This window comes from Pyrus communis, chromosome 5, assembly GCF_041283825.1.
Source record: "Pyrus communis isolate YQ-2024b chromosome 5, ASM4128382v1, whole genome shotgun sequence".
Lineage (NCBI taxonomy): Eukaryota > Viridiplantae > Streptophyta > Magnoliopsida > Rosales > Rosaceae > Pyrus > Pyrus communis.
Window position 1 is genome coordinate 10,892,435 of NC_142569.1, and position 72,089 is coordinate 10,964,523.

Sequence of the window (72,089 nt, forward strand, 5' to 3'; positions counted from 1 at the left end):
GATAAAATGATTTGATGCTATGGAGAATCATTTGTGGGACGACTGGAGTGGAGTGGCTTTAAAGTGAGGATTCTGTTACCATCTATGTATTTGCAGCATGGATTTAGATATCTATGTTTTTGGACCATCAGGGGTGAAAATTTTCATCTTTTATTTGTGTTGTATGATGATGATCAATGATAATACAATGAGTGAGTAATGATTAATTCCAAAATGTTTGGTCTTGGATATTAGTAATGTGAACCCAATCTTGCCACTGTGGATTGAGAACCCCATCCGAGCTTCAAATATTTTCTATTTTCTTGGCTCTTGTGCTTTTTTCCTTGTGGCTTGAAGTTTGTTAGGTCTCTTGAAAATCATAATTTGATGATCCAAAATCTTGATTCATTAAGCTAACAAGGTCCCAAACCTGAGTTACTCTATGAGATTGTCAACTCCAGCAAATGTGGAAGCCATTAAAGAGGTCTTTGCGGTGAAGTTGCTAGCCTCGAGGTGTTAAATTGGTAATGCTAACACAACTCCTTCTAAACCTCCTTGAAGTTATTCTTTGTATATCTTTTCTTATAATCCTGAACATCGTAGCTTATACTTTTATAATTTGATGGATGTTATGTTTTGTTAGTTACGTACAAAACCCAGAACTTTAACCTCATATCCCAACTCGTACTAGCTTAGTAGACTCATGCCATTGTTTAATCTTTTGAATCTTTCAATTCCAAAATTAAGTTTACTTTCTCATTAAGTGCAGTGTGGGGTGGATTCTATTGTTTTTGGTTGATAATTAGATTGTAACTGTGTGATTGTGACGTAGAGTTCGTTTTTTGGGGAGAAAGTTGTGACCTGGGTTGTACTTTTGACACGGTGGCTTCACTGAAAAGAGAAGAACCCACGAAATGCATGATCCCCAAACTGACCGGTGTTGCCAAAACTTGAGCTGTTTGAATTTTATCAGAACCCCAATATAAGCAAGTTCAGTGCTTATGCAATTGCACGCAGAGGAATTCGGGTGCCTTATTAAAGATTGCATATAGTTTTTAGTTCTATTTTTACTTGGACGCATTTTGCTTCAAGTATCATGTCACATATGATTCACATTTAGATGTTACAGATTTACTGGTCTGGGTAATTGCTGAAAGAAAGTGTTTGCCTTTTCTTCTCTGCTTTCAGGTTATGCCTTTCCCGGTGCCTCACCCAAACTTCTGCAGAAGCTGCTTCTTCAGAATATGCAAAATTTTTAATGACATTCATTGCTTGCATGTAGTATGCAGTGGACATACCAACTTCTTAATACTTCCCGGATCCCTGAAACAATTAACGGAATGGTCGGAGCTCTGCTGAGAATAGCAGTTACTATAATTGGCGGGGGAATAGTTTGTAGAAACAGATCTTCGGAAGCTACAAATGGTGGTTAAATGAACCAGGGTAAGGGGCACTACAGAAGATGGATCCTGTGATTCAGGGCCAGTAGACAACCTGCTGGACATGCCCAAGTAACGAGATCCCAATTGTCCTCGCAAACAGTAGCAATATCGCATCTGTTTCACCAGTTCCTTCTGCTGCACCTATTTGTGAGGAGATTTTGATCAAAGGGCCAATCACTGGTTTCAGTCTGGTAGACGGAGGTGATTCTTCCTCCTCCAGCATATGTCGCAAACTCAAACAGTAAGTGACACGGTTTTTAGATGTCTAAAGTAGGAAAGGCAGCGACTGTTTTTCGAGGAAATTGCAACATTGCATCGTAGCAATTTGTAGGATTTTTAACAATCATTTTGCAAGTTTGTCCAACAGAAAGAAGTTTGGTTTACAGTTCCTCGTAGTCACAAACTGGAATCGTCAATTTGAAAATGGCGATAGATATCAAATATATGAGAAAAACTTCGGTAGGGCTACTTGATTAGAACCGTTTTCACATTGCATGAATTATAGTGGGTCACATGAAATCAAAATACGAGCAGACTTATGCTTTTATAAAAGGTGTCGTACATATGATGTGGTTGAGCACCCTGACCCTAGTCTTAGGGCAATGAAGTTATGGATTGGTCAAATGTTTGTTCATTGTTTGTGTTTCAAAAAACAAAAGGTCAAATGTTGTTTACTGGTGTACCCTAACATCACGAGAAGTAGCACTTCCAACATCATAGGACCCTACCTTCCATTTATGTGAAAGCAGATGCACATGGCTACTCAAATACGGATATCCTTCAACTTCTTTCAACTGCCCTAGAACTCTCACTTGAACATGTGTCCATAATAAGAGGGCTAGGATAGTCTCGTCGCTTGTTTCTGAGCGTTTCTAAGTCTCATAAGTATGAATGATTAAATTAACTTATGTCCGTACACACTAATTGATTATGATTATTGGCATTTTGTAAACTCTGCAACCATGAATTACCGGATCAACTCATCTTCACGTACACGGCTGATTTTAACATTTTTCGGATCAATAATTACGTGGTCGTTTGATTAGACTTATTTTGATTACAAACATATCTCTAAAAGATTCACACACAAGATAATATTTTATATGTAGGGAGAAGAGAGGAGTCACAAGAAAAAGCCACAACCTAACACTCAAGTCCTGCTAAAGTCACATTAACTTTACCCTAAAGTTTTCATCCTACACATTTTCTATGACCATATGGCCATATGATATATGGGGAACCAAGTCTTTAATTATTGTGTCCTTTGAAAGTAGAACCATGCCAACATAGCGTGTACGGCAAATGCAGTTATGTAATTTAAATATCAATTCGATTATAGATAGGGTACTCTTTACTTAATAGGATACCGCCTCACATGTTGAACAACGACTTACTTGCACTTCAAATTTCACCGAAACAGTATAACAAACTAATAATACGTTGTCATGATTTTCGAACATATATAAGATTTTCTACAAAGTTAACCGTTTTCGATTTGTTAAATATTAAGCCATGTCTTAATTCTTGCTAACAATTGCACTTTAAGTCTTAGTAGAAGAACCATCACAGGGTGATCCAGTGGTTGGAGACGAATTTTGGTCTCGTGTTTCACAAGGCATTTCATGGGTTCGATTCTTGGCGCTAATGAACCACACGATAGTGGACAAGCGGAGGCTAAAATGCTTTTGTGAGTTTTTCTAATCCTCAGAAAGATCAACTATCGTCGAAAAGCCACTAGCTGGTCATTTTTTTGTTATAAAAAAATAGTCTTAGTAGAAGGGCTATTCTACACTAATAAATCATTCGTCCGGTTGTAATTGCTAGCACGCATCTTGTTCTAGTTAAGGAGGATTCTTGCATGTCAAGGTGCGTTTATTTCTACGCAATCACTTAATGAGCGTTATATTCATAGTACAAGAATATACATTTAGTGACAGGCAAGTCTTTCTCCTTAGAGCATCTTCAATGGGAGTCTCTATTTAGAGACTCCTACCACCACCTTTGAGTACTCATTTAAAGACTTAAAGGGAATCTTTGTATCCCTAAAGGAATATTGCCTCCGATGGAAGAGTGGTTATAGTAGAATCCCTAAATTGAAGGTTTTTACAATTTTATGTGATTATTTGGTGAGATGTACATTTGTTGTTTATGTTAACATTACGTTCTCGTACAATATTTTTGTGAACATTTTAACAAAAAAAAAAAAAAAATTCAAATTCTGACACTAATTTTTTTTTCACAAAAACGTAACTAGAATGAGTGAATTGAGTACGAGTGAAGATGAAATTGTGGTAAGTTTTGGTTAGATAATTTAGTATTTATAAGAATGATGACATAACAAAATGAAAGAGTAACCCAAATTGAAAATATTAATATTTCAACAGGGGCATTATGAAATGAGAAAACAAAATAATTTGAAAACCAACATGAGAGAGTAATCTAAATTGAAACAGTTATTTAATTGGAACCGTTGATCTTTCAATGGTAAAAAAATTTGAAAAACAAGAATCAATCTAGACCCTCCATTTTAAACGGTTGAAAAGAAAAGAAAAAAAGACAAGGTCAGGTGACTGGGATTCACGCCTGCTTTTCCACTTAAATTGTTTTATTGAGTTCACCATTTCAGTCTCTATAGAGTCCTTATATGTCGGTACATACACCAAATATCCAGTGAGTCTCTATACTTTAGGGACTCATTTTTTGATCCATTGGAGATTCATTTTGTCCTTGTATTTGTTTTATACTCATTTTATACGATGAATGTCCTTAATTATTTAGAGACTCCATTAGAAATGCTCTTACAAAGTGATTTGCTTTAGCAGTAAAATAATAAAGCTAGCAGTACAAAATAATGGTGGGGGAACTTAAAGATTGAGCTGCATTATTTATCTTTCTGGTTTGTGCTTGAATGAGAATGGAAGTGAAGGTAGACCAACTGTAAAGATGTATAGTCTGATATGGAATGGTAGGCTTATTGGATTTAAGCTCACAAATGGTTACTGCTGCATAAATTAACGGCAAAAAAGAATGGTTTTGTTTGCTTTTCCAATTTGTAAAAGCCTACTCTTTATGTGCGTCGTAAGATTTCAGAGTTAGATCCGTGGTCCACAACTAATTACATTAATATTGTTATAACTTAATCACCTGCAGAGTTTGATAAGTATTGAACTTTTATCACATAAGGTCTGGTTATAATTAAAAATGAAATCATTCAATATAAATTATAATTTTTTTAGACAAAAATATAAATTATACTTTATTCTATGAAATTTTCGACCTGAGACTCTACTATCCAATATACACACATATATGTATGTCTTTATCTAATTATACTTTATTCTATGAAATTTTCGACGTAAGATTCTACTATCCAATATACACACATATATGTATGTCTTTATCTGTATACATTACCATCAATCTGTATCAAATGTACAAGTATATATGGGATGGTATAGGAGAGTAGGGAGGGGTCCAAACTAGGGTGTGAAGATGCCAACTATTTAGAAATGTGGATGCAAATGATTTGTTTTTATTAAGAAGAGGTTGCGTTTCCTATATATGATTGTGCAAAAAATGATCACACACCCTTGGAAATCGAAAACGACAGGAAAATAAAAGAAAATCACACCAAATGATCATAGTTGGATTCTCAGATGAAATTTGTAAGAGGGTGAAGATATTATTTAAAAGGCCAATAATAATTGGGATCCAAATAATTTTGGAGTTTTAGATTTATTTAGCTAGCTCGCGTTATTCGTAAGGCACTTTTTACAAAATTTTGAAATATTTTGTATCTTAGTTTCATACAAATCAATGCTAATCGTCTCATTTGAAATAAGTGCAGTTATTGTTGAGAGTTGTCCCATATCGGTGAGAAATAAGGTTTGCTATGTGCTTATATAATATTGGACTACATTTTATATTGCCAATTGATTTTATGGTGAAACCTCAATTTCATCAGTTACAATAAGACAGTTTCATTGAAAATTTTCTCGATGAACCCAAATTTGGTTGCTAAAACTTTTAAAGAGTTGGGAGATTCACAAGCTAACTTGGTAGCTAAAACATTTAAAAGTGCTACAATCTGACATTCACCTAATTTATCCTTTATTTTAGAGAGTTTTAACGAAAAACTCATGGTACTATTCACTTTAACGAAAAACCACATTTTTACACTAAAAAGTCAATCCTGGTACTATTCACTTTACTATTTATTTTGTACTTATCATTAAAACTCAAAGTTTTCAAGCCTTTTTTATTAGTTTCCTTTTATTTTAAAGGTAGTGTAATTTGTGTTCATTGATATTCTTTAATTTATTTTATCTACAGTCGAAAATTGAAAAGAATATGTGAGAAGTAAAAATGAGTGTTAACGTACTTACAGTTAGCAATGGTGCAAAGGAAATTATACTGTTGTGTATGCTTTTTCTTGATTGAAAGTTTGAAACCCTTTTTTTTTTTGGGGTCAAATGATGGATTTGTTGCATTAGATATTAGATTAGGGAACCAACGAGGTTCGAACTCATGCCGTGGTGCAAGGACAACATTCTTCTCCACTACTATGCTAGAGGGCCATTTGCAAAGTTTGAAAGCTTCGTAAGAGAAAAAACTTACCTGCAACGGATTACATCCGTCAATGTGATTCTCTCTCTACACTCAAGAAATAGACATATACACCCCGTTAGAAGTAGGGGTGTAATATCTACACTCTTTTTTACTTCTCCTACATCTTTTTAGCTTTCGATCGTCATATCAGATGAATTGAAGAAGATTAACATACATAAATTAGCACACCCCTAGAAGTAAGTTTTAGCCCTACGAACAATAAATTTTCATTAGTTTAGCAAGTGATTTTCCAAGGTGATATTGACCATGTCTGAAACAAGAAGGAGATGCCCCATCGCAGATTCTTGTTTGGTATCGTTTGACATGCATCTTACAGAAAATCCCATGCTTTAGTTAGCAAAAGCTGAAACCAATGAAAGGTTGTGACAAATGCTCCAACTTTTCTCAGGGATGTTATCCAATATTTTTTTTCTTCCAAATAGCATATAGGTTGTGATTATTTAAGTCCATTAAAAAAGTTACTAATTTTGTCTTAAATCTAATTATCTTATGGTTAAACTTGGGGTTAAAACAAAATAATTAGATTTATTTTGGTTGGACAGGTATGAGGCTGACATATTCTCTGCTTTGTAGCTAGGAGGCAAGCGAAGTAGGCATAACATAAAAGGAATATTAATGAAAATGACTTGAAAATTTTGAGTTTTAACGATAATGACAAAATAAAGGGTAAAGTGAATAGTATCAGGATTAACTTTTTAGTGAAAAATAAGCTGAAATTCTAAATTATAGTCTATAATTATAATCCTTGATCTAATTAATTAATCATTTCATCAGATTAATTGGAGTAGGTGGCATATATAAATTAAGTTATCATTTCTTAATCTCAACCAGAATCTGCACCTAGACATGATGGAATTTTGTCAAGAGTGATGATAATTGTTTGATGAGAAATGTTAGGGGGACTCTTCATGTACTCTTTACCACTTCACAATTCAATGTCAATTTTTACATAATATTATAAAATATTATGCAAAAAACATAAATTAAATTGATTAGTATTTTTTGATATTATTCTTATTTCTCTCTTATTCACGTACTTTTCTGATTCTACATAGGTAACATGTTATAATAAGAATATCTAAAAAAATGATATTGACCGACTCGTAGAACTTCATGTTTATAGCCGGAATTGTTCATATTATAATTCATTCTATAAAAATCGCATTTGCAAAAGAATCAGTTAAAACTAAGGTCATTTAATTATCGAATTGTATAAAAACAGATGAACATAATTGGGAGAAGCATTATGAAACCGTCTATGTATTTGCAACATTAGATTGACTAAACGATCTTAGTTTTAATCATTTTTTGTAGAGATTGTCTTTACAAAATGATTCATAATATGAATGATTCTAATCATAAGTATAAAACTCTATGATTCGAATACAAAGAGTTTTAACTAGAAGTTTGTATTCTTCATTAAGTAACCAAACATTGGTCAATAGAAAAGCTATGCATGCATGGTAAATTTGTGTAGATGTGAAGGGTAGATTAGTAACTTAAAAGAAAGGAAATTAAACAAACAATCATGCTTCTTCCTCTGTGGAATCTTTTGCTGGATATCATTGTTCCAAAGCTCATCCAATCCTTTACAATTAGAAAAAGGTTTTCACATAATCTTTTTTGTAAAATAAATAAAAAATAAAAAAATAAAAAAATGAAAAAAAGGCTTGACTTGTCTTACAAATTTCTCTCTAATCATGGTTAGATCCCCAAAGTGACAAAGTCTCCTCCTTTTACATTTTACCATCTTCATTAACCTCCTCACCCAACAAATCTGCAACCACATAGGCCCCACCAATTTAGTTCCTTTTTTCTTTTAATTTCCTCTAAATTTTATTCATTCCAAGCGCACACACTCTCTCTCTCCTTGTTCTCTCTCATGCAGCTTTGTAATGAAAGCAGTGCATGAGGGTTAGATTGATTCTTGAAGATTGATGTTTGTTATAAAAAAAACCCAATCGAAGTTTCATGTTAAAGTTTCCACCTTTGGCTTTGAGTTCATCAAGATCTGTTTTTTATGCCTCAACTCACCACTTCTAACCGTTTGATTCAGAGGTAACAATTTTCGTTTTATCCAATGTCGTTGTTTTTGTTTTTTATTTCCCAATAAAATGTTTGGTGATGTTTGTCTTATGTTAGTGGGTGGGGGAGGAAATGGTTGGTGTTGATTATTTAGTTTGGATTTAGCTGTGTTTGTACGTTCTTCTCGGTTCTGTGTGATTTTTTCCGGGTTTGTGCAAATTGGGAGTTTGATAATCTGTAACATGTTTGATCAGATTGTTTTTAGGAGAAAATAAGGTTTGCTTTAAGGTATTGTTATGTTGAGGTTCAAGGGAATGAGGTTTTGGTTGAGTGAATTCACCTGCCTCTAGTTGTTGTTGCTAAAATGTCTGAGGAGGTTGAGCTGAGGGGAGGAAAACTAGCTTTTGAATCACAATTCGTGTTGTTTTTTCGAAACAAAAATCGATCGAAAATTACCGTTGGACAAAGTTGAGCCGAGTTTCTTCTGTGCTCTGGTCTCAAAATTGGGAAAAAAATGATAAGAGTTAAGATTTCAATAGTGTTTTCCTCCTTTGCATGTTCTCTTGTTTGCTGAGTGTTTAATAAAATTGATTTGGTATCTTGAATCGAAACACTTTTAGCAGGAAAGTTCGGTTTTTGGAAACACCAACAGGCTGACAATGGAGGTGTAAAGATTCTGATCTTTGCTAGCTATTACAATGTTTTAGAATCTTGATGCATTGTAAACAGAAGCAGTGCAAAACACGTAATTGATGGTTGCTTCATAATTCGAGGACGTTTGTTACGTAGACAAATAGGACCAATTGGTATAGACCTTTTAATTCATTACGTTCTGTTGGAGTTTCAGAACCAGAAAACTAAACTAGTTTCACAGAGCATTTTAGTAAAGTTTTCAATTCATAATATTTCTCTGCCGTCTGTAGTATTTATTTGTCGTTTCCCTTCTCGAACAGGTGAGATGGACAAAGCATCTATAAAATGTCTGATCAACAGTATATCTCGATTTGTTCACCTAGTTTCAAGCCAAACATCGAAACATATTCCTATTCAGAAGGATTACAGAACCATAGTTGATGTACTAAAGCTTTTGAAGCCATTGCTTGATGAAGTAGTTGACTTTAAAATACCGTCAGATGACATTCTATATAAAGAGTGTGATGAATTGGATATGGCTGTCAATGGAGCTAGAGAATTCATGGAAAAATGGTCTCCAAAGTCGAGCAAAGTTTTAAGTGTAAGTGCAAACCTGTTCTTCTGCTAAATTCATGTCTTTATGTGTGTTTCTAGTCCATGCTTGAGGATTTTCATCACGGAATCTCTGTCGGTTTTTTTTCATTTGGAAAGGCACACAAAATCAAGAAAAACCGTGGTGTAAGAAATAGGAACCCTACAACAATAATTGCAATCACAACTCTGAGGCTTCTGTATTTCCCTTTTGAATACATGGAAATTGAACAAAGCAGTGTGCATAAAATACCTCAACTTTGACAAACTATCTGGTGTATGTCTGTGTCTGTGCCTGTGTTGAGGGGTGGGGGTTTCGTCATATGTTTTAATTTGAATTACAATGTATCCTCAGGCTTGGTGGAGTGAGCCATTGTTGATAACAATCCAAGGCTCGTCGCTCAAGATTTGCGGCATATTACCTAGACTGTTGCAGTCATCTTCATCTGGCTCAAGCTTAACAGGTCTTCAGGTAATTGCTAAGTTCAAACTGCCTTCTGCATGTATCATTTTCTTATAAGGGAAAAAGGAAAAAGGAAAAAGAAAACGAGGTTGATATAACAAAATTTCTACTACTCATTCTTATTATTTTTAATATTAACCTATTTCTTCAAAACTTTCTATTCTTCATCCCACTAGTTATTTATAACTATGTTGTTCAATTCGTCAGAAGTCAGGACAAATGCAACTCTAATCTGTGGTAAATTGTTTCAGCACTGTATGCAGGAAATTCAATCTTTGAAGCTGGAAAGAGTATCAGAATACTTAGAAGAGGCTCTGAAAAGTCCAAGGAAAGATGTCATGCCTTCCACCGAACTTCTTATGAAAATTATCGAATTGCTTAATCTGACTTCAAACCAAGAACTGCTGAAAGAAAGCATTGCTGTAGAAAAGGAAAGGATGAATGTCGAAGTCAGCGATGTTAGAGGGGAATTAGATCAAGTTAACCAAATTGTGGTTCTCGTCTCCCATATTCGTGAATTCATGGTCAAAATTGAGCACCTTGAAACTGCATCTGGCGTCCCAATCCCTTCGTACTTCCGCTGCCCTTTGTCTTCAGAACTAATGCTGGACCCTGTGATCGTAGCTTCAGGTCAAACCTATGAGAGATCTTCCATCCAAAAATGGATTGATCATGGGCTAACTATTTGCCCAAAGACCCGACAGAGGCTTTCCCATACAAATCTCCTTCCCAATTATACTGTCAAAGCTATGATAGAAAGCTGGTGTCAGGAAAATGATATAAAACTTACGGCGAACTCTGACGGCTCTAATGCTATCTTGGTCCCATCTCCATCAGATCAAGTATCTCCTGCAGATTCAATTCACACAGATAGTTTGTATTGCTCTACACACAGTAGCAATTCGACATCGAGGTCCTCTCTTGAAGTTGGAAACGTATTTGAGAAACAAAAGAAACATGTCTCTCCTAGGTTAGGTGGACAAAAGTCCAATGAATGCGATAGCAACAAGAAAGGCCACTCATCACCAAAACAGTCATATAGTCATTGCAGGAGCGAATCAGCTACTAGTGCTGCTTCCAGTATTGATTATGCACTGCCAGCATCCATTAAGGTGTCGGGGATATCTAATAAGCATGAAAATGTTCGTAGGTTGTCTGGAGAAATCTCATCTGAGCATGCAGTTGCTTCTACTCCAGATAAAGAATCAACAATGCCCCCCGGGTTATCAGGAAAATTATCTCACATTTCCAAGGCAAAAGCAGAAGGGGCATGGACTGACAGCCCCAGTTATCCCAACAGACAGCTGCTTCCATTTTCTAGTTCAGGATCTGATGAGTTGACGACAGCATCCCACGTCCGGAAATTAATTGAAGACCTCCAGAGCCAGTCAAATGAAGTGCAAACTATGGCGGCGGAAGAGTTGCGGCTTCTTGGGAAGCGCAATACGGAGAATCGAACTATGATAGGCCAGTGTGGTGCTATCACGCCATTACTTTCTCTTCTATATTCAGGAGTGATGATAACACAAGAGCATGCTGTGACAGCTCTTTTGAATTTATCGATTAATGAAGACAACAAAGCGATGATTGCGGAAGCAGGGGCAATTGATCCCCTAATCCATGTTCTAAAAACGGGAAGTGACGGAGCCAAAGAAAATTCTGCTGCAGCTTTGTTCAGCCTCTCTGTATTGGACGAATACAAGGCAAAAATTGGTCGGTCTGGTGCAGTTAAGGCCTTGGTTGATCTTCTAGCCTCAGGGACTCTTAGAGGGAAGAAAGATGCTGCTACTGCATTGTTCAATCTGTCAATTTTTCACGAAAATAAAGCTCGCCTAGTTCAAGCTGGGGCTGTGAAGCATCTTATTGATTTGATGGACCCTGATACTGGGATGGTTGACAAGGCCGTTGCTCTCCTAGCAAATTTGTCCACCATTGCGGAGGGGCGCGTAGCAATTGCACGGGAAGGGGGCATTCCATTACTAGTCGAGATTGTTGAATCAGGTTCCCAGAGAGGAAAGGAAAATGCCGCCTCCATACTGTTGCAATTGTGCCTTCATAGTCCAAAGTTTTGTACTCTTGTTCTTCAGGAAGGAGCTGTCCCTCCCCTGGTTGCCTTATCTCAGTCGGGCACCCCAAGAGCAAAGGAAAAGGTACGCAGCTTAAACATTTTTCTTGTCTATTATTTAGCTCTCTGTTGATCTGCTTACTGGTTAGTGTGCCAAATAATGGAGAAGGCAAGGGAACAGAAAATTTTAGAACTTGAAAAGAAGGGGAAAAATTGATTGTTCAATAATGATGATTTCCTTCTGTTTTAGTGAAAACAGTTCTCTTCCTCCCGTCATTTGGCAGCTGTTATTACTTATTGCCCTGGTGTAGCTATAACCCAATAATTTACCATTACCGGCCAAGATCAATCTATATTGTCGAAAGTTTGTGACAAAACATCTGATCAGCACATAAAAATGCCATGCGTGGTTTCTTTAGGCGAACCTAGAACTATGCCAGGGTGTTCACTCTCAATGTTTATCCCTGTTTAGTCAACATAAAACCGAAGTTATGCCGAACATTGCATGATTTTGTTAGAATATAGATCTGTGGAACAAAGAAGATAAAATTTTGCTTTACATATATTATGCAGGCACAGCAGCTTCTCAGTCACTTCAGGAATCAGCGAGAAGGGGCAATGGGAAAAGGAAAATAAAGACATTTACCTGTTGCTGATTTTTTCTAAATTTAGCCTCCATAACATTTTCTCCCTCAAGATATTTCTTTAGGGATATTTTATATATATATATATATTCTTTAATTTATTTTAGCTTCAGAGAAGTCCAAGCATTTTTCTTCCCTTTTTCTGATTAGTGGTCATGGAAATATTGCGTAGTACACGCAGGAACCGGATCAGTAGCGTAGAATGTCTAAACTTTTCCCTTTTTTTCTCCTCCCTCCTGTAGAGCTTGGGAGGGCGGAATTTATGTGATAGGTAGGTAGGTTTCTTTGCTCTTAGTTTTCCTGGGAACTTAGCTTTTGCTTGAGTGTTTGAAGCATGTAGTGTGACTCAAAGTTTTTTGTCTTCTGATTGATTCTGTTGGTTCTCAATCACTGTTGTATATAAACTTGTACATAACGCTATAGACTTCTGCAATTTGCAATAATATGATCCCAGTGTGTGCTATTTGTGCATTTTTGATGCACATTAGGTCTTGCTTCTTAATATTTTTCTCATGTTATGCACCGAAGCAAGGACGCAGCTGATTTGTTAGCATAAATTGACAGCTCCACTTTAAGCTTTTTACTATTTGGCAAAAATTATTGTGCGGTGCTGAAATACGGTCACACAATGGATAATGGTCTTTTCTCAAACTTAGGTCGTTTCCAGTCCATGGCTAATGTGCGAGGATGTGGATGGTTGTCTCGTGACCGAAAATTGAGGAACATGGCGAGGAGTTAGCTTCTGTCCCATTGGGGATGGTTTTGGGATGAAACTTGAACGTACTTCGTAGTATCAAAAGCCCGGTTTGCCGTTGCATGAATACCAATGGCCAAAAGTGATGTAGTTCATGGTTGGTTCTGAGATTTTTGAGGCCTAGAACAACGTTAAAATATGCCTAACTTTATATAAGGAAAATAAATTTTTTCATAAGTAAGATTTCGATAAATTGCACTTAAAAAAATACTTTAAACTCAATAATTTAGAAAGACAGAAAAACCAATTTATTTTGTACTGAGCGAAGGGAATCAAAAAGTCCTGGCTTACAAATATAGATGATGAGGTTTGTTTCCCCTCTATCTGAACTTTTAAATAATTTTTATATAAATCGTGAGGTGTTTTTTTTTTCTTATTTACTAACTTTGTCAATATGAGACTAAAAAAAAAAAAAAAAAATCATATTTTTAAGTTTTTAATTGATATGTCTAAGCAATAAATGAGCAGAAAATTAAACTTGTTATTGGAAAAGACATGTGTACAGTAATTCATTGAAGATTAGACTTGAATTAGAATGAATGTCTAAAAACTACAACTCACATAGCTAATAATCATAATTAAACACGAAGTTAAAAGAAATTAACCAAACAAAAATTCATAAAAAAAATTGAAAAGGTAAAAAAAAAACACACACACATGCCATCTCGAACCCAAAACCTCCTTATTAATAGAAAACAACAGAAAGCAATACTTCCCATTAACCAAATTGTATAAATTATGCTTATGGAAACATATATAAATATATCATCCTAATAATTTTTGTGCCCAGGCGATCATCCAGCTTGCCCTGAATTAGGGCCGACCATGTGTACGTCACATTGATGTGATGTCCACGTGTTTCGCTTGAGTGCCGCCACCCCTGAGAGGATAAAATTGCTGAATTTAGAAAGCAAAAATCTAAATACACGCTTAGCTTCATCACCACTTATTAACAGCAAATGACTTGAAGTTAAAGTGATTAACAACTGTTAATCTTATATCCGAAGTTTTGTGTTCGATTCCCTAAACATCAAATCTCGTTTGCGTTATGAAAAAGTATATTATTATTGGCTTAATCAAAGAACAAACTATGATTAATGTTTGCGGTTTGTGTCTGATTAAGAGAATGAATATGTACGAAGTGTTTGGTTTAGGAAATCTGTGAGTCGAAAAGTTTGAGACAAACATATCTAAATTATGCATTATGCTTTGCTTTTTCTCACGGAAAAAGATAAAAGAAAAATGCGGGCAGGTTTGCGACTTCTGCCCGCACTGCCCGGACTATGATTATGCACGTCATTGATTCATGAACAAGGATTAACTCCCTGATGGGCAGCTTAAAATGACGATTTGGCCCACTTATGCTGCAACTAATCAAAATTAACTTGGTTTGTGTATACAACATATATTATATATATGAAAACATGTAAATAGTATTACATAAATATATTAGTTTTATTATAGTTAACGATCTCTCAAATAATTTTATAATAATGTTATTTGAACGACATCTAATGGTGCTTATTCTATATTTTTTTACCGTTGATTAATGTCAGTTTCACGATAAATTTCATACAAAGTATCTAAACAATTTAACAAACTATTGTAAATCAAAATCACTATCGCGTGCCCTTGTTGCTATTGGTGGAATGGTGTTACCTCTCTTCTAGAAATGAGAAATTTATGAGTGTACGGGAAACATGTCATATCAATGTTTAGATACTTAAAAAAAATTTCAATTACTTGTATTATAATATTTGATGTACCCGACCGTTTCTGGACACCAAATGTTCTCTCTCTAGAAAGGAGGTATGATCAGATTCCTGTATAATTATATAAAATTGATCAGAACCTCGATTAAGAAAGTCATTATCAACAATAATGGACCAGTTTATTTAAAAAATAAAACCTAGTCTTCTTTCTTCACGTGTCTTCTTTATAAATCATATATCCAAATGCAGGGGGGAGACAAAGCCTACGGTTATACAGTGAATGAAGTTGATTTTCTATATATCGAAAAGCAGAACGCAATGCATAGCGTAACTTTTTAGAGGGTACAAGTGAGCTCTACAAATTAATAAGTATTTAATATTGAGTAATGTTAGAGAGATTAAATTTACAAATTAAATAATATGTCATTAATAGGAAATGAAAACGTTTATCAATATTTAAGTAATAATGTAATCATTAACTTCCATATCATTTAGTTTACAAAATTTAGTTTCCCTAGCATTCCAGGTCCTTGATGTGTTTATGTGGAAGAATATATTCAAAGCCCTACGGGCTGAAGTTAAGCTATTAAGAAATGAATCACAAAATGTTAACCGGAAGCATTAAAAACTTTTCCATATAAGCATTACCAAGTCATATAAAATGAATGGTTGTATTATATATCATATATAGAAAACCATGCATGCAAAAGTATCCTTGAAATTAGATTTAGATCTCAAAAAAGGATGCCTACATAACCCTAAGGGTAACAAATTTATGCTAGCTTCTGACTTAGGATCGTTTGAGAACGATTTTATTTTTATTTTTTGTGCTTGAGACGTGAGAAAAGGAAATTAGAGAAATTGGAGGTAAAGAAGTGACACACCTCGACCTGGAATGTCCACTAGAACCCCGAATCGAGCTGCGTTGGCTTTGTCAATTTTGCACACGAAGCCGGCGGGTGCCTAAAACTTCCTAGTGTCGATTCGTTGTCTACGGTGGTCCAACGGGGTCAAGGTTGGTTGGGTTTTGCTCCTGGGATGATGGGCTACAAAGTTCAAGTGGTGGCATCGGCCATTGCTTTGCCGTTTGCTGGAAAAATAAAAAAGGTTAGCCGGAGCATCATGAGAACCGTCAACTTCCGTGGCCTCAAACTGCCACATACAGAGGTTAATCAAGGTGGTTCTCCTAGATAGATTTTGTAGAGGGGAATGAGAGCTTCAAGATGGCGGTGGTGGCGTGCACGGTAAAGTTGGGAGTTGTAGTGGCTGACCTAAGGTGAGTGGGTCTTTTCCTTTCTATTGTGTGTGTGTGTATGTGTGTGTGTGTGTGTGTGTGTGTGTGTGTGTGTGTGTGTGTGTGTGTGTGTATATAAGATTGACATCTCCACAAACGTTTATAAATTGAATATTTCATATAATTTCTGTGAATGCTTTGGAGGACTAGTGTGAACTACGAATGGTTTGATCCTTATTTAGGGTATGTAGGCAGTCTAACGAGACGTTAAATGTAGCCATATAATAAATGAGACTAAATAATTGAGACAATAGCCTTGTTTGGGGAATTGAGCAATGTGAGGGACATTGGTGGAAAATGTGAGATTTAACCTTATGATTTGGTGGTTAAATGTTGGTCATAAATCAATGTGTGAAGAATCAAGAAATTAAAGTAAGGAAACGTAAGTAATGATAATTAAACTAGTGTCTAGTTAGGCTTATCACTGATAATTATTCTCGAAAATAAATAGTTTAGACAAATTGTCACATCTTGATCTGGGTCCCCACCACAAACCAGGCTCGACTCCACCGTAGCACGATATTGTCCACTTTGGGGCCCGGCCACGCCCTCACAGTTTTGTTTCTGGGAACTCACACAAGAACTTCCCAGTGGGTTACCCATCCTGGGAATGCTCTCGCCCGAACTCGCTTAACTTTGGAGTTCCTACAGAACTCAAAGCCAATGAGCTCCCAAAAGGCCTCGTGCTAGGTAGAGATGTAAATATACATATAAAGCTTACAGGATCCACTCCTTTGGGTGATGTGGGATGTTACAATCCACCCCCCTTAGGGGCCCGACGTCCTCGTCGGCACACACGCAGCCAGGGTTAGGCTCTGATACCAAATTGTCACATCCCGGCCAGGCCCCCACGACAACCTGGGATCGACTCCACCATAGCACGATATTGTCTGCTTTGGGCCCCAACCATGCCCTCACGGTTTTGTTTCTAGGAACTCACACGAGAACTTCCCAGTGGATCACCCATCCTGGGAATGCTCTCGCCTGAACTCGCTTAACTTCAAAGTTCATACGAAACCCGAAGCTAGTGAGCTCCCAAAAGGCCTCGTGCTAGGTAGAGATCGGAATGTACATATAAAGCTTATAGGATCCACTCCCCTGAGCGATGTGGGATGTTACAATAAACTTCCCAGTGGGTCATCCATCCTGGGAATGCTATTGCCCGAACTCGCTTAACTTCAGAGTTCCTACGAAACTCGAAGCTAGTGAGCTCCCAAAAGGCCTTGTGCTAGGTAGAGATGGGAATATACATATAAAGCTTATAGGATCCACTCCCCTGAGCGATGTGGGATGTTACAAGAAGGGCAATAGGAAAAGGGGGAGAAATAAAGAAAAACGAATGCATGAAAACAAAATTTAAAAAAATGAAAATTACTTTAAATAGTTTTTTTTTTTTTTTTTTTTTTTTTTTTTTTTCCATTTTTCAGTTTTCATTTTGTATGTTACCCCTTACACTTTGTTTGGAGGAAAGTTAAGATTATAAAGGAATTTTAGAATGAAGGAAATTGAAATGATAGAATTTTATTTTCTAAAATTTGTGAAATTTCTTGTTTAGTTAACCTAAAAGAACAATGAAATTTGAATATGAAATTTGTTATTTTTAAACTCTTGCTAATAGAAAATTGAAAATGACACCTATCTACATGAAATTTAAACTTGAGAATTGGAGGTCCCAAATTCCAAGTTTTTTTTTTCTACAAGAAAATTCTAAATTTTTATATTTATAAATCCAAACAAGGGAATTGATGCATGTCAATTTATAAATTCTAACTTTTTTCAAAATTCTAAATTTATTTTCCTCATCCAAATATAGTGTTACATTATTTCACATCTCTCATGCTATGTTTCATTCACTCTTCTTCATCCCTCATTTGGCCTCAGCTTACAAAACAAGCTATTATTTTGGTAATGTGTTCCCAAACCTATAAATTTGATCCACATCTTTTGTGACATCCCACATCGCTCAGGGGAGTGATCCTTAAATGTATATTCTCATCCTTACCTAGCACGAGGCCTTTTGGGAACTCACGAGCAACTTCCCAGTGGGTCACCCATCATGAGATTGCTCTAGCCCTCTTCTCGCTTAACTTCGCAGTTCCTACGGAACCCGAAGCCAGTGAGCTCCCAAATGGCCTCGTGCTAGGTAAGGATGAGAATATACATTTAAGGATCACTCCCCTGGGCGATGTGGGATGTCACAATCCACCCCCCTTAGAGGTCCGACGTCCTCGTCGGCACACTCGTGACCAGGGTTAGGCTTTGATACCAATTTTTCACATCCCGGCCCGGGGCGGATCACTTCCCGGGCCCGCTCCACCACGTAACACGATATTGTCCGCTTTGGGCTTACCATTCCCTCACAGTTTTGTTTTTGGGAACTCACGAGCAACTTACCAGTGGGTCACCCATCATGGGATTGCTCTAGCCCTCTTCTCGCTTAACTTCGGAGTTCCTACGGAACCTGAAGCCAGTGAGCTCCCAAAAGGCCTCGTGCTAGGTAAGGATGAGAATATACATTTAAGGATCACTCCCCTGGGCGATGTGGGATTGTTCCGAAGTTAAGTGAGAAGATGGCTAGAGCAATCCCATGATGGGTGACCCACTGGGAAGTTGCTCGTGAGTTCCCAAAAAGCCTCGTGCTAGGTAAGGATGAGAATATACATTTAAGGATCACTCCCCTGGACGATGTGGGATGTCACATCTTTACTAAGCAAGCTATTATTTTGCAATGCTATTTTCTTATATACTTCCAGCGAACAGAAAACAATGCTGAAAGCCTGAAATAAAGCGATACTAGTCTCCACAAGATTATGGAGGAATTTCTGCACAAAAACATCATGGGTGATTCACGAGACTTTCCGCTTGTGATCAAAATCGTTCATGTTATAAAACAATTCGTAAAAATTATCTTTACAAAAAAATCAATTAAAACTAAGGTTGTTTAATTAATCGACTGCAACAAATAGATAGACGGTTTCTAATACTTCTACCAATTTCGACTGTGTGTTTTTATACAGATTGATGACTAAATAGAAAGTTTCGTGAATCAATAAGAACAAACTGCTTTTCTGTAGAAACTAGAAACTCCTCCAAAATTTTATGGAGCTAAGCATCTCTCCGACAGTTCAGAACATGCATTGCAACTGCTACTCTACTGCTAACAAAATTAAGAAACAAAATCCAACAATATTCGATGGTACTAGAATAGCAGTTGCAATGCATGTTTTGAACTGTAGGCCGTGGCATTTTCAATTTATTATTCGACCCTAGTTTATGATCACATGGACGTGAAAGATATAGGACATTTCAATAAATTTCTGAATTTAGTATTAATATATATATATATATATATATATATATAAATGTTTTACGTATATTACATACATACGTAGTCCCACATTTTCTTCACTTACATATTTTAGGCCAAGTTATAGGAAAACCCTACTGGTTGTTTGTAATGCACTATTTTTGGATATAGAAAGATATATACTTGAAAATACGTCCACATATATTCTGTTTTGAACAAATATACGAGAGTCAATCAAACATATATATTCTTATTATGATCTACAATGAACTGATGCTAAGAACTATTTTTTTCTTACGTACTATATTTATTGATGTAGAAAATCATACAAGAAAATAGCGAAGATGCATATGTGGTGTCATTAAGATATTGTAAGAACTTTCATTCCGAACAACTTCTTGATGAAGGAAGTGTTGTATACTGGATACAATAGGCATCTTAAAGAAGTAAGAGCAATTTAATACCTTCAAATGCACATTTTACATTTGATTCAAGCCTCAAGAAGGGAAGGGCTAGAGGAAGATGAGATAAAGAGATGAGGAACGAGAGAGTTAATAGGAAGAAGGGAAGAATACGCAAGGCTATAGTTATTTTCGCATTTACGTTTTCAGGGTAAAGAGTAGAATGCAGAGATCACTTTTCGTATACATTTTTGAAATTTCTCAGTGAGGGTTGTGGGAAAAATCATAACCCACGGGGCCGGATTCCATACATAGGCCACCGTTCCAAGTGTTTAAAAGGCGAGATGGGGCCAAATTCATGTGTCAGAAATTATAGTTTTGAATTTAGGAGAAGGAAAATAAAAAGTGGGATTAAAATTAATTTGACAAGGGTCATTATGGTCATTTCATTATATGAACTGTCATTCAATTCAACATACAAGAGGGGTCAAGAACCAAAATCATGTTATTCCTTTAATTTTACCCCCTACAAACTTTTTCCTGTCTCCAGTTCAATCTACCGTCCAATCCCTTTCCATTTTCACAAAAATAAAAAATAAAAATAAAAACCCTAGAAACACAACGCCCCTCTCTCTCACATAAGAAGAATGAGAGAAGAATAATTGTAATCATCCAGTATTAAGAGTTGAGTTTGCTCCACCCTTTTTAGGAAAAAGCCAGTCCCTTAACATTTTATGAAAACCAAAGCTGAAAGCTGCACCAATTATCCGTCCATCACCTTCCAATCTTTTCTCTATAGTAATAATATTGCTCTATCAAACCAAAACATAAACACCACAAGAGGGGAGAGATAGAGTCAAGAGTAACAGTAGTCATCTCAGTTGCTTGCTTGTACTCTCCCATCAATCTCATCACTTCCCTCTTCACATCAAAAATCTTCTTTTGGTTCACCAACTCCAGCTCCCTCCCCCTCTCTATCTCTCTCTTCCTCCCTCCCTCCATCTCTTTTCAGAAAATGGGAATTCTGTAATATCAATCAATTACCAGACCTTTTGTCTTCTTTTATTTCCCCTTCTTCATCAGTGTGTGGTTTCTCACTAAGGTTTCATAGTTAGAAAACAATATAAAACTTAAACTCTCCCTCTCCCTCTCCCTCTTCCTCTAGAAGAAACCCTAGAAATCAAGACTACTTAAAACAAAAGCAGAAGAAACCCTAATTCCATGGATTCAATCCAAGATATGGATGGAAGTTCTAGCTCTCACCATCATGAGATCACCATAGCATCAAGCCATAACCTAATTATCAACACATCCACACTGATGAACAGCACTGCTGCTAGTACTCCTACTACTTCTCTCGCAGCGGCTTCTGGAAGCTCATCTTCTCCTTCCTCATCATCTCCTGGTTCCAGCAGCCGCTATGAGAACCAAAAGCGGCGTGACTGGAACACCTTCGGACAATACCTCAAGAACCATCGCCCTCCGCTCTCTCTTTCTCGGTGCAGCGGGGCCCACGTTCTCGAATTCCTCCGGTACCTTGACCAGTTCGGCAAGACCAAAGTCCACACCCCAATCTGCCCCTTTTACGGCCATCCAAACCCACCAGCTCCCTGCCCCTGCCCGCTTCGCCAGGCATGGGGCAGCCTCGACGCCCTCATCGGCCGCCTCCGTGCCGCCTTCGAAGAAAACGGAGGCAAGCCTGAAGCCAACCCCTTCGGTGCTCGAGCCGTGAGGCTCTACCTTCGTGAGGTTCGTGATTTGCAGTCCAAAGCAAGAGGCATCAGCTATGAGAAGAAGAAGCGGAAGAGACCGCCGCTGCCTCAACAGTTGCCTCCACCGCCTCTGCCGCCGCCAGGTCATCATCTCCATCATCCCAGTCAACAATAAGGCAAAGCTAGCTGTTATCATCATCAACAACGGAAGTTATGAGGGCCGGTATTATCTTATTTATTTTCTTGATGCTTTTAAAATTTATGCGGTATTTAATTTTGGATGTTGTCAAATTAGGGTTTTAGTTAATTTATCAGTGGTTGTCGGTAGCCACTGCTATGCTGACTAAAAAGACCTGTGTTTTCATGAATTAATTCTGGCCTTCTTATCTATTTATCGCTTTGATTTGACTAATTAGATCTATCGTCTATGGGAAATTGTTCTGATTGAGTCAGTTTTTATGCAAAAACAACTGCTGTGCTTTTTTCCTTTTTTTTCCATGTATTTTTTTTCTTTTTCTTTTTCACTTGCTCTTTCTCTGAGGTAATGCCTACGAGTAGAAATTTCTCGAAAGATGTGGCTGGAAACTCCAAGTTAACTCAGTTTAATTCCTTTTTTTATTTTTTTATTTTATTTTTTATTTTTTTATTTTTTTGCAGCCAGTTTAATTCGTTTCTTGCAAAGATCTCTCTCTCTCTTTTTGGGTTAAGATACATAGCTTATTGAAAGGACTTCACACGAGGATCATATAAAAATGTCAGATATATACATATATACTTCCTTTAATGCTTGTGTCTTGTACATTGGTGCATATGGTCAGACAAGTCTCTCTTTATCTCTGACTTCCCTTGCTTCCCCTTCTCTATGCTCCTACCTTTTCCTACTTTACTGTTTAGGAATATTGATATATATATATGCGCGCGCGCGCGCCTTCTTCTTGTGGAAAAATTTACGAGAAAACAAAACTGTTTCGATATCAGTAGCTCACAACATATGTTAATTTACAATTATATATAGTTTGAGTTTCTATTAAGCATACTTAGCATAGTGATGTTTTTCAAGAAAATTCGCAATTAAACAAGGTACGTAATCATTCCTCCGAGTGAAATTTTCTCCAGAACTTCTGCCAATAATAATCCCCTTTCAAATTTGAACTATGCCTAAATTAACCACTCTTCAACTTAGAGCACTCTAGCTATTTACTTGTAAGATAAATGTGAGCGCTATTTACTTTGGTGTCATGCGTGTCATTTAGGGCACTGCCTTCACTATCGGTTTCAAGCACTTTTTTTTTTTTTTTTAACAAACGATATTATTTATAATATAGGAATGGGAGAGTGGGCTAAGTCTCATAATGAGTTAGCAATAATATGGTTCAAATTCGCTTTTGGCGAAAATCAAACTTTAAATCTATCACTTATTAATAAAAAAGAATACCACTAAACCGTAGTATTAATCAAGTAACGGTTCTCTTTAGTGAGGAATATAAAATAATATATATTATTGCTTGTAAAATTTCATATGCTGACTTTCCTTATATGTCAAATCAGTCTCAGATAGTCAGATGTTGCTGAACCAAACAGGAAATATAGTGGAATACTGCAAAAGAGTCTGCAACAAAAAAAGATGTGAATATTGTGGAATCTAGTGAGATTTATAATTTGGTGAAACACGGTTAATTAACTAAAAAAGCATTTAATTTATTTTCGATATGGCAAATCTTCGCATCCAATACTTTTCCATATTTTGATGCTATAGTTAGTTAGGGAAACATGTCTGCCATAGTATTTTATAGTTAAAAGTGCAAATTAGCTATGAGAAGTTGAGGGAAATCTTGTTTAATTTTTCAATCAGGCCGACAGCTTGTCAGTGATTGGATGATGTTGTGTCAATATTCCTCTAGGATTCTATTATTAATAAGTATTTAGATTAATTAAGAATTTATTTTCTATCAAACGGTAGAAACATTTATCAGACGTGAATGAAAAGTTGAAAACTATGTAAAAGATGATTCGGAGTTGAGTGTAGAAGAGAAAGAAATACCCTACATTAGTCAACTTAACTAAACAAATGTCTGCATTTTGCGTTGTTGATCATTATTTAGAAGAAAAAATAAGCTCTAGAATTAGTTAACAAATGATACGTAATATAGGTGCTGGAAAAAAACCGTCTTTTTTCCTTTCAGTGAAGTAGTGGGGCATGTAAGGCCACTTTACCTCTTAGAGGATCTATTCATTCTGCTAATGATTTCGGTTATCTATGGTGTGTTTTAGATTCCATGAAGAGACTCCATCATTAGTAAAATAAGGGAAACTGATTAAAACTTAAAAGCATGAACTTTATGGTGTCATCATATATATAGATATTATTAATTTTGAGATCAACCACTTTATGGATGCACCTGGAAATTATTTTGTAATTTACAATCATTCGTTACATCGGTTTTATTCATGTTGCTGATCTTATAAGCTTAAAATATATAGGCTTTTCAACTAAAATATTTTTTGAGATTGGTATAACTCTTTACTTTTATCATTGAGATTGAAAATCGATGGAACTGATTCCTGAGTTTGTCCATCATCAATCATTTTAGTTCTTTCGTGAAAAATCTCCGTTAAATTGAGGGTATTTTTATCCAATCGACCCCTGCACTTGTTTTTCCATTTAACGGAGATTTTTTTACAGAAGAACCAAAATGATTGACGGTTGACAAACTCATGGATCATTTCTCTCGATTTTTAACATTGAGGACTAAAGTGAGAGTTATGCCAATCTTAAGGACGATCATTTTGGCTAAAAAGTCAAATGTATGTATATATGTGTGTGTGTATTGTTAACTCATTGCAAAACGTCTTAAGTTTTTAGAGTCCGGTAGTTACCTGACATAGAATCAAAGCTCTTAGTCTAATTCTGTCTTGACCTGTTACTTGACAACTTAACTTTTTGATTAAAATTGAATCTGAATTCTCAGCTTGTTTTCATTTGATCACCTTGGTTTTGGTTGCAAAAATCCAGCCTCTGTTACAAATCCCTTTTTATATTGCGATTCTTTTGCCTCAATTGCTCACACACTCTTGAATTTCTTACACACAGAATTAAAAGTCGAGCAAAGAAATTGAAAATTCTTATATAAGTTTATGTGAATATATAGGATGTATTTTGGTGTCGTGTGTTCTTACTACCTACTGAAAGATCAAAGCTGAATTCAAAAAAGTATGTAGTTTGCTAAGAATTTTAGTATTTTATTTAACATATATTCCTATATTGTTTTTATTTTCCTTCTGAATTTCTAGTTTATGTGAAATAATTAAGCATAGAATTCTTCTTCAGCGTCAAATTATTTTCGTTACAAAAGTCATAGTAGCTAATTTGATATGAAATTATTCTTGATGAACATATAAATATTACAGAAGGTAATCCGTATTTTGCCAAACAATTCAGTGAAAAGAGAAGAGCTCCTTCTTAATTCATATAGATATGATCTCTTAATTTTATATATGCATCTTCATGTTTTTCATTTCTGTTCATTTCATACTTCATCATATTTGAACTAGCTTGTTAATCTATATACGGCTCGTTTGTTAGCTAGGACTGGATTGGATGGTATGATGATATTCAAGTTATGTTGAAAGAAGATGAAAAAAAATGTCCTACTTGTAGGTAAAGATGGATCACTCATTTAAGAAACTTATCCATTTTGATCATTTCAAAATGGTAGCTAGGAGTAAGATAAATTTTTTTCATGTCTAATCCTCACAAAATGAAAAATCAGCATACTGTAAATTTTATGAGATATTAATTCCAATCCAATCTTCATTATCGAAAGAGATTATAGTTTGTGCTGGATGTATTTGTTCATTTAAGTTAGAGAATTGATGGTTTTCTAAACTTAAACATCCATGCATGTAATTACCAATAAACGCAAAGGTTACATGCTTAAATAATTATCTTTTTTTTTAATAAAAGTTATCTTTTACACTAATTTATACTAAAGAGGAGAGAGAAAAAATTAAACCCAATACACAGTAAGTCGAAGAAAAAAACTCTAGCCATCGGTGAAATCCATCACTTACAAATAATTAACTATTTTTGTTTAACTTAAAAGGGACTGTCTCCGTCATTTTTAGTCCCATCAAATCATAAGTTAAGTGCAGAAGTTTATTTGTCTTTCAACTTCAATAATTCATATATATTATTTAGCTTTTTGAAATTTCTGGTGTTGGGGGAGAAGTGAAATTATGAAACTTTTCTATTAGTATTGCTAGGAGTCCTTTACTGTATAGGCTGGCCATTTTCAGTGATACGTACTTATCCAGTTATCCTTTTTGCCTTCTTTCGGCCGCATTAGGACTTCAAGGCGTTTAGATCTAGCAGCAGAAACAAGACACATGAAAAAAGATGGAGCATTTCTGTATTGATGTTAACCAAAATACAACGGATGGCACAGAGGCTATTTATAGACTACTAAACCACTAATAAACTGCTAAACCAACTCTAACAATTCCAACAACTCAATGCATCAAATGATGCCTGCTTCTAAATCAAAACGCATCAGGTAGTGAAACGGCACTTAATAAGATCGACCTCGTATTAATCGGGATAATAGCTGGATTTGTCTGATCAGCTTGCCATGCATGGATACTACTGAAAAGTTTAAAATCGTACTACAACCTTTCTTTTGAGGTCATACATGATTACAAGTGATTCGGCATTCAACTCGAGAACTTGAGCTATTAGCTAGGTTAGTATGTATACTGGACTGAATTCAACAGTTAAGTAAGTTACTTTTATGAACAGATGATCTTATGTGATCGTGACAATAAAAACTTTAGACCGTAAAAGTAAAAGTAAAATTATTATATTCCCTACTTAATTACATTAGACAATGTTTCATGTAACATTTAATTATATATCTGTTTTCTCATTGGAATTCATTTTTTTTTTTTTTACCATTACCATTACCATTATCATCAACATCATGCATGTCAGTTATGGAAGGCCATCCGACAAGAACTTCTAGATGGACAGAGATTTTCAAAGGTTGTGAAGACCGTATCCTAAAGGATCTTTCTCAACGAATGGAGATTGTTGATTTTATAGTCAATGACGACCAAATATGTCACTTTCATGGATGAAAATCATTGCCTAAAATTAGTGAAGCGGTCGTGTGTCCACCAATAATTTATGTTAGGAGAGAGTATCTCTATATAGATTATAGTGGTGTGGTACTTGAAGTTTATGACGGTATTACATACTGTTGAAGAGAAACTAAGAATGTTGTATCATTTACTAATATGGAGTTGAACAAAACAAATTAGCCTATATCATTTGCAATGAAATGTGGTTGTACTAATGGCTACCTAAAAGGGAAATTACTTCTATATTTTTCTCTTTATGCACATTTTTATTTTTACATCTTAATTATCTTCAACTTAAAGATCAGAAATAAACAAAATTGTGCATGAAAAAAAAAGTGTGAAATTTTATTTTTTAACTATAAAAATATATATCAAATAAAGTAAATTTATTGATAAAGACGTAGTACTGCAGATTTTTATTCTTAATATACATGATGTTTCACCACGGGTCAATGAACCCACAACAAACATATAATATGATTAGCCATAATTAGGTATTAAACTTTTCATGAATATATGTCATCTGTAAATTTATGTGACTTGGCACTTGATTCAACTAAGTGGATGGATACAATTACCTCTAGACGAGGTAGTAAGCAATGTAATCAGATTTGTTAACACCAAAATCTCTTACGTGAGCCTAGTGGTCCTAATACCATATTAACTACATTGAAAAAAATCAAAGAACGATGAAGAATTGAGAATGATTGAGAAAAATCAAAGAATGATGAAGAAGTGAGAAAGATGAAGAATTAGAACGAAAACTAAGACTTGTATTAACTAAAAAAACAATTACGCAGCTCTGTTTTTAACAGAGAGTCTAACAACGTTAACCAAACGCTAACCAAACACCAACAACCTTGTTGACTGTACTGATGACTTATACAATCGTTTAACCAGTGACCTAATGAACTGCAAACTTCATGTAATCTGTGTTTTAAGTTGAAGTAATGTTACTGTGAAGTAGTAGAGGAGTGTGCAATTGGGCAGATGCATGCCAGCAGAACAAATCGGGCAATAGAGGCCAAAACACTGGCAGAAAGCTAAGGCTGCCAAAAAATTTACCTTCCCCATAACTTGATGTGCTTTGCATGATTTAAGACTGTGAATCTGTGATGGACATAACCATTGCAATCTCAGTCAAGAAAAGTAAAAAAGTTCAATGGACAAATTAAGGACTAGGCAGTACAACTAGCTAGTCCACACCATGTTCAAACACCCTTCAGCCTCCCATTGCATGATTTAAGCCTGCAAACCACTCAAACTACTAACACATGCACCCCTACACATGCAGGGATAACAACGGTTTGGTTTGAGGACGGAAATACTATATCTATCTCCATAACCATAAAAATGAATCATATCCATAACTGCAAAATAACCATTGGGAATTATCCATAACTATATCCATCGGGTAACGGATTTCCTATCGGTTAACTGTTATATCCATCTTCGTCAAAAATAAAATATTATATTCATCCAATTGGCGCACAATAATTTAATGAATACTAATTTCGTCATAAATAGCCACGTCTAATAATAAAAAAACATAATAATAAATGAATTTTGTAGATATAAAAATAAGAGCATTGAATAAAACATTGATGATGTGATTTGTTGATATCTCCCATAAACATTATGTTTGATGCATAAGGAATATAATATAGGGTTCATTAAATACTAATACATTTTTTGAGCGAAATACTAATGTATTATATATTAAATATATTATCCGGTGAATAATGAATATAGTAATGATTGTATAGCTCCACTCAAATACAATATATTACATAAACTATGACATTATATAGTATATATTATTCAGTTCGGATTCAGGGACGGATACGGATTGAGACTTTTATAACCATATCCAAAACCATAACCAATTAAAGTTCAATGTTTTTCCCCATATCCATAATATACCCAAATTTTCATACCCAAATCCTCTTCATTTAGACGGTTATCCACGATTATCGGGTTTAACGGTTTGAATTCCCATCTCTACACATGTTATCCTATCTACAGTATATAGTATACTACTTAACAAAATTATAGCAGAAATTAAACTCTGGATCTCTCCCCTTCAAATTCTTTCATGTGCATGGACACCTGCCCTTACTTACATTTTTCGAGTTTGGACGATTCTTTGGTGTTTTTGTAATTTTACTATTATTAGGGAGAGAATGAGAGTTCGAAACAATTACAATAATTTAAGAGAGAGTGGGGTTTCAAACCTAGGACGCATGGGTAAAACTTCAACACCCTATCTACTAAAATATTAAACCACATACGAGTTTGGACGATTATTAGTGTCTTTTTTTTTTTTTTTTTTTGTATTAATGATTGAGCAATAATTCAAACTTAAGACTTCTTTCAATTTTTAAAATCAGAATTATGAATTGTTGTCGATTGCCACATAGATATTCAATTTGCAATTTATCAAGAAATAATTATTCATTTGAATGATCAAAATTTTGGTTCCTCATGTTTCACATCTTATATAACTCAATATATGATGTATCTCTATTAAATCAATTATTGGCTTCCTTTTTATATACAAAAGATAGGGCATTTACTAAAATATTTCTACAAAGAGTTGTTAATCCATCCACATCAAGCTCCAATACACTACAGTGTAGCATCAAACTTAATACAAATATGTCGTTTTCGTTGTTAAATAAATGAACCGGATTGCATCATACAATGTAATAGAGAGATTAATCAAATCGATCTATTACATAATTCGATCACTCATAACAGATTCTCTAACCTCTCTTTCTAAAAATACTATTAATCCACTAATCAAATGACACACTGGAGAGTAAAATTTAAAACTTACTCTAATAAAAACAGAAATTATTGTCGTTAGACTAATCAATATTACGTAAAATGGATCAACTTGTCAAAAACATGCAGCAAGTACAATGATCAAATGTGAAATGATCTAAAACACTTGTATTTGTTGTGCCTGTTTTGGGCTTTTAGGAAATGATCTTTCGTCCAAAAAAATGGCGATCAAATACGTATACGCAAGTGCCTCATCGAGTACGAGAATCCCGCGTTCTACGGTCAATTGTGAATAGGCGATCAAACTCGACGGAAAGAAGGGGACCCAATCAGGACAGCCCAACCGTGCACTCTCACGTGCGCACCTGTCTCTTATGTCGGCTTATGCTTTTCGCCTCGTTCTAAACCCTAGATCTCCACCGCAAATCACACCCTGAACACATAACGTGGCACGATCTCCTCCCTTCCTTTTGCAATTTCCTCGATACCCGTGAACCGTACGAGATTGTTGTCGCGTCCCCAACACAAAGTTATTGGCACTCGGGTGGGCCCTGATTAGTCAAAATTCCGACTTGGGTCCCACGTACTCCCTCCTCTTTTCTTTCTAGCGGTGCTATTGGACTTTTTAGGACGGGCATGAGATGTTTTTATAAAAAGTGAGTATAAAAAAATTATGCTTAAAAAGATATTTGATAAATATTTAAAACAACTTATTTTCACAGTTTTGGATTAAAAAAAAAGCTGAAAACGTGAAGCAGTAAAAATGAGCTTATTCTTACAGCAGAAACAGTTTTTTTTTTTTTTTTAAAAGCACAGCAATACCAAACAAACCTTTAAACTTCCCATTGGGGTGTGTAGGGATGTTGAGAAAGTTATTCGAAACTATTGGTGGAGAGGTAGTGATCAAAGAAAGGGTGTCCATTGGATTTCTTGGGACTGGCTAATGAAACAAAAAAAGTTTGGAGGTTTGGGTTTCAGTGATATCCAATACTTCAATCTAGCTTTTCTAACTAAGATTGGATGGCGCTTGACCCAAAATCCGACGTCTCTTCTAGCAACTGTTTTAAGAGACAAATGCTTTCCAAAGAAAACCTTAAGGGATGCCGGCAGGGCAAAGAATACGTCATGGGGGTGGAAGGGAATTTTTGAAGCTCGCAAGGTGCTTTACCATGGCTTAAGGTGGTGGGTGGGAGATGGAGCGTGCATTAATATTAGGGAGGACTCGTGGTTCCCGAAACCTATCACCTTCAAAGTCAGACTGAGAGATTGTTTGGAAGAAATTATGGTGTGTGACTTAATTGACCCGGCCTCAAAGTCTTGGAAGGCTGATGTAATCTCGGCTGGCTTTAATCGGGATGATGTGACTCAAATATTAAGTATTCCTCTAAGCATCTTTGGCAGTTGTGATAGACTAGTGTGGCACCATACTATGAACGGGGATTACTCTGTTAAAACTGGATACGGGGTGGTTGTGAAGCTGATGGAGAACGGAGCCCTGGGAAAGAAAGGACGCGGTGCGCCCAGTGAATACCAGAAGCAAAATTAGGTATGGAAAAAGATCTGGTGTTTGCAGGTACTCAACAAAATTAAAATTTTCATTTGGTGGTGTTGCAACAATTCTCTGGCAATTAGACATAACCTCCAGAGACGCCATATGAGGGTTGACAATATTTGTGGGGTGTGTAATACTGTTGATGAATCAGAAAATCATTTATTCTTCCAATGCAATCTCGGTCACCGATTCTGGTTTTGTTCTTCACTCCACCTAAATTCCCTAGACCTAATTGGTTGTGATTTCTTAGCAAGTTGGGAAAATTTCTGTAACCGGGTCAAGGATAGGGATAAGGCTAACCGAGATCTTACAAGAATTTGCTTTTGGCCTATGGCGACTCTATAAAAATAGAAACGAGGTGGTGTTTAATGGGTTGTATCGACAACCTATTGAGGTCCTGGTGACTTGGAGGAAGAACACATCTGAATTTAGAGATGTTGTGTCCTAGGGAGATATGGAAGATTGTCTAAAGAGCCTGAGTCCTCTAAAGATTGCGGTTCGACTGAAAGCTCACTGGCAGAAATTGAAGTTTGGTTTCATTAAGATCAATACTGATGCGGCTTGGTGCAAGAATACTTTGCGTGTAGGTGTTGGTTGGGTGGGTCGGGATTTTACTGGTTTGCTTCAAGCTGCAGGAGGATTGGGAAATGGTTTCTGTCACACTGCAACAGTTGCTGAGGTGTGTGCGATCCGTGATGCTCTGAAGGCTTGCATTGACAACGGGTTTGACAAGGTGATTATTGAATCGGATGCTAAAGTGATTATCCAGATGCTTAAGAAGGAAATATCGCTTGACTTTAGCATTGAATGCATTCTTGGCGACATTGAGCTTTTAGTGCGAAGGTTGACGTCAGTGACGTTTGCGTTTATGCCTGGGGAAAGCAATCGTGCCGCTCACTCGGTGGCTAAGTTTGTTTTAAAAGAGGGCTGAGTTTTTGTTTGGGACTGTATTGGCCCAGATTTTCTGTTTAATATTCTAGCCCAGGATGTATGTCACATCCCGGTCCGGGGCGGATTACTTCACATACATCCTGGCCCGGGGCGGATTACTTCCTGGACCCGCTCCACCATCGTAGCACAATATTATATTGTCCGCTTTTGGCTTACCATTCCCTCACGGTTTTGTTTTTGGGAACTCACAAGCAACTTCCCAGTGGGTCACCCATCATGGGATTGCTCTCGTGCGCTACTTGCTTAACTTCGAAGTTCCCATGGAACCCGAAGCCAGTGAGCTCCCAAAAGGCCTTGTGCTAGGTAGGGATGGAAATATACATATAAGGATCACTCCCCTAGGCGATGTGGGATGTCACAATCCACCCCCTTAGGGGCCCGACGTCCTCGTCGGCACAACACGGCCAGGTTTAGGCTCTGATACCAAATTGTCACATCCTGGCCAAAACGGATCACTTCCAGGGCCCACTCCACCACCATAGCACGATATTGTCCGCTTTAGGCTTACCATTCCCTCACGGTTTTGTTTTTGAGAACTCATGAGCAACTTCCCAGTGGGTCACCCATCATGGGATTGCTCTCGTGGGCTATTCGCTTAACTTCGAAGTTCCCATGGAACCCAAAGCCAGTGAGCTCCCAAAAGATCTCGTGCTAGGTAGGGATGAAAATATATATATAAGGATCACTCCCCTGAACGATGTGGGATGTCACAATGTAAACATTCCTATTTGTCTTTAATATATTCTATCTTCGGAAAAAGAAAAAAAAGAAAAAAAAAAGAGGGAAATTATTTTCTTTCTGATTATCTAAATTAAGTTTGTCAAGAAACATGAAAACATCACTTGATATTACAATATTATGGTCAAGTGATATTTTTTTTTTCATTTGTAAGTAAGAATTTTATATTTTATTCTATTTAATTAAAAACAAATTATTATAACTAGTCTATTGTAAAATTCTTCCTATATTTTTACTTTTTCAATGTCCGTTATATTGTACGTATTATAAAATAGAAAACTTTGCCAATATATACATTCGTGTATGTTTTTTCTCCCCAGTTACTATGCGAGAGTGAACTCGGTGGCCGGAGTCAGTAAACAAAGCTTTAGCTTGTAATATGTACAAAAGTGTCGTATATATAGATTTGTCGTATATATAGATTTGTTCATTACTGTAGAACTATGACTCCTTGCATTGACAAATAAATAATAGCAAAAATACTGAAGGTTTCTTCAATTCCTATCAAAATTAAAATTTTACACTGATTACAAAATATTAACATACAATATACAATAAACACTAATTACGGGAAATTTGATAAAATAGTTTGTGAACTGGCTTGATATTTTAAAAAGATTTGACACTGACTTGGTTAACAATATATTAAGTGCATCTGATCAAATAATTTGCTGCATTAATAAATGAAGAAGATGCAGGAAGATGTATTGAGGCGAGGGAGCCCTTCCTCTATGTGCTTCATATAGTTTCCTTTTGGTTGAAAAATCCCTGTGGATAAACTGTCATGACGAAGCTGTGAAGTGTGACCCTCACATATATATAGCTAGCTCTGGTGCTTTAGCTGATCTGTTGCCATCGTACTAGTTTATCAACGAAAGCTTGAATTTAAAGATACAAATACACGTTCTGAATAAAAGAATTTCATTGCGTTTAAATTTAATTTTTCGGGAACAGATGATTTCTCCTTGTAAGTTTGTGTGTCTTGGTTTGATGGGAGGAAGTGAATTTTTTGTATCAAGAATTAGCTGTAAAAAAATTTTCACGTACGTAAATATTGCCCTATTAGCTCCTGGCCGTGGACTTACTTGAGCTAATTAAGTTATATTAGTCAATTCACTTTGCCACATGAAATTAAGTGAAAAACAAAGTTCCAAGACCATATTCATCATTATTTCTTGAAGCTATTATTGCTAGATCATCGTGTACTTTTTTCTAGAGAAAAAAAGAAGAAGTTTAAACGTATGATTATTGTTTTAGAGGTAATCACCGAGAAGTAAAGGTCCCATTATAAAATAAGCAATATGGGAAGAACTCAAACTTTTTATAAGAATGTGTAAGGTTTGATCATAAACTCTCGATGTTAAAACGATTCTTCACATCCTCACAATATGTAACAATTCCCTTATTTAAACTGAACTGACTAGCTAAGGTTTAGGGTTTTGGAAATGAGGTAGTGATTTTCACACTCGCATCTTTTTTTATGTACTTCTTCTTTTATTTTGTCTTTTAATTCTTTTTTGAGTTATTCAACACTCGAAGGCTAGAAAAGAGTATAATAAGAGAGTAATTATGTCCCATTAAAATGATCTCGGCTTCTGATCCTTTTTGTTGAGTAGTACAGTTAAGAAACTAAGACACGTTTAGTTTTGCAGACAGGTTTATACTGGACGACCATGCATCCATTCCATGATCAATCCCTACCTAACTATTAATTTGGTTTTCACTTTTCAGGTCATTAACATGCATGCAGGGATCTAGTTTGACGAAAGGACACGATGCATGCATGGTTAATATATTTCTAGGTTTTCTCTCTGTCGCATATAGAGGTATTGTCCATATGTAGCTAACATAGCTAGACACATCAGAAAGAAATTGCTTAGATAGCGTTGGAATTAAGAGATCTCAAACCCTCCGCTATACAGTAGTAGTACGAGTACTGTTTACATTATTTTTGAGTACATTGACAACATTTAATGGGTTAGATAGTCAGTAGAAATCGATATCAAAGCCACAAAATGTATCATGTTTTCCGTCATTGCTGTAAAGTGTGATGTTGATGCACAAAATCGGCGAGGACTTTAGTACAACAGAAAGTGTCAAGTTTATGACCTTCACTAGGTTGTTCTGGTCATTAGTGTGGATAAGTATGTAAATGAATAGAAACAGGGAAGCAAATAACACAAGATGTACGTAGTTCACCCAGATTGGCTATGTCCACGAAGTAGAGGAGTTCTCATTAGTTGTGAAGGGTTTACACAAATACATAGGTTCAAGCTCTCTTTTTGTGAATTCTAGTGAATAGTTTAGTACAAATGACATTAGGGATTTTTGTGCGAGAATGATCTCCTTTTATAGAAGAGAGTTTCTAGTTTTGTTGTGACATTGACACGTGTCGTGTTGTGATTGGCCTCTGATATCGACACGTGTTGCGCTGTGATTAGCCTCTGATTCCGACACGTGTCACGTTGTGATTGGCCTCCTAGTTGGAGGAAAAGTTTTGTGGGTCTTTGACGGTATGCTTTTGACCGGTACTTAGTAGTTTCGGGATTGGTCAAGTATGGTACAAACACGTGATATGCTTGTTTATGTTACATAAGCAGGGAATGGTGTTTGTCTGTCGAGAATTCTCACTGCATGCATGTGGATGTACGTGGCCTAGGTTTTAAATTGAGAGATTTAGCATGGTTAACTATAGGCTTATAGCTGATCAATTAGCTTAGCCCTTTAAGATCGTTTCATAGATTAATTAACCTGTGGTCCTGGTCCTGTCCTTTTCAAACTCTTTTTCTGGAAAGACATCAGTTTGTTAGAACTTATTAAGGCTGCAGTGATAAACTTGTTGGATTCCAACAAGTGGTGTTTGTCTGTCGAGAATTCTCACTGCATGCATGTGGATGTACGTGGCCTATGTTTTAAATTGAGAGATTTAGCCTGGTTAACTAAAGGCTTATAGCTGATCAATTAGCTTAGCCCCTTAAGATCGTTTCATAGATTAATTAACCTGTGGTCCTGGTCCTGTCCTTTTCAAAATCTTTTTCTGTAAAGGCATCAGTTTGTTAGAACTTATTAAGGCTGCAGTGATAAACTTGTTGGATTCCAACAAGTGGTATGAGTTCAATCTCCTCTGTAACGGCATAGAAGCTTTTTGGACTAGACTGCTAGTGCTAGCTAGGGCTGCTACCTCACTTATGTATATAACTCGTCAATCGGAATTTATTCAGTCAATCGTGATCTTCTATTTGATTGTTTGCGGATTAATTTTAGGGAGTAGGATTTTTTTCCCCTTTTTTTCCCCCTCCTCTTCCATCTCCTCCTATTTGAACAGTCACAGTTAAACCACGTTAACATCTTATATTAATTTTTCATAGAAAGAAAAAGAAAAAATAAAGAATGTGAGAGGAGAGAGATATAAGAAAATGACAAAAGAAGGGTAGAGAATCCTAATCCTAATTTTAGTTGCACCAAAGAACTCATGATCACCTCAATACATGGTTCAATATACTTTTGTCTTCTCTTTTTAAAATTATTTTTCTTGAAATTTCTATCTTATCTCTAGATCTACCGAAAAAAAGTTAAAAATAAGATTTTCGAATTAGTTTAAGGGGTGAGGGAGGCTGAGCTAATGAATTAGATTAGTATAAATCTAGGATTTGAGTTCGTCCAATGCAACAATTAAAACATGTTAAACAAGATGATTTTTTTTGTTGACAAACAATAAATAATTTCATTTAGCAGGAATATCGATGTTTACCACCTCTGCTAATTATATAAACAACCATATCGATTCTGAACCATCCCAATAAATAAAATGAACTTGAAGATTTAAGTGGTTCGTCCCTTAAAATTTGACTACACTCATGATGTTGCTCGGATTATATTGATATCAAGATTAAAAATAATGCTCGGTAATAAATGAACTCTCTCTCTCTTTTCAGTCATTATTTGACCCCAATACAGGAGGTTTCCCAACCCTTTATATAGCCCTCAATGAACCCCTCAGCCTTGGGTCCTACCAACTTGGCATTTAATGCACCACCTCTCTGTAGACTATCATACTGACACCATTACACCTATCAACCAGACATTCGACGATGAAGTGATATGTGTTTAGTCAAAATCACACATTCTGTTAAAGTGATGCGGGTGGAGAGGTTGTCCAACCCCGCCTCTCCGAGCGCCATTTGGACAACCTTTATGTCCCATCCTAGGTCTTTGTCACTGATGATGGGCTGCCATGTGACCTGATTGACATCTGGATAGACCTGTTGCTGAAGACTTGGACCATAAAATTGTCAGCTGCCGAAGTGCCCCTGTCGGTCAGAAAGCTCTTTGCATATCCAAGACGAACTGAACTCATAGGTGATCGGCTTTAGCACTTGAGGGTATTTTCTTCTAAGCCCTTTGGGCTTCTCGATCTCCTTGAGTTTTAATGGCTTCTTTCTCGACATGCACCAATACGTGGGCCTAAAAATGTCCAAGATTAACAAGTATCATTGTGGGCCTAAACATGTCCAAGATTAACAAATATCATTTTCATACCTGACATATCCTATGTTACTAATACAAGAAATAAACACGATTGTCAGACATTAATATCTCTAATTTATACTTGAACAATCAGGTATGAGATTACTAACAATCATGTATTGTTCTTATTCATGCAATGTGATGGATGTAGCAAATTCATGCATGTGACGGTCCTTTAGTACAAAAATTTCTAAAGAAAGGATTGTCTTAGAGGGAGGCTCCATCTTCTCTCTAGACTTTCTCCCATCCCCATCCCTGTTTTGATTCGAGGGCCGGCCTCTTCAGCTGAAGTGGTGTCATCATCTCTCCTTTTCTTTTGCCTCCGTCAAAATCCTCACCTCCTTCAGCCAAAGATTTTCTGCCTATTGACTTGGCCCTCAATCCCCCACTTGCTCCGCCTTGCGCTCCCCTATACTCGCCACCTGCCACCAGATCTGAAAGCGTATGCGTGACGATGTCTTCATTTTCGCATGACTGCTCCTTTCCTTATCTTTTGACTTGTTTCTACAGCGGTGGGGTTCTTTTGCAGCGCCGGTGGCAGCTGTGTGGGTCTAAGATGTGATGTTAGGGTTGAATAATATTAGGTAGATCAAATTTACAAATTATATGATGGATAACCAATGAAAATGAGTACGTTAATCAAGATCTAAGTAATAATTTAATTATTAATAACCACGTCTTGTAATTTAAATAGATGGTTTCTTAGTTTTACCCGTTTCGGGTTCTTTTACTTTTTGGGTTTTAGTGTTATGTTTGGGTTGACGTGTATTTTTCTTTTCTTTTTTCTAGTTTTTATAGTGGGTTGTGGAAAGTGGAATGGATATTTTTGTATTTTGGTATTTTTGGACTGTTAGTTAGTTTTCGTTAAATAAAATGCACTCTCATTATCAATGAAAGAAGAACATAGGATTGTCTTGCACAGTTGTACTTTGTGTAGTGGATCAGATGAAATTGGGCCTAATATTGTAAAAAACCCACCCAATATTAGACTGAAAATTTGAACGTAGGGCCTTGTTGAAAAGTTCAATTTGAAGCCCAACCAAAACCAAACTTGAGGCCCATAATTTCACACCCGCAGAAAGTAGACATTTATCTCCAAATTATTAATTTATTCTGATTTCAGCGCCACCGACACCAGGCGTAGATCTCCTTCTTCTCTCTCTCTCTCTCTGTGGAAGCAGAGGAGTACAGAAATCATCAATCATGGGTTCTCTGCCACCTTTTTTCTCAGATTTCATCAATCCGCATTCTCCTCCCAATACCAAAACCACCACCACCACCACCACAACAACCACCCAATTCTCCTCCGCCTCCTCCTGCATTGACGAAACTACCCTCCTAAACCTTTTCAAATCCCAACAGAGCCACCTCAACTTCTTCTTCCAGCACCTGGACCTGCCCCAGACACTGGCCTTCACCCGCACCCTCCTCCTCCAATCATCCGCCGGCGCCACTATATTTTTCTCCGGCGTAGGCAAGTCCGGCTTCGTCGCCCACAAGATCTCCCAGACCCTCGTCTCCCTCGGCATCCGCTCCGGCTTTCTCTCCCCTCTCGACGCCCTCCACGGCGACATCGGCGCCCTCTCCAAAACCGACGTTTTGGTCCTCTTCAGCAAGTCCGGCACCACCGAGGAGCTCCTCCGCCTCGTCCCCTGCGCCAAGGCCAAAGGCGCCTTCCTCATCTCCGTCACCTCCGTTGACGGCAATGCCCTTGCCTCCCTCTGCGACATGAACGTGCATTTGCCAGTGGAGCGAGAGCTCTGCCCCTTCGATTTGGCTCCGGTCACCTCCACCGCCATCCAAATGGTCTTCGGCGACACCGTGGCGATCGCGCTCATGGGCGCCAAAAGTCTCACCAAAGAACAATACGCCGCCAATCACCCCGCCGGCAGGATCGGCAAATCCCTTATCTTCAAGGTCCGATCTTGCTTTTTCCCCAATTTCAATCATCTTCAATCCAATCTTAGGGTTTTTCTTTTCTTCTAATTTCTGGAATTTTGCAGGTCAAAGATGTAATGAAGAAGGAAGACGAGCTTCCGGTGTGCAAGGAAGGGGACCTGATAATGGAGCAGCTGGTGGAGCTGACGAGCAAGGGGTGCGGTTGCCTGCTTGTGATCGACGCCGAGCACCGCCTGATCGGCACGTTCACCGATGGAGATCTGCGGCGGACTCTCAAGGCCAGTGGGGAAGCTATCTTCAAGCTCACGGTTGGGGAAGTGTGCAACAGACACCCCAGAACAATTGGTCCCGACGCCATGGCAGTTGACGCCATGCAGAAGATGGAAGCGCCACCGTCGCCGGTTCAGTTCTTGCCGGTCATCAATGATCAGAATCAAGTGATTGGGATCGTCACTTTACATGGATTGGTTTCAGCTGGCCTCTGAAACATGTAATTCATTATCTATGTATGATTTGATAATTCTTTATATACTACATTTGTTGTACAATTTAATACGAAGATTATCGGTTCTTCTCTGGACACAACGCCCGTTCTTCGTTGCAAAACAGACTGTTAATAAAAATTAACCATCACTGTCATCACTAATAAGAATTGGACCCTGAGAGCATGCTTCTCTTGGGATTTGATTCTTAGAAGCCAAATGGCTCGAAGTCGATGCCTTATTGTTGCCGGCCGGACGACCATTTGGAAGCTTCCGGGGAACATTGCTTTTCACCGGAGGGGAGGGGCGTTTTGTCTTCCGCGCAGAAGAATGTTTTCACTTGTACTTGCAGATGAAACATCGGATGTCCCCTCCATCAAATCTACTGGCACTTTCGGCGGAAGAGTAGAATTGCTTCCTGTTGTGTTTGTGATGATGGTAGGTCCTGCTATATTCTCCTTTTCCATGATGCTAGCAACCCAACTCCTACTGTTCCCTGTGGCTGTGGCAGAGTCAAGGGATCTCGTTGGATGATCATTTGAATTTGATTTCACAGCCTCTCTAGCTGCTCCGAGCAGTAGCTTATCACGAGATATCGAAGTTGTCCTCCCCTGTTCACAGTAAAGTTCAACGGCATGCTGTCCAACTTTCTAAGCGTTACTAAATGATCGTCCCAATTTATGAACGCACCTCAATTTCCTCAGTTGGATTTTCAGCTATACATTTATATTCAGCGTCAATGTTCTCTAGTGATGGCACCCACTTATCTAGGCCACCAGCGATTTCACTTTTGCGGAAATATTGATGCTTGAAATGTTCAAAACCTTTGACATAAGAATGTTCAGTTTCACCTGGGCTTGAGGTAGATCCACAGTCCAATCCCACTCTCAAGATTCTTCTTCTCTTCTTTTTTCGGCTTCCATTTTACTCGGTGAATACTGATTTCGTAGCCCATCAATTCGCTGAATATGGGTAGAAAATGCAGAACATTTCCATATTTTGTTTTAATAAGACATGGAGGTTTCCAGGAGGGCGGAGGAATAATCCGACATATACCACATTGCTCTGCTCTTGCACGTATGTTTGCAACATACTTAAGAGTGTCTTTAAATTCCTGCAGGACAAAGCCAAACTCCTTTAGAAACTCAAGGACTGAAATTTTATAAGCAAAAATTGAGCATTAAAACAAAGGGTTCGGCGAAGATGTCTGTCCTGGAACAAATGAAAATGTCGTAAAAGTCAGAAAAAGGATCACCTCACCTCTTCTGTTGGGTAGAAAAGAGGTGCTTCTTGAAGGACATCTGTTCTTGCCTCTTCAGGATGCCACCTTCCTGTCACCTATATCAGGAATTCACAAGGATTATGTAAAAGAGCGAACTGGACACAGTAGTAATTTTTGAAAATCAAGGACAAATGCAAAGGTTGAAAGTTGAAACTAGTACCTAAGAACTATACAATTCAAAGGGAAGAGAATCAACTTAGTGAACGAAAATCAACCTTCAGGCAACCACTGCAATCTTGACATCCGTGAGTAACACCTTTGGGAAGGCAAGATTTTGTAAGGGGGTCCTGAAAAGCAAAATGTATATAACTTCAGGAAACTATTACTGTGGTGAGATTTTCATACAGTAGCTCTCAACACTTTTCCTTTTGACAAATGATAAGAACACAATACATGCACCAGCAGGGGATTGAGCACTGAGTCTCACCCTTCACCATTCTTCCTAAACGGGAAGGAGGTTATGAGGTTCAAAGACCTAGATATTTTCAAGTACATATTTGAGAACATTGATTATCCATTTAAAAGCGTCAGCCATGTCAACGGTATAAGAGCAAATACATTGAAGATACATACAACTTATCCACTTTTGATAATATTCTGTTTTCTCTAAGCACTAAATCCCGGCATCCTTTTTTACTCCCAGATAAAAAACCTCGGTATCGTCATACAAAGCATAATTAATACTCTTTTCTTTAGCTAAGATGGTTATGAACCGTGCAACCTGGAGTTGTTCCTCTCTAGACACATACACAAGCTCCTAATCAGCAGTGTATTTGCAGCATACATAACCAGGTTGAGACTCAATTCTGATGTACTAATGTGTTTAAGAGCAGCAAATAAATATTCACACAAGCACACACACACAAAGGACGAAGAGAGGAATAGACCGTATTAAAGTGTTCAGACTCAGATTCCTCGGTGTTGAGATCACTTTGGTCGAAAAGTATCCATGGCCTTTGTCTTTTCAACTTATCCATGTCAGTCAGGTCAGACGCGGTATCCATCTGGACTGGCCCTTCATTAGAAGCATCAACAAAGGCATTGGAACTATTAGTTTCTTCAGCATGAAGGATGTACGAGACACAAAACCTGGAGGAACTGAATTATGTGCCATATTCTCACAATGAAGGTAAGTTGTTACTGTGTTCTACAACCAACGGTACCGCAAAAAAGAAGTGAAATTTGAAAAATCACTCAAAAGAAAACCAGATACCCAACAAAGTGATTGGTGAATACATTTATTCACAATCTAAAATAGCGTACAGAGAAAACATCGAAGCGGTAACCATTGTCCAACAGTTCACACAAGTTGCACCATTGTTAGGATGACTAACAAGAACATATTAGCTCAAGAAAGCCAACAAGATTAAAAGAAACACAGGGATGACCACGTTGGTTCCAAACATACCAAAAGGAGATTGGGGTTTACAATTACAACCTGTGATCACATGTAATTGACTATTGTCCAGTTCAGTAATTTACACTAGTGTGGTGGGAAAAATTAAAAATTAAACACATAGAGAAAAACGTGAATAAAAACTGAACAAATAATATAACAAAAAAACAATGTAAAAAATCAAACAATTGAGAATCATCAATCCCATTCAACCATGCAAACAAATCTTCCCTGCCCAATTAATCACTCAGCATAAAATAAATTGGGTTTACTCCAATTTGACTAAAACTAAAAACCCAGAAATTTAAACAATCACTTAGCCCCACACAGCAGTTCTTCATCACTAACAATCATAAAATACATCAAAAATAAAACACGAAAACACAAAACTCCTACTTTTTGCAGGGGAGTGAAATTAACGCTTACCCAGAAGCGGAAAATGGCGGGAATTGTTCGTCCTCCGGTTGAAATTCAGGGTTTTTAAAGGAGTTTCAGGTTTTTTGCTGGGCAAATGAACACGAAAGGAGTACGACCATGGAAAAGGAGAAGAGAAAAAAAAATGTCCAGGACTCTGTGATGGTGTGATTACAAGGAAATGGACCTCCTCTGGTGCACATGGGGGTGGGTTCGGCACTGTTAGCGTATCAAAACTCTTATACTAATTATCGTATCAAATTTTCGGTTAAAATCTATTATCATTATCGTATCAAAATTTTAGCATACTGAAGTTCAGTGTTGCTAAATAATTCGGTTTGTATAGTATGATAATGGTAATTGTCATTTTATTTTAGGACAAAAGTTTTTTATTATTTTTTTTTAACCCAATTCAATGGCAAAACCCTTTTTTTTTTTTTTTTTTGGCACCTTTATCTCATATATTGTAGTCTAAATTTATCAATTATTCATCATTTACAATTCACACACATAATAATTCAAATGATACATCAAGATTCATGATGAAAATTAAGCTTGCAATCCAAATAGAAATTACGAACCAAAACAAATAAAAGTTAAAGTTTCAAACCAAATGAAATTTGGAACTAAACTTCAAAAAGTAAAATTCATTGATCAATTCTTCAAGTTTGAGATGTTGAAGATTTTGGAAGAGGCATTAAACTTGTAGAAGATTGAGCTAGTGTCAAGCATACATCTGAAAAAAGGAAACATATTATTAGCAAAAAGAAGATTGAGCTTGTGTCAAGCCTACATTATAAACGAAGAAAACATATTAGTAGCAATAAGAATTAAAGTTGAAAACCGTTTAATAATAAATTTACTAAACAAAAATTTAAATATATCTTACTTGTTTCCACTTCTTTCATTTCCTTGTAAAATTGAAACATATCTTCCGTTGGTTCCCTATAGAAATTTACTTCATCCGTCTCAAGTGTAACATCCCGTCCCGAAAATATCGAAATGTGCGTGTGAAATGACACTTTTACCCCTAGTCCGTTTCTTTTACGTTTAATCGTGTTGTGAGCCTTGTTGGCATGTTTGGAACCATACACACACTCCCACACACTCCACTTCTCTCTGTTCCTTTCCCTGTCTCTCTCCCGTGCTCCCTTTCCTTTCCCTTTCAAACACATACGTACGGACACACCAAGAACCCATCAAATCTTTGCAGATCGAGGGAACTAAACCCATATTCGAGCTCGTGAGGTTGAGAGGAGCACGATCGTACCATTTTCAGGTAAGACTCCGACGTTTTCACGTCGATTTCACAAGGTCCGATTTGAGTACTATTCATGCAAAAATAATTTAGCACGTTTTTGGGATTTTGAAGCTCGTAGGTGACTTAGTGAGGTCCCAAGGAGTCTCGGAGTACTTCGTTTGAAGAATTTGGACGTCGGGATCGTCGTGTTCGAGGTTGGCCGGATTTTGGAGTTTGGTGACAGGTATGATCTAGTAGTTTTTAGCCCTTAAAAATTGTATGGACGTGTTCTACTAGTCTAGGGCTTCATTTTGGTGCAAGAATCGTGAAAAATGGTTGAGAAACGAGAGAGAAAACACGGTTTGCAGGTTTCGCGATTTTCCGGCGCCGGAGGTTAGCCGGGAAAGGAGACGGAATATTTCGTCAAATCTGACGGAATATTCCTGACGCCGTTAACGGAATCCGTTAGAAATAACGGAATATTCCTTACGGCGTCAGTTGACGCCGTCAGTGTGCCAGGCACGTGCCTGCGCGTGGCCAACGCGTGCGGCGGTGAAATTTTTTTCTAAAAATTTGGGTGTGATCCTGAGGTTGTGTAGAGCACGTTGGTATATTCATTTGTCCAATTTGAGCAATGTATAAGAAGTTATTACGAGAAGTTGGTTATGTGCTTTAAAATTAACGTTTCTATAGTTATTTCGCATATAGGTGATACATATCCCGAGGACGAACGTGGTCACTCGAGGCAGGGGGCTACGACCCTTCCACATACCAGTGAGTGGGCTTTTGGTTTTCCGTATATACCTATATACTTATATTTTTCCCAGAAATTGATTTAAATGCTTATTAGCTATGCCATGCATTACATTATCGTTATTTATGCATCGTTGGTTACGTTAGTAGTTGCATATATATATATACATATGCATATTGGGTGCTGTGGACGCACAGGTAAGTGCCAGGTAAGTGTTATTCATGTTTACATTCAGTAGCGATTCGAGATACTTAGAGAGCTCATAACCTGCACCCCCGGTGTTAGTGCTCCCGCCCAGAGTAGGGCACAGTCCTTCACGTGATGTTCACCTCCCGCACCACACGCTCAGCTTGGATCCAAGTTAGGTGCACAGTCCTGTCGTACAGACCACTTTAGGTGGTTCCGACTCGTAGGTGACCCGCGATTATTCGCACAGCCTTCACGTGATCGTAGCACTAGAGCGTATATATGTATTACACCCAGGCATGTCGTACAGACCACTTTAGGTGGTTCCGACTCGTGGGCAGGTTCAGTATTTGAGTTTGAGATTTGAGCTCTAGATGCAGCCGTACAGGTCACGTTAGGTGACTCCGGCTGCCAGATTACATGTTCTTGATATGATTATACCTGAGCACTTGCATATCATTATGAGATTTCGGCATGGCATATTATTGAGCATGATTGGCATATATACTACGTATATTTACTTTCTGGGAAGTATACAGGTTTTACGGCGAGGGGTTAGAATGTATTTGATTAAATGGTTTTCTAAAAAGCTTTGTTTTTGCCCACTCACGCTTTTGTTTTGCGCCCCTCCAGGTTCTAGTGGTCTAGCAGGTTCGGTGGTTTCCCAGAGGGCGTCCCGGCATTTCTGACAGACATTCACCATTGTAGGGTCACCCTCGGGTGTACTGTTGGCGCATTTTTTTTTCTTTTCTTTTGGACTGATGTAGACTTATTGCCCTGAACTTAGCGTCTTACTTACGCTAGCACTGGTTTTTATCACTTTGTATGCTAGTTTTTAATTATTCGTACTTTTTATTTCTATTTTATTTAGCTTCCGCACTGTGCACATGGCTACGTCACTTCCACGTGACGGCCAGCACGCCCTGATCTCGGTCGGGGTGTGTCATCAAGCCAATCACTAGTACACACTAGTATTTCTACCATTTTAGGAGTCAATGATGCTCAAAAAGGGTCCACAACCCTCTTCTCTAGGTTAAATACATTTTCACTAGCAACGGTAGAAGTAAGGGTTGCAAAGATATCATTGGCTATTTGTGAAAGAATTGGAAGCTCTTTTGTGTTTGATTTCCACCAACTCAAGAGATCAAAGTCACCAACTACAATACTAATATAAGTAGGGTTTTATTTTCAAATTATTGGAATATTATAAATATACGTTATATAATTATAAATTATATAATTTATAAAGGGAATTTTAATGAAACACTTCATGTATTGTTTACTTTTAACGTTAAGGATATTTTTATCTTGAAAAGTCACTCATGATATTATTCACTTTCACCTTTATTTTGTTCTTTTAATTAAAAACTAAAGTTTTTGAGGAATTTTCGTTAATTTTCCTATTTATAAATTATATATTATATTATACTTCCCTTCCGTTTCCTCATGTTTGAACGTTTAAGATTTCATCTTCGTGAGAGAGAAAGAAGAAAAAAGTAGAAAGAGAAAGAGGAAAAAAAAAAAAAAAAACTGTGAGAGAAGAGGAGGGTGGAGAGGGAAGGATCAGGATTCTCTCTTAATCTAAGGATGATGATCCTCATGATCAAAGGATGTGGGCCGTTAGATGAAAATCCAACGGTTATAATTATTATAACTTTACAGGAACTATCCTGTTTGTAGCTGTCGAATTTTCATCTAACGGTCTACATTCCTTAATTATGAGGATCCTTATCCTTATATTAGGAGAGGATTCTGGTCCGAGAGGGAAAAAGGAAGATGAGAATCCCCATGCTTGACGGACCTATGTCTAAGGCTGTATGATAGTCTTGTACCTTTGATTTTTCTAATAGTTTGTACGTAAGGAAATTGAATGGGCCTATGTCTACTAAAGCTCAACTTATAGACACTAACTGCGGTTACACACACACACACACATATATATATATATATATATATATACTAACTGCGGTTACACACACACACATATATATATATATATATTTTTTTTTAAAGTTTTGATAAAGTATTCTTTGACATTTACTTGGGTTAGTCGCATATGAGCATATGACTCCTTCTAACTCCTTGTTGCATGTGGTTCTTATTACGGGAGATGAGAGGTTATAAAAGATGTTAGACATTAGTTGGGTAGTTAAGCGGGGTTTAGGCGGGAGTTTAGACAGACTAAACAAATTTAAGTAGATTTATTATAATATTGTATAAAAAAATGCCTATTTATATTTAAAACACATGTAATCGTATTGTGATATATCAATTGCAAAATAACATGACATGTATATTATGAAGTATTAGGACATATTGAAAACACTAGAAACAAGCATATAATAAGTGCTTATCCAAGTATTTAACAAGTCTCTTACATTTTATTGACAAAATAAAATGTAAAATGAAAGTTGTTGATTTTCTGTTTAAGTGAGAGTTGCGACCTAGTCGGGTGCCTAGGAGGGTTTAGGCAGGTTAGGTGGGCGCCTAAGCAAGTGAGACGGACGCCTAAGCGGGTTTAGGTGCACTTTTTTAATTTTTAAACGTCTAAGGACTACTCAGGGCGATGACCAGCCGCTTAGCACCTAGGCGGGAATTCTTAGAATAGATGCTTCTACATCATGCGTGCATATGCGTAAGTGAACGACTAATCGCATCAACCTTCTTGACACTATATGAAGGAGGATGAAAGCAAAAAGATAATGAAAGAGGAGCATCCAATACTAGCTAATAATACGTATATTCAACTATATAGGATGATTCCTGAGGGATAAGCCAGATGTTCTGTCATGTATAATTATTTGTTGGTGTGTATATGTTGAATACATGTACGTTAATCTGAACTATCTTGAGGGTTTACTAGAAGAAATAATGTCACATCCCGGCCCGGGGCGGATCACTTCCCGGGCCTGCTCCACCACCATAGCACGATATTGTCCGCTTGGGCTTACCATTCCCTCACGGTTTTGTTTTTGGGAACTCACGAGCAACTTCCCAGTGGGTCACCCATCATGGGATTGCTCTAGCCCCTTCTCGCTTAACTTCGGAGTTCCTGCGGAACCCGAAGCCAGTGAGCTCCCAAAAGGCCTCGTGCTAGGTAGGGATGAGAATATAAATTTAAGGATCACTCTCCTGGGCGATGTGGGATGTCACAAATAATATATTACGTACAAATTTACCAGATTCGTTAAGTTTTATATATAATATATACACACACGCACATGTATGATTTCAAGTATATATATATTTGTATATTTTTCGTATGAACCTTTCATTGTGTAGGGCTACGCTCATGATAGTCCTGTCAAAATCAATACAGAACAAAGAAGGAAATTGTTCTAAGTTTTCAAGCAATAATTATAAACAGACAATACAGCCATGGTCCATGGTGCCAGAAATTAAGAATAATATACTGCTGCATACAGCAAACCTAAACTGTCGACTGATGGAGAGATATATATGGTTTCAATATTACGTGTTATAAGAGAATTATGTTGAGAGTGTAAATATTATGTTGGGAAATTAAGGAATCTAACTTGCATTCCATAGGAAATAGAGTTGTTTCTTATATTATCAATTAGTTTTATGGTTTGAAATCTTAACTTTCTTGAAAGAATCAAACAACAATATATATGTTTGACACTAATAAAGAATTATATTATTGATGATACTTATACAAATGCCAGCAGGACTGTATACAAGAGGAGAAAAAAAACCCTAAACACATATATAGACTAAGCATGCATAAACCTTTAACCTTTTCTCCAATCAAGCCAAATATATAATATATAGACCACAAATATAAATATATGTCATAAATCAACAAATTAGATGTCTGTCTAATATGGAGTATGTATGGAATATGATTCTTCATTTAGAGCAAAACCATGCTGTTCTCATCCACCTGAAATCCCATCTCATCCAAATTTGGGGCCACCCCGTTGTCGAAGCTGCCTTCTTCTAAATTCATGTCCCATAGAAACCCATATTCGTCATCGTTTTTCGTGTTTAATTCGGAGACGGAGGAATTGGTATATTTTTCCTGATGAGGAAGCTGTAGGAGATTCAGGAAAGCGTTGGTTTGGTTGTGGTTTTGGTTGTACACATAAGGCATTGTTTGGTCATAAGTTGGAGGAGGTGGAACTAAATTTAAAGGAACAGTGCATGGTGTGGTCTCCAACGTAAAGTCATGGGGGTTGAGTTTGGTGCTGTTCTCTCACTCAAAGACCAATATAGTAAGCTTAATTAGGAAAAAAAAATTGCAGTTAAATGCATGTAAGAGCACTATTTACAAAATATATATGTTTAGTGAAATATTATATGCAATTGCTAACAATAGTTGTGATGTGAATGATTATAATTTAATTTTGTTATATAGTATATGTACAAGTAATATAATTTGAGTGAATTGAAGCATTGTATCAACATGCAATGTGGTGTATCACATGCATGCTCGAAATGGTTTATTGTATACCATGTGAATGTTATTGTGATGAGTTCTAGCTAGATACATGATACACCAAATCATACTTTCCCTCTAAATTTTGGACTGTTCCAAAATTTTCCATGCATGATGCTTGAAGCCCATACTGTCCTTCAGGTTTCCTGAGATTGATGATCTCTCACTCAAAGACAGTTCACTGGAGATTGGGGTTTACAATTACAACCTGTGATCACATCTAATTTGACTATTGTCCAGTTCAGTAATTTACACAAGCGTAGCGGGAAAAATTAAAAATTAAACACATAGAGAAAAATGTGCATAAAAACTGAACAAATAATATAACAAAAAAAAAAGTAATTAAACTAAAAAATCAAACAATTGAGAATCATCAATCCCATTCAACCATGCAAACAAATCTTCCCTGCCCAATTAATCACTCAGCATAAAATAAATTGGGTTTACTCCAATTTGACTAAAACTAAAAACCCAAAAGTTTAAACAATCACCTAGCCCCACACATCAGTTCTTCATCACTAACAATCACAAAATACACCAAAAATAAAACACGAAAACACAAGACTCCTACTTTTTGCAGGGGAGTGAAATTAACGCTTACCCAGAAGCGGAAAATGGCGGGAATTGTTCGTCCTCCGGTTGAAATTCAGGGTTTTTAAAGGAGTTTCAGGTTTTTTGCTGGGCAAATGAACACGAAAAGAGTACGACCATGGAAAAGGAGAAGAGAAAAAAAATGTCCAGGACTCTGTGATGGTGTGATTACAAGGAAATGGACCTCGTCTGGTGCAGGGGGTGGGTTCGGCACTGTTAGCGTATCAAAATTCTTGTACTAATTATCGTATCAAATTTTCGGTTTGACAAAATCTATTATCATTATCGTATCAAAATTTTAGCATACTGAAGTTCAGTGTTGCCAAATAATTCGGTTTGCATGGTATGACAATGGTAATTGCCATTTTGTTTTAGGACAAAAGTTTTTTTTTATTTTTTTTAACCCAATTCAATGGCAAAACTTTTTTTTTTTTTTTTTTTTTTTTTTTTTTTTTTTTGTACCTTTATCTCATACATTGTAGTCTAAATTTATCAATTATTCATCATTTACAATTCATACACATAATAATTCAAATGATACATCAAGATTCATGATGAAAAGTAAGCTTGCAATCCAAATAGAAGTTACGAACCAAAACAAATAGAAGTTAAAGTTTCAAACCAAATGAAATTTGGAACTAAACTTCAAAAAGTAAAATTCGTTGATCAATTCTTCAAGTTTGAGATGTTGAAGCTTTTGGAAGAGGTATTAAACTTGTAGAAGATTGAGCTTGTGTCAAGCATACATTTGAAAAAAGGAAACATATTAGTAGCAAAAAGAAGATTAAGCTTGTGTCAAGCCTACATTATAAACAAAGAAAACATATTAGTAGCAATAAGAATTAAAGTTGAAAACCGTTTAATAATAAATTTACTAAAAAAAATTAAAATATTTCTTACTTGTTTCCACTTCTTTCATTTCCTTGTAAAATTGAAACATATATTCCGTTGGTTCCTTGTAGAAATTTACTTCATCCGTCCCAAGCCAATCACTAGTACACACTAGTGTTTCTACCATTTTAGGAGTCAATGATACTCTAAAAGGGTCCACAACCCTCCTCCCTAGGTTTAATACATTTTCACTAGCAATGGTAGAAGTGGGGGTTGCAAAGATATCATTGGCTATTTGTGAAAGAATTGGAAGTTCTTTTGTGTTTGATTTCCACCAACTCAAGAGATCAAAGTCACCAACTACAATACTAATATAAGTAGGGTTTTATTTTCAAATTATTGGAATATTATAAGTATACGTTATATAATTATAAATTATATAATTTATAAGGGGAATTTTAATGAAACACTCCTGGTACTGTTCACTTTTAACGTTAAGGATATTTTTATCTTGAAAAGTCACTCCTAATATTATTCACTTGCACCTTTATTTTGTTCTTTTAATTAAAAACTAAAGTTTTTGAAGAATTTTCGTTAGTTTTCCTATTTATAAATTATATATTATATTATACTTTCCTTCCCTTTCCTTTCCTCATGTTTGAACGTTTAAGATTTCATCTTCGGTAGAGAGAGAAAGAAGAAAAATGTAGAAAGAGAGAGAGGAAAAAAAAAACTGTGAGAGAAGGGGAGGGTGCAGAGGGAAAAAGGAAGATGAGAATCCCCATCCTTGACGGACCTATGTCTAAGGCTGTATGATAGTCTTGTACCTTTGATTTTTCTAATAGTTTGTACGTAAGGAAATTGAATGGGCCTATGTCTACTAAAGCTCAACTTATAGACACTAACTGCGGTAACACATATATTTTCTTAAGTTTTGATAAAGTATTCTTTGACATTTACTTGGGTTAGTCGCATATGAGCATATGACTCCTTCTTGCTCCTTGTTGCATGTGGTTCTTATTACGGGAGATGAGAGGGTCTAAAAGATGTTAGACATTAGTTGGGCAGTTAAGTAGAGTTTAGGTGGGAGCCTAAGCAGACTAGACAGATTTAAGTAGATTTATTATAATATTGTATAAAAAATGCCTATTTATATTTAAAACACATGTCATTGTATTGTGATATATCAATTGCAAAATAAAATGACATGTATATTATGAAGTATTAGGACATATTGAAAACACTAGAAACAAGCATATAATAAGTGTTCATCCAAGTATTTAACAAGTCTCTTACATTTTATTGACAAAATAAAATGTAAAATGAAAGTTGTTGATTTTCTGTTTAAGTGAGAGTTGCGACCTAGTCGGGTGCCTAGGAGGGTTCAGGCAGGCTAGGTGGGCGCCTAAGTAGGTGAGATGGATGCCTAAGCAGGTCTAGGTGCACTTTCTTAATTTTTAAACGTCTAAGGACTACTCAGGACGGTGACCAGCCTCCAACCGCCTAGGCGGGAATTCTTAGAACAGATGCTTCTACATCATGCATGCATATGCGTAAGTGAACGACTAATCGCATCAACCTTCTTGACACTATATGAAGGAGGATGAAAGCAAAAAGATAACGAAGGAGGAGCATCCAATACTAGCTAATAATACGTATATTCAACTATATAGGATGATTCCTGAGGGATAAACCAGATGTTCTGTCATGTATAATTGGTGTGTATATTTACGTTAATCTGAACTATCTTGAGGGTTTACTAGAAGAGATAATATATTACGTACAAATTTACCAGATTCGTTAAGTTTTATATATAATATATACACACACGCACATGTATGATTTCAAGTATATATTTGAATAAAATTTGTTAGTTCATTGTCCTAGCACTTATCTGTTTGTATATTTTTTGTATGAACCTTTCATTGTGTAGGGCTACGCTCATGATAGTCCTGTCAAAATCAATACAGAACAAAGAAGGAAATTGTTTTAAGTTTTCAAGCAATAATTATAAACAGACAATACAGCCATGGTCCATGGTGCCAGAAATTAAGAATAATATACTGCTGCATACAGCAAACCTAAACTGTCAACTGATGAAGAGATATATATGGTTTCAATATTACGTGTTATAAGAGAATTATGTTGAGAGTGTAAATATTATGTTGGGAAATTAAGGAACCTAACCTGCATTCCATAGGAAATAGAGTTGTTTCTTATATTATCAATTAGTTTTATGGTTTGAAATCTTAGCTTTCTTGAAAGAATCGAACAACAATATATATGTTTGACACTAATAAAGAATTATATTATTGATGATACTTATACAAATGCCAGCAGGACTGTATACAAGAGGAGAAAAAAACCCTAAACACATATATAGACTAAGCATGCACAAACCTTTAACCTTTTCTCCAATCAAGCCAAATATATAATATATAGACCACAAATATAAATATATGTCACAAATCAACAAATTGGATGTCTGTCTAATATGGAGTATGTATGGAATATGTTTCTTCATTTAGAGCAAATCCATGCTGTTCTCATCCACCTGAAATCCAATCTCATCCAAATTTGGAGCCACCCCGTTGTCGAAGCTGCCTTCTTCTAAATTCATGTCCCATAGAAACCCATATTCGTCGTCGTTTTTCGTGTTTAATTCGGAGACGGAGGAATTGGTATATTTTTCCTGATGAGGAAGCTGTAGGAGATTCAGGAAAGCGTTGGTTTGGTTGTGGTTTTGGTTGTACACACAAGGCATTGTTTGGTTATAAGTTGGAGGAGGTGGAACTAAATTTAAAGGAACAGTGCATGGTGTGGTCTCCAACGTAAAGTCATGGGGGTTGAGTTTGGTGCTGTTCTCTGCTGCCTTGCCTTTGTAGAAAACTCTGCACAGAACCCAGTCTTCCTGTGAAACAAAAGAACAATATAGTAAGCTTAATTAGGAAAAAAAAATTGCAGTTAAATGCATGTAAAAGCACTATTTACAAAATATATATGTTTAGTGAAATATTATATGCAATTGCTAACAATAGTTGTGATGTGAATGATTATAATTTAATTTTGTTAAATAGTATATATACAAGTAAGATAATTTGAGTGAATTGAAGCATCGTATCAACATGCAATGTGGTGTATCAAATGCATGCTCGAAATGGTTTATTGTATACCATGTGAATGTTATTGTGATGAGTTCTAGCTAGATACATGATACACCAAATCATACTTTCCCTCTAAATTTTGGACTGTTCCAAAATTTTCCATGCATGATGCTTGAAGCCCATACTGTCCTTCAGGTTTCCTGAGATTGATGATCTCTCACTCAAAGACAGTTCACTGGAGTGGCTGGCTGTTGCATTGGTATAATAATAAAATGATGGGGGTATTGTCACGTGCAGATTTGAATTTCACGTGACTAACTTTATATCTTAACGTGAAGAATATTTGTGGCGTGTGGATGAAGGATTTCATATAAATATACCATTAGTATGATAATAATTAAGAAAATTGGATTATATGAATAGTATTAGCTAGAAATATCGATGAAATTACCTTAGGAGGCATATGTGGGGTCTCCAGTCGGAACTCATGCATAATCCAACCAGTTTTGATTCCATTAGGAGCTCTGTTCCGATAGAACACCAAAGTCTTCCTCATCCCTACGATATCCCCAGTTCCTGGCTCCATCACCAGCCGATCTTTCCCTGTTGCTTTCCAGTATCCAGTTGACGTCGCACGGTTGGTCCGGAACCCCGTCGCATACTTACGGTCACGGAAGCTGAAGAAGTACCACTCATTGGCATTCAGCTTGGCCACCTCTACAATAACCAAAATAGAATTACAAAAGTTTCATTAATTAATCACAATTATCCTTAATCTTACACCATTTTGTATTATATATATATATTTATATGCATGCAATGCTAATTATCTAATTAGGTATATATCATTATTAATATTCTTGTCATTAAAAATGAGTAATTATGGCCAAAACAAAAAGTACTAAGAAAAGTCCTATCTAACAAAGAACAGTAAGATTAGGGCCTTGAAATTGGCCAAAAGTAAGAAAAGTGACATTTGTTATGTAACATTGCTTTCCTTTTTTCTTGTTTTGAGTTAGCAAATGTGTTGGCAAGTCAAGATCATCTTCATAGCTATGAGTTATGTCTAAGGAAACTAAGCTTAAGACTAAGAGATGAATGGTAGTTGTCACATAGAATTATTTAAGGAAACATCGTCATCTAATTAAGGACCATAACCATTAGGGTTCAAAGTCAAAAACCACTCTGATTATCTGAACAAGGAAACTTTAATCATATTAATTCTTAATGAATAGTTGTCTGTGGGAAGTACATGCCACGTGTCATATTTTCACTACGGGAAAAATCATGATTAACCATTCAGTTTAAAAGTAACCTAGTTTTTATTTTACTTTTGCTTGAAAACAGAGAAATTTCTGCCTATTTTTAGCTGTATATTTATTTGTGTCTATCTCTTACATTACGTGATGAATTTGAGAAGATATACAAAGGATTAGAAAGTAGAATTCCTCTCCTAGAAATAACGTAAAGTTTCTATTATTCCTTCTTATCTGATACTTGCCCAAGAAGGTAAAGAAAGCTAATTACTATTCAAGGTATCTCGAGCATATCACAATTAATACATAATTTAGAAGACCCTCTCAGATCAGGCTAAGGAAACTGTATGATAATTGGGACGTATGGATGGCAGGTAGATGATTCCTATTCGACATAACAAGGATAAGGATAATTAAAAGTAGTAGCTACAATACACTAAGCACAGAAGATCGATTTCATCTAGCTTGCTATTCATGAACACATCTGGGCCGTTTATAAAGAAAGCAAAGGTCCCACTTCAAATGGACGGTTTCGATATGTTTGGCAACTAGAGACGATTTTTGCACATGACAGGAGGCATCAAATGATCGAATATAGCTCACATGATTTGCATGAACACAGCTGTGTGTATGCGAGAGAGAGAGAGAGAGAGAGAGAGAGAGAGAGAGAGAGAGAGAGAGAGAGAGAGAGAGAGAGAGGATATACGGAATACTTAAGTATATGGATACTAGCTCTGCTATTTTTGTAATAAAACTTGTATAATAGTACACCAAAGATAATGAAACAAGCATGCATAGTGCTTACTTTTTGTGGCAAATCGAAGAGATGTAAATAAACGTATTAGCTAGTTAATTAATGATATCATTCTCTTGGTTGAAAAAATATGAATCCCTAGTTTGTATATTCTGCTCTAGCTAGAGATTCCATACATATTTTAGAAGTCGTTCTTCCTCAAAAGTTTGCATCTACCCAACCATGGCCTGGCACGCGTGCGCGCACACACACACATGTACATGCCTTGATTGAGAACTCTCTCAACATTGATGAGAATGTATATGGTTGGAGGTTAATTTCTTTTTAGGTCAGAGTAGGATTTCATTGCTTGAAAAATATAATGACTTACATAAGAGTGGGCATGTGAAAAGAAACGGGGCATCTGAAAAAACTTTACTCGAGTAAAACCACATGGTATATGCTTAAGCTTGGAGCTGAAAATATTATGGATTCAAGTCTCCTATTTTTTTTTCAATTCTAGTATATTAATATATATATATATATATATATATATAATTGAAGGAAATAAAAATATAGAAAGAAAATGCCATCTTCTCTCTCTCTGATCTTTTTCGAAACTCAGTCAACTTTCTGTTTATCTGGGCATCCACCATGACTCAAAACAACACAACATAAACAAATCTTTGTACTTTCCAACGGGAAAAGAAAAAAAATCTTTGTCTTTGGAAAATAAAAGATAATTTCATCGATCTTTTAAATGGTCAATGTTATTTTTCTGAAAAGTACTAAAAAAAACCATGACCCTATTCATCAACTTGAATCCATGATGATGCAAAAGATAAAGAAGGAGAAGTGAAAAGATTCAAGAAACGAAGAAGAATCAACGGAGGAGATTAGTAAAGTGATTACACATAGAGGATAGTAATCAATTAACGTAATAAATACGTACCAGGAAGTTGCCATGGCTCGCAGATATGCAAGTCAATTTCAACCAAAGTACCCTTCAAAGCTTCTTCATTTGTGATCTTTTTGTACAAATAATGGCAGACCAGCTCCTCGTCGCTGGGGTAAAACCGAAACCCAGGAGGCAGTGTGGCTCCAATGTCTCTCAGCCCCATATTAATTAAAATTAATCTTGTTAACTAATAAGGAGAGAGCTCAAATCAATAGAGATAAAGGATAATTTGGGTTGGTAGCTAGCAACAGAAGAGAAGCACTAGTTCTTCTCTGAAATATTGAAGTATACCTGGATCTTTGAAAGAAAATTTTGGGTTATGTGTGGTGGGGAGCTGGAATGTAGCTGAATTCAAAAGAGGCTTTTGATTCCTTTGTTGGAAATATTTAATTTATAGAGGGCCAAAGGTTGGCTAAGATTTATATGGTTAATTAGGATAATAATGTCTTTTTAGCCAGTTAGAATTTCTTATTACAATATCATTCTATATAGCAAAGGTCATGCTTTTGTAACTAGTTAGTTATAGTAGCAAGTTTCAAGCAAAACCAAAGTTACAAGAAATCTTGTTATGGGGGTCAAGGGTACCATAGCAATGATGCCACATGTATGGACAAAGAGCCAAACAATTTCATTTGAAAACCTACAAAATCCTCCTTTTATCTAAACTACTTATTAACAAAAACCCTCTTTAAACTACCAAAAGAGAGTGAAAAGACTTAACCCTGTCAACAAAACAAAAGAAAAATAACAAAAATAAAAGTTATGAGAAACATAATAAATTAAAGACAAAATATTTTTTTCTTTTCAAAGCCTCACATTCAGGTAATAATATCAATTGTCCTCATTTTCTCTTCCATGCTTTTCTCTCAAAAAAAAAAAAAATGACAAAACAGTTATCTAGAAATATTCGCTAAAGATATGAACCTTTTCAGCGACGAAAAATAGTTTGAAAGTTGTCACCTAAAAGATTTAGTGACCATTTTATTTTTCTCTCTTTATAAATTTTATTTTCAAAATTTTAATAAGCACATGTATAATATGTATACAATTGCTAGTTAAAATGGGGTTCGATTGTCTAAATATTTATCTAAAAAATCATTGTAATCTACCTTTCTATAGTTACTAAATAAAACACAAGTTTTACCACGAGTCTTATATTCTTCGCTAGAAATGTGGTCCGTAATATGTAATGAGTATATGATTGTCTCCATTTGAAAATCTTAACTTTGGAATAATTGAGTAATCCAATTAGGACGAAATTCAAGGTCTTCTAAGTTTTGAAGTTAAAAAAAAAAAAATATAAATATATATATATATATATATATATATATATATATATATATATTGAAGTTCAAGAGCATTTAATTAGTGGCTGCATGCCTCCTTAGTAACAATCATATAATAAAGTTTTTCTGCATTGTCTTATGCTAATGACGTTTGTGGAAAACATGACTTCCTATAATTAAAATATCATTAACTATTAATAATCTTATGAAACAAGTATTTGCTAATAAGAGAAATACTAAGGAAACTCTTTCAAAGTGGAATTTTTTATAGACTTTCCATCACTTCATGTTTTTGGAACGAAATTTTATAATATTAACACGGAAATTACACCAAAACCATGAACTGGCAAAGTATCTTGCTTTTAAGAATCTCATTTCTCTTGACAATAATGGTAATTAATATTAATTAATTGGTCCAGCCATGCAAATTGCAACTTGCAACTAGAATTTATGAGAAATGCTAAGGAGAATTTCTCAAAAGTGGACTCTCCGCCACTCTATATTTTTGATACAATATTTTATAATATTAACACTAGAATTGACGTTAAATGGTGAGAAGACAAAAAGTCTTACTCCGAGAGAGTTCCCTTAACTTTTGAGAATCTCCTTTCTCTTGATAATAATGGTAATTAATATTAATTAATTGGTCCGGCCATGCAACTGGCAACTAGAATTTATGATAAATGCTAAGGAGACTTTCCCAAAAGAGAACTCTCCATAGACTCTCCGCCACTCTATATTTTGTATACAATATTTTATTATATTGGCACAAGAATTAACATTTTTCTTATACCTAATTTTGATACGAAAATAACGTGACATATAATTTTTTATTAAATCAGCTAAACCCCAATATAATTACCAAAGGCACGTGAACAATTTCATTCATTAGGGATCGAAAATAGACATATCAAGAGAAAAATACGATTAATAGCCGCCGAAAAAGAAAAAGAAAGTAAAATTAATGAATCATGAACGCAGAAGAGTTCCATCTGCTCAATTTTCGATCACAGAATAATATTTTTGGACGGGTGTGATTTATTGTCACGAGATTGTTCCTGTTGTGGGACCCACAAATGATCTATGGCGGAAATAGGCCCATTAGACATACTGTTATGCTTATCTAAATTAATTAATTTGATTTGTTATTTTTGTTTCTTGGGCGAGGAAATTTCGATGTATACATAGTGTATAAAAAGCCAATAATAATTGAAGTGTGGACAAAAGGGTATTTGTCACAACATGTATTATCCTAATGATAATTGTTCTGCTAATAATATTGAAGATGATGACTGGACTGGGGTCACCAATCAGCATATATATGGCTTTTGCCAGCAGGAAGACATCGAAATAAAAAAATAATGGAGCTAAATTTTTTGTAATGTGAGTGAGTGTGACTAAAAAAAAGTGGTCTAATATTCTAATTGATAAGATGCTAAGTTTCTACTCATATTTTTCGAGTTTGAAATTCTCGCCTCATTAAAATTATTTTAATAGTTTTAAACTTCCCATTCTCTTAATAATAGTAAAATTTAAAAGAAAAAAAACCTTAGGGATCGAACATTTATGTTGATTAAAAGGACAGTTAAACCCTTGAAATCCACATCAGCAGAATATTGCTTGTGAAAATGGGACCTCTTCGGTTGATATGTCATATTCTACCTATATGTACGTGGCATGGAAGCACAAACGATGCTGACAGTCACCAAAATGGTGGTTTAATTTGTGATCCTGTCGGGGAAAATAGTGATTAATTACATTAAATTTTTTCAGATACATAAAATTTACACGTTTGTTGAAATACTATCTAATAAACGTGATTATATTATTTGTATGCGAACTCATTCGTAGAATCATAGAAAATAATCGAAGAAACTAATTTTGAGTTCTAATTTGTTTTGTTATAATGATTTGATCAAAGAAGGAAAATTAAATATATTCAAGGGGGATCAATATTTCTTTGAAAAAAACAAGCAAAGGGTATTGATGGGTCAAGCTGGGTCCCGACATTTCTTGCTCAAAACGTAGACTGCATGGAATGAATTAGTTAAATCCTAAACATTGAGTGCAAAATCATAGGTTAGGGTCATGTTTAGGCCAATTAACTTTTAATCATGACCTTAAACCTAAATTAACGGGAGAATCCGGGAGACATGTGAAATCACATACCACAGGGACACGTCATGATGAGGGCGACGTGTAAGATTATTTAAACGAACTATATATGATGAATATCCATCCAAAAAAACCAAGGAAAGATAATACAAATGATTGTGAATTCTAGAGTTAGGGTTTATTTCCAATGAGGGAATTTTGTTTGGTGAGGATGATGTTGGAGAATGAGTGACGGCTTGATATTCCTCTCTTTGGCCCCCAAAACTTTCTTGGCTCCCTCCTTTCGTAGTTTCTTTTGACTCATATTTACTTCCATAAGTTATTGGCTCCTTTATGATAATATATAGGGAATCTGTGACATTATTTTTTTACATAATTTTTTACACACATTTTTTTGGGGCATCACTCTATAATGTATTTTAACGATCGCACCATCTATCTTCTAGAATATTATTCATAGATCATCTCTGCAAAAAATTAGACAAATTCAAAAACTATAAAGACATTCATTTGTAGTGAAGAAAATAGACGAATATGGTTTTACAAAGTGACCCTAAACCCTTAATTCAACAATCATATGGTTTTAGATTTGGGTAGTTTTTAGTAGACATGATCTTTGAGAGAAAACCTAAAAGATAGACGGTTCGGATCCTTAAAATACATTATGAAACTGTTTTTCAGCAACTTAGTACTAGATATTAGGTGGTCGAGTGGATCAAACCCTCATTGGAACTGCTGTGGAGACTTTTTTTCACCGAGGATTCGAATCTCTTTTTTCATACTCTTCACTTGATTCACCAATATTATACTAACTTTAGTGCACCAAATTAAGAATGTGTACTCCAACAGTTAGACCTTTCTTTTCTTTGATATCAATTATATATTCCTAATCCGAATTTCCGTCGTACAAAAAATATTGGGCAAAATGGACAAGGAATGAAAAAGAGAAGAACTTTGAATTTATCACTTTTATGTACCATGCTAGTTAATAATGTTAAGTAGGCAACTTTTTTTCTTAGGAAGGAAGAAAATGTCACATATTACATGACATTGATTTATAAGTACAATTATACAACATAAATAATGCTATAGGGATGAACTTTAATGTTTAACTTAGCCTAGAGTCGACTCTACATGAACTAATCAATACTAAGTCTACCTCTTGCGAAAGAGTTGAGAAAATTGAATTAGGAAAAGAGTGGGATTTTAACATTTTAAAGCATAATTTTTAGAGAAATTACATCAATTACCAAGTGTAGAGCAATCATATAATATCAGAAACTCGCACTCATGCTAGCATGCAAAAAATTCTCAGGGAGAAGAGAATGATGATTATTGAAGAGGAAGAGAGTGGAGAGAAGATTGCATGTTTAAGTTTTTTATTTTTGAAAAAAAAATATAATTAACTTGTTTTTTTCTTTAAAAGAGGACCAGCTAATAGTTATAGCTTCGTCACGACAATACATATGTCTTTCTATTTTTTAAACAATGGTAAGATTGGTAAAATGGGGACATGAGAGGTATTTTTTACAACTGAGATGGCTACATGAATCTCTACAAGTTGTTTCTCCTCCTTCACAGGATAGAACCCATGGCGTTATTCCGAGTAAGTAGGACGGGCTGCCAAGGGGAAGCCTAAAGATGAATGTTGATGGAGCTCGGAATCAGGTTGAGAAAATTGGTGGTGGTGTTGGAGTTGTAGGCAGGTTTTTGGGTGGTTTAGTGTGAAGGTCTGGTCACAGATTCTCTCATTTTTTACGCAGAAGTTACGATGGCAAGAGAGGATTAGCCTTGGTGATGGTGAATATTTATTCTAATATATGTTTGAAAAAGCGATACACTTCAAATCATTACTGTGTGATTGACAACGCACCATCTCTTAATTAGCTGGATGATCAACTAATTGATTAGTAGTGTGATGAAAAAGTATAATAGAGATACAAAATTTACAAATGCCAGAACTCCCTTTGAATATCCTTTGTTTGCACACAGAGAAGTGGGCCTAACCCTAGTTTGTAAGGGTCACATCCAGTCCCTAGTTTCCAATCACATCCCTTCGGAATCAGTTTCAACTTTCAAGTGTGCATTGATGCACAGTTGATGAATAATTAGATACATATTATTAATCAGTAATCAATATCATTTCATTTCATTTCATTTCATTGCCTTATAATGTAACCGAACAACTTCAGATTCCATCATAAAATCAATTGATAATATATAGAGTAGTTCATCTTATTTATAAACTTATGCAAGTCCCTCTTCCCATCTATGTAAAATTCATTTTCAACATGACGCCCTCACGTATGGTGAATTTTCAAGTCTAACACATAGACAATACAAACGGGGTGGCATGGAACATATGTAGCTATTGGTCTTCACACGTGAGACAATCTGCTCTAATACAGAAACTTAGGGTTCTACCATAAAACCAATTGACAATATAGAGAGTAGCCCAACTTACTTATAAGCTCATACAATGTCCCTTCTCCAATCAATGTGAGACTTATTCTCAACAAGAACATTTTAGGATTATTTGTGGATGAAAATTTTGTACACGGCTCATTTGACAAAATTTCACTTGTAAGAGAACAAACACCATTAGCCTAATTAATGAACACCCTGAAAAAGAGGGGAGGGTGTCTGTCGAAGTATCTCAAATGCCTAAGTCAGAAAAGTAGTAAATAGAAAAGTAGAACTTGAGAGAATTATGAGTAATAAGTGACGATTACCGTTTCTGTTGTTTGACCTGGGTATCTATATGAAAAAATGTAGCACGCATATGGGAAGGAGGCTGCAGAGTATACTAGGCAGTTCTTGAAGATGCAAGGCAGTTCCACTCTTGCCAGCTAGAGATTCTGAAGATCCATGTTGGTAAAAGCACAGATGTGAAAGACACTCAAGGGGAGCTCCAAAGATTCAACACGTTGCCACCATTGAGTCAAGTATCGCTTAATGGCAAGACATATTGTGGGTATCCTGAAGAGCTCATGACCCGTATAATGAGCGGCCCAAAGAGCCCATGGTGCGATAATGGCATAAAAGTCTATAGGTAAATTTGTGGTCAACTTATGCTGTCAAGAGTAAAACTATCATATTGGTTATATGGTCACGTGTTCTTCATATATGGTTAATTTATGTCACCACAATTGCCCCCCCCCACCCCCACATCCACTTGTGTTTAAGTAGGAAACCAAATGAGATGTACTTCATATTTGAATAAGACTTCCCAAATGAATATAACCTTTCTTCCAAGACAAGGTAGGTTTTCAAGTCATAGAGAAAATAAGAGATAACCTTGGTTGAATCCTCACAAATTAATTCCTTACTTAAGAGCTTCAGGATATGCATAGAGAATTCATAGAGAAAAATCCCAACTATGAAAATTTTCTCTTCTTCTTCCTCCTTTCTTGATTTCTTCACGCATTACAAGGCTGCGATGGGCTACCCCTAGATTTCTTACAGCCTGGACATCACAGGAGGTGCTGTTAAGTGTCCTAATGCTTCCGATACAACTAGGCTGGAATAGAAGGGCGAGCTCAATCGGGAATGTAGGCGTCCACTGCTGGTGGGTCGCAGGTGTGAGTAGCTGGGTCGGGCGCGGTAAAGAAATCATGACATATGGAGGATGAGAATTTTGACATGGAAGGTTGGTTTACTTTGTGAACAATTCCTATGTTCCCAAATTCAAGTTTGGTGTTTGTTTTAGTTTTGGATAACGTTATGGATATTGTCCTCGAATGTAAGTTAATTGAATCATGTTTGTTGTATACATATGACTGAATTCATCTAAATATGTGATTAGGTATAAATGTAGGGAAGTTAGTTATCTAGATGAATGTGCTACTAAGCTCACTAACTCCATACCTAAATCACCCCTCTAACGATGTATTCAAGTCTATCCAACCTGATTAAGGGTTTTGGCATTGCTCCTCCTTGTATGGCTGATACTGAATTACCATAAACATGTCTTATATTCTCACCGTTAAAAAAAACGTTGTTGAGTTTTAAGGATATTCAAGAAAATAATGATCATGACTGGAACTATGTAGAAAATGGAGTATAATTCTTTTGCATAACTTCCTACGAATATAATTAAAAGTGTATTCTAGAGAAGATGGAACGCCTCCCATATACATTGTACATCACAACCATTAGCATCGTAGATGTCTACTATGTGGTCATCCATAAGTCTGGGATTCTAAAGGAATATTTGTCGTGGCACGAATGCTTAGGACATCCAGGTTTATCAAAGATGCACTATACTGTATAGGGCATCCTCTTACCAGCAGTAAGGACCTCATATATGAAAGCGTACCTTGCCAAGCATGATCATTGATCATTTTTGGGCAAGCTCATTGCTATCCCAACTACTAAGATTCTTACTAGGTAAGCTAATTACTAGCCTATGTACTACAACGGTCCTTACAGATCATCCATCCTTTCAACATCGGATTCAAAGGAATATTTGTTGGCTAATCCAACGAAAATATTGACCATTTAATTAATTTATGGTTTTGGTTGATGTATTAGCACATTGGTCACATGTTTGTCCACACCCAACGTTGCTTGCTAAACTCGTGACACCAATTATTAGGTTGCGGGCTCACCACCCCAATTATCCATGGAGTCCAGAAAACTAGATAATGCTGAAGAGTTTATATTGATGAATTCAATAACTATTGCATTTTCCCTTGGTTACATAAGTTGAAAATTTTGATTCCTACTTTCTCGCTGAAAATGTTCATTAAATGCCTTTAAATGGTCATACAGACCTTGGTAGTCAGTGCACCAAGCTTCCGGTTTTTTGCATAGGGCTATGTAATAATGCCTGCATGTTGGTCCGCCTGAGGCTTATTACCACCAATCCTGTTTTGGCGTTACAACTAGTAACTAGGTACAAACTTGAAGTTTCGTACAACTTACATAATTGCCAGAAAATCTGATGTGTCTATTAATATTTACACACTCAAAGAGAGTGTTGTAATTAATATTTAATATTGCGTAATTGTGTAAATCCTAAATACAAATAATTTAGGAATCATTCGAAATCTGAAAAAAAATATTTCCTATTGGATTTTGTATTTCTTAGAGCAAATTATTCTATTCCTCTTGTTACTAAAAATAAGGGCGCACTAAACATGAGTAATAACACATAATTCTTCAAACCCTTCTCCAACTCTCACTGCCGCACCCTCCCTCTCTTCAAAATAGGCCACAACAATATATTTATACATATTTGTAGTGTTAAATAGGGAAATATATACAAGAGAATGCTACAGCCCGTAGGGAGTCTTCCGCAGTTGTAGAAGAAAAGTCGCTGTCTATATGGCAAGATGGTCAATGCAAAGTCATGCTCAATTTTATTAAATTGATTCTTCGACAACTTCACCTTTAATAAATTTTTGAAAACTTTTGTTATTAGATTCCAGAACCACCTTTTAGAAAGATAAGAAAGATAAATATCCGGTATAGCCCTTCACTTTTTACACCTTTAGAAAAATTGTAATCTGCGATTAGACCTGATGGCACTATAGCTTGCAAAGTTTCTCACGTATAACTTCTGCTTTCCCTTGGATAAATATATATGTAAACATTGATTTACAACTCAAGAAAGAGAACCCCCGTCAGTTGAAAACAGTCATTTAGAAACCAATTAACGGTTCCAGTTAGTTCGTCAGTTTGTTTGAGGATACAGTATTGTTGTGTTCCAGTCTAGTCGTCTTAACCATTTGTATTATGTTTTTTTTTTACATCATTACTTGATTATTGATACCAAGAGTTAAATAAATAATTAACCATTTAAAAAACTAAACCCCAGAAAATCCTAACATTAAGATAAACCTACCGCTAGCTTTTCTAACATTTCCCATTAAGAGTTTATGGATCACGAATCTCTACAATTAGTCTTTTTGTATTTACTCGCATTTCGCTTAAATTTCATCTTTATATATAATAATCCAAAAATTTAGGACATGACACATCACCTATAATTAAGTTTGTTTGCTAATTTTTTTTTTTAATTTTTTTTTTTACAAGAAATAATAGCGGTATTCATTGGTCATCAAACAAATACGAGGGTGCCAATTGCATACATTGTTCCAATAACCAGTACATAGATCTGGAGTGAATTTGTACAAATAAGCGATTAATTTAAAATCCCTACACGGCTACCACAAGTAAGGTGCACCAATACAATTTTGTCGCAAGAATGATAGATGCAACAAAACAATACTAGTCCACACACCGATCTTCGCTAATGAGCGATGCCATACAAAGTCACTACAGGAGAGTGAGACTACATAAAGTCACCGTTGAAAGACGAGACCACATAAGTATTGCTCAGAGGCCATACCATAAGTATCGCTCATAGGTGTAGAATAAAAGACAACGGTTTTATTATCACACCAAATTTGAATAGGATTTTCTATGGAATGCATAATCTTGAGACTGTTGATGAAATTTCTCAGCCATATAGCTTGTGATGTAGCTTCATAACACGCTACAAACTCAGCTTGCATGGTAAAAGTGGCAACAGTATCTTGTTTCACACTTTTCCATGACACTGCCCTATTTGCCAACGTAAATATATAACCTGAAGTTGACTTAAGCGAATCAAGGCAGCTTGCAAAATCTAAGTCACTATAGCCTACTAGTTTGAGTCTTAAATCATTTTTGTAAACCAGCTGATACACTTAAGTTCTTTGTAAGTATCTTAAAACTTTCTTGGCAGTTATCCAGTGTGCATTACCATGGTTAAACTGAAACCTTCCCAGTATGCTAATGGCATATGCAATATCAGGTCTGGTACATACATGTGCATACATGAGACTACCAACAAGAGAAGCATAAGGCTTACTAGCCATTTCTTTTCTCTCAAGCTCAGTCTTGGGGCACTGATTCTTACTAAGCTTTTCTCATTTTGTCATTGGAACATCACAACCATTTGGGTCTTCCATATTGAGCCTTTTCAATATATGCTCTTTGTGATAAACCAAATAGCCCTTTACTTCGATCCTTTGTGATCTAAATCCCAAGAACAAAAGATGTCTCTCCCATATCTTTCATCTTAAAGTGTTTTGATAGAAATTTCTTGGTGTCACTCAGCAATGATGCATTATTGCATGCTAATAATATGTCAACTACGTAAAGAATGAGAAAATTAAAATAGTTTCTATTCCTTTTCATGTAAACGCATTCATCACTAGGGTTATCTTTGAAACCATGTGATGAAACAACCTCATCAAACTTCAAATACCACTGTCTCGAGGCCTGTTTCAATCCATAAATAGACTTGTTAAGTTTACAGACCAAATTCTCTCTCCCATTCTTGAATGAAACCCTCTGGTTACTTAAGGTAGATCTCTTCTTCAAGATTTCCATCCAAGAATGTAGTCTTAACGTTCATTTGATGCAGAAATAAATTGAAGTGTGCCATTAGTACCATTATCACTCTAAAAGAGTCCTTATAGAGACTGGAGAGAATTTTTCTTTATAATCAATTCCCTCTTGCTGAGTATAACCCTTTGTTACAAGTCTAGCTTTGTATCTTTCAATATCACCCTTTGAGTATCTCTTGGTCTTGTAAACCTACTTGTAGCCTATTGGTTTACATCCTTATGGGAGCTCAACCAACTCCCACATTGTGTTCTTATTCATGGAATCTAAGTCTGATTGCATGGCTTCTTGCCAATGTGCATTATTTAGACTCTCATTTGTTGTCTTGAAGTTAAATGGATCTTCTTCTTAACTATTAAACTCAGCTTCTTGTAGATACAAAAGGAAATCATCTAAGATTGCAGGCTTTCTTGCACGAGTGGATCTTCTGGTTTCCATTTGCACAGGCTCAATATGCTTATCTTGAATGGTTGATGTGTTGTTCGATTGCACAGGTTCTTTAGTAACCATTTCTTGTTGAGTAACCTGTATTGGTTATTTAACTTGTTCATTTTGCACTGGAATTAGTACAACAACTTCATCTGTCACAGCATCACCCAGGTTTTCATCTTGCATTGTTGTGGTTTCCTCATTCTAGTCAAGATTTTCTTCCCATTGATCATCATTAACTTCTTCAATGAACTTGGTTATCCTAGTTTCAATGAATCTCAAGGTATGATTGGGGCAATATAACCTGTAACCCATAGTTCTTTCTGGATACCCTACAAAAAAAACATGTGATTGTCCTAGGGTCTAGCTTCTTCTCCATTAGATTATATGCTCTTGCTTCTGCTGTGCATCCCCAAATTCTCAAGTGATTCAACATTGGTTTCCTGTTAGTCCACAACTCGAAGGGTGCCTTGGGAACTGACTTGCTAGGAACCCTGTTCAACAAGTAGTTTGCAGTTTTGATTACTTTTCCCCAAAGAAAAGTAGGTAGCGTCGAATTACTCATCATGCTTCTTACCATTTCAATCAAGGTTTTATTTCTTCTTTCACTAACTCCATTTTGCTCAAGGGTACCAGGATTGGTGTATTGAGCAACAATTCCATATTCTTGCAGAAACAATACAAAAGGACTAGGTTGTCTACTAGACTCACTAAATGTTCTCTAGTACTCTCCACCCCTATCAGACCTTACCACCTTGATTTTGCAGTCTAATTGATTCTCTACTTATGCTTTATAAATTTTGAAAGCAGCAAAAGCACTAGATTTCTTAGTCAACAAGTATATATACCCAAACCTCAAAAATTCATCTGTAAATGTGATGAAATACTTGTAGCCATCATGTGTTTGTGTTGGGAAAGAACCACAAATGTATATGTGGATCAGTTCTAGCAGCTTAGTACTTCTAGTTGAACCTTTCTTTTTCTTGTTTATCAATTTTCCCTTAACGCAAGTGGTGCAAATTTTGAAATCACTATAGTTCAGTGATGGCAAGATTTGTTCTCTAGTCAATCTTTGCATTCTCTCTCTAGAAATATGCCCTAATCTTTTGTGCCATAACTTAGATGAGGTGTCGTTTGTCAGCGTTCGTTTGTGCCCTATTGTGTTAATCCACACTCATTGGTATATTGTAGTTAAACTTAAACATATCACCAGTTAACGCTCCATCTCCAATTAGCTCAGAACTTCAAAATATTGAAAAACCAATCTCATTAATATCAAATTTAAACTTTGATTTAACAAGCCTACTAACTGAAACTAAATTCCTTCTCATCGAAGGTATATAAGCAATATCAACCAAATCTAGCAAAAAACCAGAAAATAATTCAAGCCTAACTACTCCAATGAACTCTACTGCAACTCTAGCTCCATTGCCCACGAACATCGACACCTTATCCTTGTTTGGCACCTTCTTACTAATATACCTATGCTATGAGTTTGTTACATGAATTGTAGCACCAGCATCAAGCCACCAGGTATCATAAGATATTTCAACCAAATTTGATTCAAAACAAACTGAAATTTTATGCATCATACCTTTGTTTTTCTTACTTTCCTTGTTTTCCTTCGAACGTTTATACCTAGTGCACTCCTTCTTCTGATGTCCCACCTTTTTTCAAAAGAAACTTTTTTTTTTCCCAACACCCATATGCACCCTCAGATGATTATTGCCCCTATTGATCATTCCTACAACCCTTTTATTGTTTTTCTGTGGAGGATTGTCTTTCTCATTAGGAGGATTCACAGGGTTAACATTCTGCACTGCATTGACTTGTTTCTTCCCCTTATATTGTCGAATATTTTGCTCTTCATGCACACAAATGGCAATTAGTTCGTTTAGGTCCCATTTTTCTTTTTGAGCTATGTGAGTACTCTTCAATTGAAAGTACTCAGGGGGTAAGGAATTTAGGGCAAGATGAACTAGAAAAGGATCATCTATTTTAATGTTAAGTGCATTAAGTTTTGCAGCTGCATTAACCATTGACAGAATGTGTTCTCTCACATCACCACCAAGGTACTTAGTGGTTATAAGGGTGTTCATGAGTGTTCTAGTTTCAACTTTCTCGGATTCCTTAAACTTGGCTTCTATGGAGTCAAGATATGCCCTAGCATTATCTGACTCAATTATTGCCCCTCAAACAAGATCAGACATTGACCTTTTGATTACTAGCAGCATCATTTTGTTAGCCTTAACCCATTTTTCAAATTCATTCTTCTTGTTTGCAGTTGCATCATTAACAAGCTTGGCTAGTTCATTCTCTCTTAGAGTTAAATCGAAATCCATGAGCCCTAGAGTTATTTCGATATCTTGCCTTCACTTCTTATAGTTGGTTCCATTGAGTGTTTGAATTGAATTCAGGGAGCTAATTACTGAAAGATTTCCAAATGAAAATAAGCATTCTAGACTCTATATTCTGTATAACTGAAACAACTCAACCTTTGTTTGGTTTTTCAAGTTTAATCAGTATCAGTGCAAAACATATCAGTTGCATAAGTAATGGTACAACATGAAGGCCATCCACCTTTGTTTGGCAATTAACTTTCACAGCTCTTGCATCTTATATATTTCCACTGAGCTATCAATAACTGAACCAATATCGAATAGTCACACCATTATTTGGGGATATAATACAAGCTGATCAATTAGACCTTGAATTTTTTAGCAGTTCTTGAATGATTGAAACAAATTTGTTGTGCTTCATTCATCTAATTACACCTCAAAAGACATTGATCATGTTATAACTTTTAACATGCTATGAACCTTAAAACTTTTGATCATTAACATGCTTAATAATCAAAACTCTGAAGCAAACAATTTCTGAGTTTTATTAGACCAAAAATTAGTTCTTACACCAGTTATGCATGGTAGACAGTTTTAGGGTTTATGTGAATATAAGCATAGCATAAGAAGTAATCATGGCACTTGTTTGCAGTTAGTTAGTTCCATAGTTAGTCAAGGTTCTTATAAGTATGCAGGGATAGCATCTCTCAAAACTTTATAAATACATATGCATGCAAGCATTAAATATTGCAGTGGAAAAGAAACAAGATCGAAACTTGAAGAAACATCCATTCATTCATACTGCGTGCATGATTTCATGTATGTTAGTTTTTTTTATGGATACATAAACTTTGGTTCTAATACCAACTGTTAAACTTAAGACGTTCATGCAACATTAAAACACCATTATACTAACTTTGTGAAGACATCTTTCCAAGCACAGCGAACACTGAAGTTGCAACAAGCACTCTAGAACACCTAGAACTAGAATGAAGGTCTTATGCACACTTACCACCACTGTGTTACTTGAACCTATGGGGAGTTCTCTAAGTATATGTTTCGGTGGTGTATGTAGGGACTTTCCCTTGGTATTTATACTACCACAACCCTAGTGCACATTCCCATGATCATGTACTAGAATCCCATATTGCAAAAGGATACAATCTACCAAATCTCAATCCAAATAGGATAGTATCAAGAACCTGTATTCTCCAATTATAACCAGATTATATACTTTACTTGGAGTCCAAGTTATAGCTTATAACTAAACCCTAATCACACTTACATTCCACATCAATCCTTATTAACTATATTGACCTATTAGCTATTGGATTAGAGTCTAACATCCAACATATATATCATTTCTTGGTTGCGTTCAGTTTTTTATACTCTTATTTTCCTGCGTGTTTTGAAGAGAAGGGGAAATAGGTTCCATGCCTGCACCGTAGCTATTAATTTCAACTATGGGAATGGAATTAACTAAGTTGAGTCAGCTCTAAACATTGAAAACTGCCCCAATATTTGAAGAACCTACTAATTTATACCAATCTTGTATATACAAAATAAGAAAGCCCCTCTTCCTCATCATCAACATC

At 36.1% G+C, this 72,089-nt stretch overlaps 6 protein-coding genes across 7 annotated transcripts; 4 read left to right on the forward strand and 2 right to left on the reverse strand.

Moving 5' to 3' along the window:
* The first annotated feature begins 7,877 nt into the window (after positions 1–7,877).
* Positions 7,878–12,973, forward strand: LOC137725927 (U-box domain-containing protein 3). The gene is made up of 5 exons (XM_068464769.2): positions 7,878–8,108; positions 9,029–9,309; positions 9,655–9,771; positions 10,014–11,912; positions 12,401–12,973. The coding sequence occupies exons 2-5, from the start codon at positions 9,034–9,036 to the stop codon at positions 12,461–12,463; spliced, it is 2,355 nt and encodes a 784-aa protein (XP_068320870.2). The 5' UTR covers positions 7,878–8,108; positions 9,029–9,033; the 3' UTR covers positions 12,464–12,973.
* Positions 12,974–20,482: 7,509 nt separating this feature from the next.
* LOC137726727 (protein LIGHT-DEPENDENT SHORT HYPOCOTYLS 4-like) lies at positions 20,483–22,063 on the forward strand. The gene has a single exon (XM_068465682.2). The coding sequence runs from the start codon at positions 21,161–21,163 to the stop codon at positions 21,824–21,826; it is 666 nt and encodes a 221-aa protein (XP_068321783.1). The 5' UTR covers positions 20,483–21,160; the 3' UTR covers positions 21,827–22,063.
* Positions 22,064–31,580: 9,517 nt separating this feature from the next.
* LOC137724748 (uncharacterized) lies at positions 31,581–32,057 on the forward strand. The gene has a single exon (XM_068463458.2). It carries the CDS (start codon positions 31,581–31,583, stop codon positions 32,055–32,057), a length of 477 nt encoding a protein of 158 aa, XP_068319559.2.
* Positions 32,058–38,200: 6,143 nt separating this feature from the next.
* On the reverse strand, positions 38,201–43,017 carry LOC148696738 (putative lysine-specific demethylase JMJ16). Its single transcript, XM_088694262.1, has 5 exons — positions 42,828–43,017; positions 41,893–42,020; positions 41,221–41,292; positions 40,984–41,061; positions 38,201–40,837 (listed from the first exon to the last, which is right to left on the reverse strand). The coding sequence occupies exons 2-5, from the start codon at positions 42,007–42,009 to the stop codon at positions 40,571–40,573; spliced, it is 534 nt and encodes a 177-aa protein (XP_088550388.1). The 5' UTR covers positions 42,010–42,020; positions 42,828–43,017; the 3' UTR covers positions 38,201–40,570.
* LOC137725490 (putative arabinose 5-phosphate isomerase) lies at positions 38,546–39,826 on the forward strand. The gene is made up of 2 exons (XM_068464196.2): positions 38,546–39,259; positions 39,346–39,826. The coding sequence occupies exons 1-2, from the start codon at positions 38,546–38,548 to the stop codon at positions 39,724–39,726; spliced, it is 1,095 nt and encodes a 364-aa protein (XP_068320297.2). The 3' UTR covers positions 39,727–39,826.
* A 5,837-nt stretch (positions 43,018–48,854) lies between the features above and the next one.
* LOC137727022 (NAC domain-containing protein 21/22) lies at positions 48,855–57,405 on the reverse strand. Of its 2 annotated transcripts, XM_088694263.1 has the most exons (4): positions 56,922–57,231; positions 54,432–54,697; positions 53,592–53,787; positions 48,855–49,132 (listed from the first exon to the last, which is right to left on the reverse strand). In XM_088694263.1, exons 1-4 carry the CDS (start codon positions 57,088–57,090, stop codon positions 48,870–48,872), a joined length of 894 nt encoding a protein of 297 aa, XP_088550389.1. In that variant the 5' UTR covers positions 57,091–57,231; the 3' UTR covers positions 48,855–48,869. The 2 variants fall into 2 exon arrangements, with proteins under 2 accessions (XP_088550389.1, XP_068322072.2); XM_068465971.2 differs by lacking the exon at positions 48,855–49,132 and having other exon boundaries at positions 53,163–53,787; positions 56,922–57,405.
* Between the last annotated feature and the right edge of the window lie 14,684 nt (positions 57,406–72,089).

Bases quoted from the DNA above. Each gene is read 5' to 3' on its own strand.
- LOC137725927 (XM_068464769.2), top strand. From the start codon at position 9,034: ATGGACAAAGCATCTATAAAATGTCTGATCAACAGTATATCTCGATTT. The intron at 9,310-9,654 runs GTAAGTGCAAAC...ATGTATCCTCAG, and splicing joins AGTCGAGCAAAGTTTTAAGT to GCTTGGTGGAGTGAGCCATT. The intron at 9,772-10,013 runs GTAATTGCTAAG...AAATTGTTTCAG, and splicing joins CAAGCTTAACAGGTCTTCAG to CACTGTATGCAGGAAATTCA.
- LOC137726727 (XM_068465682.2), top strand. From the start codon at position 21,161: ATGGATTCAATCCAAGATATGGATGGAAGTTCTAGCTCTCACCATCAT.
- LOC137724748 (XM_068463458.2), top strand. From the start codon at position 31,581: ATGGAAGATTGTCTAAAGAGCCTGAGTCCTCTAAAGATTGCGGTTCGA.
- LOC137725490 (XM_068464196.2), top strand. From the start codon at position 38,546: ATGGGTTCTCTGCCACCTTTTTTCTCAGATTTCATCAATCCGCATTCT. The intron at 39,260-39,345 runs GTCCGATCTTGC...GGAATTTTGCAG, and splicing joins GCAAATCCCTTATCTTCAAG to GTCAAAGATGTAATGAAGAA.
- LOC148696738 (XM_088694262.1), bottom strand. From the start codon at position 42,009: ATGGATACCGCGTCTGACCTGACTGACATGGATAAGTTGAAAAGACAA. The intron at 41,062-41,220 runs GTTGATTTTCGT...TTCCTGATATAG, and splicing joins ATTGCAGTGGTTGCCTGAAG to GTGACAGGAAGGTGGCATCC. The intron at 40,838-40,983 runs GTGAGGTGATCC...TTTGTCCTGCAG, and splicing joins TTTTCTACCCAACAGAAGAG to GAATTTAAAGACACTCTTAA.
- LOC137727022 (XM_088694263.1), bottom strand. From the start codon at position 57,090: ATGGGGCTGAGAGACATTGGAGCCACACTGCCTCCTGGGTTTCGGTTT. The intron at 53,788-54,431 runs GTAATTTCATCG...TTTGTTTCACAG, and splicing joins CCCCACATATGCCTCCTAAG to GAAGACTGGGTTCTGTGCAG. The intron at 49,133-53,591 runs ATCTCCTACAGC...ATTTAGTTCCAC, and splicing joins CCAAACCAACGCTTTCCTGA to CTCCTCCAACTTATGACCAA.